This window comes from Quercus robur, chromosome 2, assembly GCF_932294415.1.
Source record: "Quercus robur chromosome 2, dhQueRobu3.1, whole genome shotgun sequence".
NCBI lineage: Eukaryota > Viridiplantae > Streptophyta > Magnoliopsida > Fagales > Fagaceae > Quercus > Quercus robur.
The window spans coordinates 55,011,097-55,076,369 of record NC_065535.1 but is presented as its reverse complement, the minus strand read 5'-3'; the positions used below and the strand labels follow the sequence as shown (position 1 = coordinate 55,076,369).

Genomic DNA, 65,273 nt, shown 5'->3' with positions numbered 1-65,273 from the left:
ATCTTTTAGATTGTTGCCCTTGTTGGAGGAAGTGGTAGGGGAAAATATATAGTGATCTCGCCTTTGCAAAGATTTTATGATTTTGATTTAGACCATATTACACTAGAAAGAATTGAAATTCAAAAGTTCCAACTCAATTGGTTGAGGCAGCAAATGGGGCTTGTGAACTAGGAACTAATTTTGTTCAATGATACTATCCGTGCCAATATTGCATATGGAAAGGAAGGAGACGCAACTGAGGTAGAAATTATATATGCATCAAAATTGGCCACTGCAAACAAGTTCATTAATAACTTACAATAGGTTAGAGCAATGCAAATCATTTTTCAAAGCCTATGACATTTTCATTCTTAAGAGCACAAACCAAGTCCCTTTATTAAGAAACTTTTGGCGGATAACATTAACTTGCACATTTACTTAAGTAGTTGTCTCACAAGTTTTCAACATTGCAAAATGTAGGGTTATGATTCCATGGTAGGTGAACAACGAGTTCAGTTGTCCGATGGGCAGAAGCAATGTATCACCATTGCACGTGTCATAGTTAAAAGTCCATAAATATTACTATTAGATAAAGCTACAAATGCACTAGATACCGAGTCTGAGAAAGTTGTTCAAGATGCATTAGACCAAGTCATCGTTAACTGGACTACAATAGTTATGGCTAATCGATTATCAACAATCAAGAATGTTGATCTAATAGAAGTTGTTAAAATAGAGTAATCGTGGAGAAAGGAAAGCATAAATTTTGATTAATATCAAGGATAGATTTTATGCCTCCTTAGTGGCACTTCACACTAGTGCTTCAACTATCAGAGCTACTTTCTTGTAATTGTTTGGTTGGTTGTTGTCTTCTCCTATCAAAACAAAAAGGAAAACATTCTATTTTTTCATGTAACATTTTTGTAACTAAGTGTATCATCCTACCATGCATTTTAAATTGTATTTTGAAAAATCAAGTTACAATTTTTATAGGGTTCCGCTAAGAAAGGAGATTTATAAATATCATTTTATTCTCAAAGTTCTTATTCTTTGATCAGCGACTATAAATGAAGGGCTTCATTACAATCTTTTACAAAACTCACCAACCATTGTTTTTATCATAGATGAGAAACAATATCTCACTATTCAAATTTTTAATAAGGTTATGTGAGAGACTACACTCCCGGGCCCAAACCTTCCAATGTAGGTTTTGGTACGTCCCATGCGAATGAGGTGGAGTCGTATTTGTTGTAAAATAGCGGAAGTTCAAATTACCAAGATTGATTGTGAAAATATTTTAGGCTTGTGAAAGATCTTCAAACTAACAATAGGAACGAAAAAAATTAATCCAAAAGAAAATAGACACAAAACACCAAGATTTATGTGGTTCGGCAATAGCCTACATCCATGGGCGATGACGAACAAGTTTCACTATATCAAATTTGGGATAATACAAATTGGTGTAGAGGCACTCTCACACAAACCCAAATCCTAAATACACCCAAATAGCTCTCTCTCACAAATACAAAACCAAAGAACCAAAGGTTCACGAATACCAAATGCCAAATGCAAATTGCGCACAAACCAAAGAGAGAGTCACAAAACAAATCCAAAAGTTGCAATGTACCAAGAGAGAGCAAATCACCAAACTGCAGAACCAAGCAGCTACAAACCTCTCTCACTATTCCAAATTGCAACCCACAAATATCAAAGAACCAAACAAAGGAGAACCTCTTTTTCTCACACCCACACACTCTATTTTCACCCTCTTCAATTGTCGCAACACACTGCTTATATAGGATGTTAAGTCGGTGAAGATACAAGTCCTCTAGTCAGTAGAACTGTATTCCGTGCAAATACTAATCCAAGCAACTTTAAGTAGGACTCTAATTCTTATCTATTGAGCACGTGAGGTCCAATATCAATTCCAAGTTGAACTTGGATATCTAAGCCGATTAGGTATCAATTTAAGAGTCCTAAAACAATTTGGAAATATAGTTAAACTTGAAATAGGACATCAAGTCTTATACGCCACTCCAAAAAAGCATGGATTAGGATAAGTTCAAGCCACCGACATCACAGTATTTATTACCTCTCAAGAAACATGTTAGGAGCAGAGTATGGTGGTTATGCCTCTAGCTGGATTTGAGATCAGCTGGTCCTCCAAGAAGAAAAGAGATAGAGAAGAGACAAAAGGAACTGAATTATGCTTTACTCATTACTTGAATCTGTACAACAACCCCTTCTCACCTTTATACATCTTCCCACCCTTTAACTAACTTTTAACTACTAATTAACTCTCCCACTCTAGCTGTACACTCACAACTGACTCACAACTAACTACCACTCTCAATGCTAATCACACTTCAATTGCTACTCACTCACTTTTACATCCCATCATTGGCCTACTTGTGTAACACCAACTAACTAATCCTAACAATACCCTCCCCATTAAAGCACCTTGCCCACAAGGTGAGGGAATTGTTGTTGCAGTAAGTACAGACTCTCCCAGGTAGCATCTTCCACTCATTCACCATGCCATTGAACCAAAACTTGAGTGACAGACCTGTTCCTCAACTGATGAGTCCTTTCTTGTAAAACAGCAACATGTTCTGGTCTGAGAATGCCCTTAGAATCCACAGGAGGTAAGGAAGGAAGAGGTACCACATGCTGACCCAACTTCCCTTTTAAACATGAAACATGGAAAGTGGGATGGGGTCTTGATTCAAGGGGTAAATCCAATTTATAGGAAACACTACCAATCTTCCGCAATATCTGAAAGGACCATAATATCTAGGTGATAATTTTCCCAAACGTTTCTGCCTCAATGACATCTATTTATATGGTTGCAACTTGAGGTACACCCAATCACCAACTGCAAACTCCCTCATGGTCCTATGCTTATCAGCAGCAACCTTCATCCTTCTGAGTTGCCACCAAGTTCTGCTTCAGTAAGGAAATGAGCTGTTGTCTAGTTTTCAAATGCACCTCCACACTGTCTACCTTAGTAGTGCTTGGAATGTAATCCAAGAGTCTTGGTGGTGCAAAGCCATATAAAGCCTCAAAATGTGTCATCTTGAGAGAGACATGAAAATTGGTATTAAACCAAAATTCAGCTAAGGGTAACCACTCCACCCAAGATTGTGGTCTATCTGCAGCAAAATCCCTTAGATAATACTCTAAACTCTTATTGACTACCTCAGTCTGGCCATCTGATTGGCGATGATAAGCTGAAGACATGGCCAGTTGCACACCTTGTAACATTATCAACTCCTGCCAAAAATGAGATGTAAATACAGGGTCCCTATCACTCACAATTATGGCTGGCATGCCATGCAACTTAAAGACATGTTGCATATATAGTTAAGCTACTTTGGTTGTAGAATAAGGATGGGACAAGGGCACAAAGTGAACAAATTTAGTGAATTTGTCTACCACCACTAACACCACATCCTTCAATTGAGACTTAGGAAGTCCTTCAACAAAATCCATACATCCATCCAAGGCTTCTCTGGTATTGGCAGAGGTTGCAAGAGACCAGCTGGATTACAAGTTTCAAACTTTAACCTTTGACAAGTGCCACACTCTCTGATCAACTTCCTCACATCTGCCCTCAAACCAGGCCAATAGAAATCTCTTTTAACCCTATGCAAGGTCTTAAGAAATCCTGAATGACCTCCTAAGGGACTACTATGAACTTGATGCAAAATAGCAGTCTTCAAGGCTTCACAAGTGCCTAGGTAGATTCTCCTTTTGTACAACAACAAACCATTCTGCAGAGAATAACCCTTAGGAACATTCTTCCCAGAATTCAAAGCTTGTAAAATACCCTACACCTGCTGATCCATGGCATAGCTTGTTTTAAGGTCTGTCAACCAAGTTGGGGAAGGGAAGGAAGGCATACACAAAACTCCTTCTTGAGAATCCAAATCATCCTCAAAAGTAAGATTCATAGATTTAAACTTGCTAGACAGCACATCTGAAGCCAAATCATCCTCATTTTCAACTTTCCTAGACAATGCATCAGCCACAAGATTATCCTTACCCTTTTTATATTGAACCACAAAGGCATACCCTAATAATTTGGCAAACCACTTCCATTGAGTAGGAGTACCAATTTTCTACTCTAACAGGTACTTAAGAATTTGTTGATCAGTTCTAACAATGAAAGGTCTACCAACCAAGTATGCTCTCCACCTTTTGACAGTAGTAACCAGAGCCAATAACTCCTTCTCATAAGTAGATAAGGCCAAATTCCTACCTTTGAGGGCTTGGCTATGAAAGGCAATAAGCCTGCCTTGCTGCATCAAGATTGCTCCCAGCCCTTTTCTTGAGGCATCACACTCTATGACAAATGTGTTATCAAAATTTGGGAGAGCTAGCACAGGTGGTTGAACCATGGTAGCCTTCAACTGCTAAAAAACTTGCTTAGCCTCTTCAGACCAAGAAAATGCATCCTTCTTCGATAGTGCAGTTAAGGAAGCAGTAATCTGACCATATCCCTTAAAAAATTTTCTATAGTAACCTGTGAGCCCCGAAAACCCTCTCAAGGACTTAAGATCAGTAGGGGTAGACCACTGCTGCATGGCAGTAGTCTTCTTAGGGTCAGTATGAACCCTAGCACCAATGATAACATGCCCTAGGTACTCCACTTCATTACAAGCAAATTTGCATTTGGACCTTTTAGCATACAATTTATTTAAAGCCAAAACCTCTAAAACAGATCTCAGATGGGTCACTTGCTCAGATAAAGAAGTGCTATAAACCAAGATATCATAAAATAAAAAAATAATAATAAAAAAAAACTAAAACAAATTTCCTTAAATAAGGCTTAAAAACCTGGTTCATTAAGGATTGGAAGGTTGAGGGGGCATTGGTTAAGCCAAATGGCATTACCAAGAACTCATAATGCCCTTCATGTGTTCTGAAGGCTGTTTTAGGCACATCCTCCTCCTTCATCCTGATTTGATGGTACCCTGATCTCAAATCAAGCTTGGAAAAGATAGTTGCTCCATTCAACTCATCTAACAGCTTATTAATAACTGGAATTGGAAACTTATCCTTCACATTGATGTTGTTCAATGCTCTATAATCAATGCACATCCTCCAAGACCCATTTGCCTTCCTTACTAACAAGACAGGTGAAGCAAAAGGACTAGTGCTATTTCTGATTGACCTAACAGACAACAACTCTCTCACAATCTTCTCAATTTCATTTTTTTGATAGAAAGGGTATCTATAGGATCTTTGGCAGACTGGCTGAGAGCCTTTCATGAGAATGATCTGGTGTTCATGACCCCTCACAAGTGGTAGACCTATAGGAGTCTCAAAAACCTCTCCAAATTCCTGTAATAACAACTCCACTTCTGTAGGAACAGTATCTTCCAACACCACACCAGCTGCAGGAGTGATTTGAAGCAGCAAACCCTTCCTCACTGATCCCTTGAGCAACTGATTACAATCCATGAAAGAAGTGCCTGAAGAGGGGCTTAAACCTTGCAGCAAGACTTGTTGATCCTTATAATGGAATTTTATAGTTAAAAACTGAAAATCCCAATGTATTACACCCAAAGTACTCAAACACTGAGTACCCAACACAACATCACAACCCCCTAATGCCAAAACATGAAATTGAACACAAAATTCCACTCGTTGCACACACACTGGTACACTACTACAAAAACTTTGAGTTTTCACCACAGTACCATTAGCCACCTTAACCTCCAAAATTCTTGAAACATCAACCTTTAACTGTAAACTAGAGACCAATAATGCATCCACAAAATTATGAGTACTACCTGTGTCAACAAGTATCACTAACCCATTGCCATTAATCTTGCCCCTAACCCTCATAGTGCCTGCTGTAGGAGTTCTCGTTAAAGCATACAATGTAATTCCCACATCTTCTTCTTGTTCAATTTGTTTATTAAGATCACTGCCCACTTCCTCATCCACCTCAGTAATTTGCACTCCAGATTGCAGTCTTGGTATTATATCAATTCCCTTTAAAAGAAACAATTTAACATTTTTACACTTATGCCCAGGCCCTCATTTCTCATCACAATTATAACACAACCCTTTCTTTCTCCTTTCATCCATTTGAGCAGGAGTAATTCTCTTAACTAGTATTTTTGGTTTAGTATCTAATACTGCATTACTCTTAGGTAAACCAAGAATGGATGTGTTACCTGATTCTTGTTGGCACCTGATGCTCTTCCTGCTACTCCACACATATTCTTCTTGAATCTTGGCTAGTCCAAAAGCTTCATTCAAGGACTGAGGATTGAGCATTCTATAGGTAACCCTATTTCATCCTTTAACCCACTTAAGAAGCAGTTGAGCTTATGTAAAGGAGAAAGGCCCTTGACTCTATTAGACACAGCTTCAAATTATGCCTTATACAAGGCCAAAGTTGAAGTTTGCCTCATCCTGGTCAGCACCTCTATAGGATCATCATAAGCACTAGTTCCAAATCTCACATGTAAAGCTGGTACAAAAGATTCCCAATCTGAGGACACCCCTGCTTCTTCTGCTTCTTGGAACCAAATCAATGCCTCCAAGTCCATGTGAAAGGAAGCTATCAATAGTTTTTCTGCAATTGGGGTTTGGTAATACCCAAAATACTGGTTAACTTTGTAAACTTAGTTAGCAGGATCAACACCTGAGAATCGCGGAAAATCCAACTTCACAGACTTTGCAATTGACAAGGTTGAAGAACTTGGAATTGAATTTGATTGCACATTTCTCTGAGGTGAATTCTAATTCACATCTATGGAATTCAGCTTCTATAAGATCACATTGATGTTCTGATTCATCTTGTTCAAGGTTCTGGTATGAATGCCTTGAATCTTTTGTATTTCTTGGATGTCCCTATTATGGTGATCAGAGGTAGTACGGAGAGAAGCAATGGCTTCATTCACCGTATTCATGGCAGCGGCTTGTGTCTCAGTCATGGCAGCGTAGGAACAGTGCTCTAATACCAATTGTTAGAAGCAGAGTATGGTGGTTATGTCTCTAGCTGGATTCAAGGTCAGTTGGTCCTCCAAGAAGAAAAGAGATAGAGAAGAGAGAAAAGGAATTGAATTATGCTTCACTCATTACTTGAATCTGTACAACAACCCCTTCTCACCTTTATACATCTTCCCACCCTTTAACTGACTTTTAACCACTAACTCTCCCATTCCAGTTGTACACTCACAACTCTCAATGCTAATCACTCTTCAATTGCTACTCACTTACTCTTACATCCCATCACTGGCCTACTTGTGTAACACCAACTAACTAATCCTAACAAAACAATAGAGGTTCTACTATTGTTATTATCCCTCCGAGGTCAAAAGTTTTACAATAGAATCACCACTTATTTTAATTGAGAAAATAACAAACTAAAAGAATTGAAAAGATACGTCATTGTTATCATCCCCTAGGTCAAGGGTTATAGCTACACTATCTCAAGAAATCACTCTCCTAGGTACTATAGCACAAGTTGAAGCTTTGGCAGCCAGAAGAGCTATGGAATTTGCATTGGAAATGGGTATCATGCAAGCAATTGTTGAGGGTGATTCTGAGATTATTTTTAAAGATCTCATAAACTTTGAACCATCACTAGGATTGCATAGTCATCTAATTGAAGACATAAAACTCCTGGCTTCTCATTTTAATTTTTCTCATGTACGTTGTCAAGGGAATGTTGTTCACACTCTCGCTAGAAGGGCAATGCCATCGCTCATTTTACTTGTTTGGATGGAAAATGTTCCACTAGATATTTCTAATGTAGTTCAAGCCGATTTGGCTTCTTTGATTTAATGAAATTGATGTCTTTCTTCTAAAAAAAAATAATCCAAGTGTTTCATTTGAATTCAAATTCCTTTATTTTTTTAACATAATTCAAATTGCTTTATACTCTTATAAATGTAGTTTCATTTATATAAAAAATTAAAACAAAAACACATTTAACTCTTTCTACAAAATAATTAAAAAAAAAAAAAAAAACACTGCTTATTTATCTATCATATCTATCCAACTCACTTACAATAAAGTCCAATTTTTCTATAAAAAATAAAATTCCACTAACTCACATTTTTTACACGCTTAGGGGGTGTTTGGATTTGCTGTTTCCATAACTCATAACTCAAAAATGATGGGACTCATGACTTAAAAGGTTGTTTGGATTTCAATAACTCTGTTTCCATCATTCAATTCTTTGATTTTTGAGTGATAAGTTATGGAAACTGAAACTACATTTTAACTATTTTTAGTTTCCATAACTCATCACTCAATGGCATTTTTGTAATTAAAATTACATATGGGTCCCACGATCAGACTTTTTGCATTGAATTTATCTTTTTTTTTTTTTTTTGTCTTTCATGGGTCTATCTCTCTCTATTCCCCTCTTCTTCTTCTTTTTCTTTTTTTCTTCTTTTCTTTTCTTTTCACTTTCTGGGTTTGGTTCTTTTTTTTTTTCCTCTTTTCTTTTCTTTTCACGTTGGTTTCTGGGCTTGGGTGTTTTTTTTTTTTTTTTTTTTTTTTTTTTTTCACTTTCTAGGTTTGGTTCTTTTTTTTTGTTCTTTTCTTTTCTATTCTCCTTTTCTTTTTTTTCTTCTTTTCTTTTCTTTTCTTTTCACGTTGGTTTTTGGGTTTGGTTTCTGGGCTTGGGTTCTTTTTTTTTTTTTTTCTTCTTCTTTTCTTTTCTTTTCACGTTGGTTTTTGGGTTTGGTTTCTAGACTTGGGTTTTTTTTTTTTTTTTTTTTTTTTTTTTTTTTTTTTTTTTCACTAGGTTTCTATTCCTTTTTTTTCTTCTCGAGTTCGTCGAAGTTGTCGCCGCTGTTGATGTCGAAGTTGTCGCCGCTGTTGATGTCGAAGTTGTCACCACTGTTGTTGTTGCTGCTGTTGTCACTGTGGGTTGTAGCAGCGACTACGGTGGTGGGTTTTTTTTTTTTTTTGGGTTTTTGGAAAAGAAAAATACTGGATAGTCTAATAAATTACTGGATAGCTATTTGGTTATATTGTAGATCTGGGAAAAGTATGAAAATAAGGATCATGGTGGGCTTGATTAAAATATGTGTTAACATGGATGAAGAGAAAAGCAAAGAAAAACAGGGGAAAACGAAGGGGAGAGGTAGGGGAAAAAGAAAAGAGAGAGAGAGAGAGAGAGAGAGAGAGAGAGAGAGAGAGCAAAGTCAACTGACATTGGGTCAGTGGGTGGGTCCCACAAACAGTTGAAAAATATTGAGTGATGACAAGTGAGTGATGGTGCCAAACGGGATGGGGTGTTTTAAGTGATAAGTGATGAGTGATGAGTGATGAATGATGAGTGATGAGTGACAGAAATTGAGTAAGAAGTGATGAGTGATAAAAAAAAAAAAAAAAAAAATCCAAACAAGGCCTTACTTTTTCAACGTCTAAAAAAAAACTGCTTATCATTTCTTTTGAAAAACAATCTAGTTATCAGTTATGACATACATGTTATTTTCAAAAGAAGGAAGGTAATCAATGAGAAGAAATTAAAGATTATTTTTGCCATTAAGAAATTTTATGTTGTTGTGTACGTGTTATTTACTTATTTGATTTTTAGGCCATTGAATATCTTAAAATTATATACTATGTACAATTAATATATCTCTCTCTCTCTCTCTCTCTTTTTTGTTCTGTTCAACCAAATGATAGTTAAATTAGGATACTTTTTTTATTTTTATTTTTTTTTATTTTTTATTTTTATGTTATCTTATTCGATCAATAAAATTTTGTACATTTCTTGAACTTTCTCCAAAAAAAAATAAAAGCAATGGGACCAAGGTGGTCGATACTGTATTGGTACCGACCGTACCAGTTTGTATAACAGTATCAAAACGCCAACGTTTCGTACTGATTTAAATATCGAGTGTATCGGCCATACCGGTCGATTTTGGGTATTACCAGTCGGTACCGGGCGTACCAGCCAGTATAGGAAAAAACTTTTTTTTTTTTTTTTAAGTTTTGTAATTTTTGAATTTTTGTAAGGGCAGAATGATAACTTATTTGCACTAACTTATTAGTATTATTTATTTTCTTAGTATGCAATGAATAATTAAGCTTTATTTTTTATATTGTGTTGTTTTTTTTCTTTTAATTGGTGCTAAAGTCTAAAACCATGAATAATTTGTTCTAAATTGAGGTAATTTTTATATTTATTATAATACACACACACACACACACACACACACACACACACACATATATATATATATATATATATTTATATATATAAAAAGTATCGGTAAACCTAAAACAGTACACCAATATTGACCAGTACCAAATTATATCATTCTATTGGTCAAACATGTACCGTTTCTGGTACGAGATTTACTCCATTTAATGGGACCCTAGAACTTTTGCGAGTACTTGTCTCATATTTTATGACTATTTCATTGTGTGAGTGTCAAGACTTTTGAATTTTTTTTGTTAATATATTTTTTTTGTTGGGTTTGCTTCTTCTTTCTATTTTACAATATTGATGTAATAGAAATTCATCTTTGGAGTCTTTTTTTTTAACACCTTTTTTAGCACATTTTTGCAAATTTACTTATTTATGTGTTCACTTGTATATATGAGATTCCTAAACTGGTTGAATTGTTATTTGTCATTATTATTTTGCTATGTCTTTTTCGGGTGGTTTGAATTTAGGTATAGAAGGCCCATACATGTTGCCAGAAATAGGTTTCATGAGAACTTCTAATAAGACAATTTTACTCCACATATCCCATAAAATATAACCTCATAAAATTCATTAACAAAAAATAGAAACAAAAAATAGAAAAGCTCCTGATCATGCGCATGGTGCGTGTTTAGAAGTTAGTATATATATGGTTGGGTTCAAGTTACACATAGTATAATTCTAGGTAATGTTACACCACATAATATTTTTTTTATTGGATTAATATTTCAATAATCTAACCATTGGATTACATATTCTCTATATTCTTAATATGCATACCAAGTTTATATTCTTAACATGCATAATAAGTTATGTTCCAATTGGATGTTAAGTACTATTCAATTTAGAAATTCATATTTTATGCACAATTTTAAACACAAAAAAAAAAAAATGAAATTTAAACATTTGACCAATAATATAGTTTGTTTGTCAAAATTCACATCAAATAAAAAATATATCTGAGTAATGTAACACAGTTTAGAGTTACACAAGGTGTAACTTTAAGCAATATTATACCACTTAATATTTTTTTATTGGATTAAAATTGATGATGCCGAAAATCGTCAGTAAATTGCACAGCTCTCACGTGCTCAAGACGACACCTGTGAAACAAAAATAAAGAAAACCCTAGGAGAGTACTGGCGTAGTACCGGCCAAAGACCCTTCGAAGGTTAAGTTAGGGAACTTTTCATAACTCTAGAGTGCTAGAGCTAGGGGAATTATGCGTACCTTGGTTTGTGAGGGTTTTGGGGTTTTTATAATAGCATAGGGTTGACACTCGTTCCTTGGCTAAAAAGATGTTACCTTGTGGGAGAGATTCTCTTTAATTCGCGTATTTTGCGAAATCCTTTACTTATAGGAGTCTTCTTGATTAAGGTTTATCGTGGGGTGCAAGGTATACTCATACGTGGAGCCCAAGCAAAAGACATGCTGGACCCGTCAAGAATTCCTTTCACCCCCGTCAGCTTCATCTCGTCAATTACTTATTTCGTCTATGCTTTTCTGGTCGTCTCGTCCATGCATAGATGATCTTGAGGCGCACTTGTCAACCTTGAGATGGACCATCAGCTTTGTGGAGTCATTTACGGGTGCATTAGCAAAGTCATTAGATACAATCGATCTATTCCCTTTGCTTAGACTTCAAGAATTACCCTTATCACAAATTTTGGTAAATCCACGATTAGATTTTATCATATTCATATACTTTCCACTCTTGCAAAATTTCAAAACGATTAAAAATCACTAATTATGTCATCAATCAAATGTTTAAAATTAAAATTTTTGCAATTTAAAATGGGTTTATGGATCAAATAGTAAATACCTTTGGATTGGAGAGAAATTTGACATGCACATAAAAAATATAGAAAACATATAATCCAATTATGGAATTTTCAAATTATTATTCCAAATAAAAAGTTATCAGATGATGTAACATTCTTGAATTATATATATATATATATATATATATATATATATATATATATATGTATGTATGTATGTATATGTATATATCATTTTCCTCAAGTTTTGGCTTTGTTTGTTTCGTAGTTTTTCTCTTTTAAATCTCTCTATTTCTCTGTTTCTTCTCTTCAAATGATGAATCTTTCTTTGAGTCTAGTGAAGGTAGATATTCCTCCACTAGAATCGCAAATTATCTTTGTCTCTATTTGGTATTGAATTTCAATTAGCAATCATTGATCTATCTCTTCATTCTCCCTTAGTTAGGATTGCCACCTATTGACCATTATCTGATGTTGAATTCAGCCATCAACCTTAGCAGTTATATTTTTTCATTGAAACATTCTTAATTTGCGCGTTTGATTCTACTCAACCTTTTTTTTTTTTTTTTTTTTTTATTTATATTCTAAATTTTCACCATGAATGAAAATTATGTAAAAGGAACTAGAGTAAAAAATTTCAATCCCTCATTTATTTTATTTGTTTTTAATCAGGACAGAGTTTTTTCTATAAAATTTGTGTGATATAGTTTTAGTGTTAATCTATTTTCCTGAATTTTTTTTTTAAATTTTTATAATGCATGTAGTCTTTCGAGCTCTATCTCCACTCCGGCAGCTTAAATTTTTGGAACAATTCATAGCTTATTATTATATCAATGAGGGTTGTCATAAGGTCGTACCCTACCCCCAGTTTTTCCAATTTAAACTTAATTTTGGGACTATTAGTAATTTATTATGGTATTAGAGTAAGTAGTCTTAAGTTCGAACAATTCCTTGCCTTACTAACTTAAACTTTTGGTACAATTGTTAATTTATCATAATATAAAAACTATCTATTTTCTAAGGCAACAAAGCAACTTTGTATAGGAAATGATATTCTCAAGAATTTCTCTTATCCAGACGGCTAGAATTTTGAAAATGCTTATATGTACAACATGACATAAACTAATACGGTGGAAATGGTTAAAAGAGCAATCACCTAGCTAGATGTTAAAAGATAAGTAATGAGAGTGTGATCAGTTGCTTGAGATTGCTTCCGCTATGAAAAAACTCTGCATCATGGTTACCACCTCCCTCCCATCAGGCCTAATTACCTTTAGAGATTTCTTCTCACCACTGATACTTCATTTCCTCAATTGGGAATCTGCATAGCTTTCATTCTCTTTATCTTTCATACATGGTTGTATGAGGTCTTTTAATAAGTGGCTACTAGCTAGCTTGGGTTGCTGGACACGACTTGTTCATGATACTTTGAAAGTAGTTTGCAATCTCATTTTCCTCAATTAACCAAAGATTAATTTCCCTCCACCACAATAGCATTCTCATTATTTTGTTGTCATCTTATCACTGTTGAAAGACGAAAAAACATTGTTTTCTTGTCCCTTCTCCAACCAAACCTCTTGTGATTTCTATCTCCACACTATTTCTTGGCTCAACAACCGTTCATAGAACTCCTATAGTAGTTTCTTCATCATTAGCACTTTTATTCTTCATATGTTGTTGACACCAACAAAAGTGCTCCACAATTTTAAGTGTGAGGGTTGCGTGCGGCGTGCCTGTGCTGCTTAAACAATAGTTTAAATGCTTCTAACCCAGTCATCTTAGTATTCCATGCATCTTGAATTATATCTGAACTGTGAGGATCTCGTGTTCGTACTGCATCAAATCTAAATGGCTGTGTTTCCTTCCCTTTTACAATTTCAATTATAGCGCCAATTAATGGCTTGTAATTTTGAGTGTATTGCTAGCAACTGAAAAACACTAGCCTTTGGGAAGATCAGCCTTCACTCCTTGCTACATATTACTTCATCTAGCCTCTCCTATATATTCGTAAGTATCCTACGTTCGTTACACCATGTGTATTTTGACCCTGCAAAACCAGCATCAATATCATGTTGCTCCATGAAATCCTCTAAATTACCCACTGAAGAGGAGACTACCTTCTTCCCATGCACCCTTCTCTTTTTGGGAAATGATGCAATTGAAATCTATTGGATATGCATGTGTGAGTAAAGTCTCACTTTGAATTATTATGATAAGAAGGGGGTTAATATAACATGATTGGGTTTGGGCTCAAACTTATAGACTTAAATTTTTAGGTAAAAATGTTTTTCTTATATGTTATATTAACTAGTTAATTGGAGTTCCAGATGGTTTTCTTGAGAGTGGTTAGACAATGTTGGGTTAAGATAATTTGACCCCGGATAATTAATTCAATTACCGAAGTTGATTAATTAGGTCAAATTACATGCAAATTGTGGAAGCACTAACAAATTACCAAATAAACTAAATGCGGTGGAAATTAAATTGACATGAAAATTTGTTGACAAATGGGGAAAACCTTTCACAAGGCAAAAACCCCACTGGGTGAATCTAAGGTCACCACTCCCAAGAATCCACTAATCAATAATCAAGCGATTACAAGTATAAGAAATCTTACAACTACCTTGACCTATACCAAAATACCAACCTACAGTTGAACCTTCGCTTCAATACCCAATTGGACTTGATCTTGTAGTAGCCTTATTTCCTTTGTTGCACAAATCTCCAATTTATGACTAACTCCTTTGCAAGGATCCCAGTACGTGACTAACTCCACAGCAACCCTTTGATTGTTGTAGTTGATTTGCAACAGCTACACATAAAAACACCAATAAGATCTTCAATGTTGGTGCTAAAGAATTTGCTTGATTACAAAACCCAAAGGGTTACAAGAAATGCAGTAAGAACTCTTTCTTTTGTAGGAGGAGGCTAGGGTTTCAAAAGGAAAACCTTATAAAGCTTTCTAGGGTTAGGGGTTTTTTCTCCACCTCCTTATTTAAATAGGAGTTTAATGGGTCTTTTAAATAGGCTCTTCTATTCCAATTAGGTTTACACAAACCTTAGACTTTCCTAGTCCTATAAAGATTATACAAACTCATAAACAAATAGCCTTTAGGAATCAAAATGTTGCAAGCTATATCAAAAATCTCATAAGCTCAATAGATCGAGAGGTATCGAGACAGACTATTCCAATTAGGTTTACACAAACTTTAGACTTTCCTAGTCCTATAAGGATTATACAAATTCATAAACAAACAGCCTTTAGGGATCAAAATGTTGCAAGCTATATCAGAAATCTCATAAGCTCAATAGATCGAGAGGTATCGAGATAGACATCTAGCTTTAATAAATCTCGATAGATTGACAGGTATTGAGGTGGTATCGGGACCTACAAATTCAGCTTTTCTTGAGTAGTTCTTGAGTAATCTCCATATCTTCAATGTAATCACTTGTAATGATCATCTTGAACCTACTTAGATTTACCCAAATACAAGTAAAATGCATTTTGTCATAGGATATGCCAATTACATAAAAAAATGAACCTAATAGACAAGAATAAATAATTTCATACATGAATGCAAAAATTAAAACTAAGCAATGAAACTGGTTAAAAACTAAAAGTTTCACTTATAATCGGTTGGCACTTAAATAGTTTCATATAAATGCGAAAATTTAAATTAAGGACATGTTTGGTATGATATAATAGACATTGTAAATATGATATCATCCAAGATCATACAGAACCATTTAAAATAACAAATTAGACTTTAATATAACATAAATCATTTGAAGTGACAAATTACAATTTATTATTGGCATCTTGCTTTCCTTTATTAAGAGAACCGGTATTCAAATCTCCCACCCTATTATATTATGGAATTATTATTAAAAGAAAAAAAAAACTTTAATATTTTGCATATATACATATCCAAAAGAGATAATAGAGCAGGATTATTTTTATATTTATTTTTTGTTTTGGCTTTTTTTCTCAGCTAATAGAGCAGGATTATTGGCTTTATTAAGAGAACAAATTGGTTTTATATTTTCTACGAAAGTTTATAAATATGATTTAAAGTTATGCTCTTCTATTCTCAAAAAAAAAAAAAGTTATGCTCTTCTCAAATATTATTATTATTATTATTATTTAAGGTTTTATTATATTTTATAAGCCATGTTAATGTAGGATCCGAAGAATTTAAGTTCCAACCCAACCCATCCGCTTGTCAACCCAAACCAACACTTGATTGTCTATTTGGGCCGTTGTTAAAAATCTCACCTCCTTTCCGACGCATTTCGAAATAATGGACTTCCTGTGTCAGCCCAAATTGTGTCCTCACTTGTCAAACACCATTATAGGATTATACTAGGATTTTAGCTAATGAAAAATCGATGTCAGAACTTAATACCATGGGAACCACCTGAGATGGGATCGATGGACACAACTCACTGTGGATGCTGCTGCTGCTGCTGTGGCTCGATCAAAATTTTAATATTGCATTGTCTGGCAATGGTGGCCAGAGATACTGACAATAAAGAGGTGGGACTGGGGTGTGTTATTTTTGGGATCCTATGCTTAAAATCACAGGGAAAAACACGTGGGAGTTGTTTGGGTTAGGCCCCAATTAACACTACCATAAAAAGAAAGACCACCATCCATTTTTCTTTTTCTTTTTCTTTTTCAAAGGGGCAAAAATGTTGTCTGAAAAATAATTAATGTATATATATAAGCAGAGAGAACAAGATGATTCTTCAATTTCTGACCACAAAGATTCCAGTTGATGTTTTGGGCTCAAAAAGAATGTGTTTGGGAACATGATGCACGTGGAAGAGATTGTGTTGATTGTCTCCAATAGCCTATAGGCCCCATGAAATAATACCTATGAATTAAAAGGTTTGCCAGCTGCCTGACACACTATTTCTAGGTTTGGACTTTTTTTTAGCTTGAGAAGATGGACCTTTTTTATGTTGGTTCCCTAATTTATATGAAGATGAATATGGAGGCACAATGATTATAAAATAGACTGGAATAATTTTTTTTCTTATTAAAAAAAAATTATAGTTAAGCAAAAAATTCAAGAAACTAGGGCAGTTTTCACTTTATCCTCTCTTTGCTTTAACAAAAGATTCTTTCATGTAATGATTTTAAATTAAGTGTCAAATTTCTACTTTCCTAGCTATCCTTTTTGTTTTTGTTGAGAGTCACTTTCCTATCTATCTAAAGCAATATATAACACTTAATTAACCTTAGAATAAACAATTAACACCAATATTTCTCTAGCAATGGCTTTTTTTTTCTTTTTTCTTTTTTCTTTTTTCTTTTTTGAGAAAATTTCCTAGCAATGTGAATGGCTTTATCTGACCTAAATCTTTTCTTGTTAGGGTTGCTGAGGCCATTCATGATCATGAGGATAGATCCGACTAAGTTTTTACTTGCGGTTTCTCTCCTTTTATGCGTCTTTCATGGATTTTTATTCAAAAAAAAAAAAAAAGACGCCAACCATTATCAAATGTAGAATCTCAATGAACGAATTTTTTGTATCAAATGTAGAGTCCCTGTGGGTAAAAAAAAAAAAAAAAAAAAAAACCCCTAAATGCACGTCTTCTAAGAGAAACTCAAAATTTTATATATATATTTTGTTTCAACGGAAAAAAAATTCATTGAAGATATTTAAATACATGTTAGTAAAGTACTAAATTAAGTATCTTATATATCTTTCTCCCAACCCAATTGTCTCGTTGCTTGGAATAACCTTGCGGTTTTGCACCCACTCCAACAACTTTGCAATGGAAATACTAACAAATAAGCCCTAAAAATCTTTCTTATTATGCAAGTAGGAAAAATATTCTTTAGATAAACTGAAATTTCCTCGGGATATGGTTTTTCACTATTTAGAACTAGATATATTCCAACATTTTAAAATGCAAATTCAATAAATAGTTAAAATATATGGCCCAAAATTAACTTTTTAAATCTTTTTTGAGTATTGTTCCAAGAAAGAATTTAAAGTTTATATATTGATCATTGGTTGGCGATATAGGAATCATGTGCTTAAAGTTAAGTTATGAGTGAACTTCGAACCCACTTGTGGGAGCACGGTGGCTCCTCATTCCCCATTCACCTAGGTCTCTTAAGTAATATTAGTTTTAAGTACATTTAAATAAGGCATTTTTTGCGGATTGACTAGTCACCCCTTTACCTTCATTTTCATGTAGCAAAAGAATAATAATAATAGATAAAAATCCACCATTTAGGACCTCTATTTTCCATCAATTTAAAAATATAAATTTAACAAATAGTTAAAATTGAAAGCATACGTTTCAAATTAACTTTGGTTCTTCTTTTTTTTTTAGTATCATTCCGAGAGAGAAACACAAACTTATATTGACCATTTGTTGATCTAATTGGGACCAAATTAGGGGCCGTGCCACCTTATGGCCAGGATAGTCCCAGGACCACCCTGACCTAAAAAAAATTAAAAAAAAAAATTTATACATAATAATTTAAAATTTTATATTTATTTACCTTTAAAAAAAATTTGGGAACACCCTGAATTTTTTTTATGCCAATAAAATTAAATTTTGGTCCATAATTTGAACAACTTAACAATATATTAGATTCTTTCAAGAAAAAAAAAAAGAACCACATACTTTTATATTATTTTAAGCCTATAATACAACTTTACTTTTAGATTTTACTTAACACATTGTCATTGTACGATTATTTTTTCTCAAAAATATTATAATATATATTATACAACTAATTGGTCAAAGTCACGTAAATTTAGTTTTTTTTTTTTCATTGTACAACTACTTTTCTTTTTTCTTTTTTCTTTTTTCTTTTTTATGATAATTTTGATTAAAAAAAATAGTAGTTTTAGTTAATTAAGTGAATAAACTTAAAAAGTTACTTAATTTTTATATAACATTAATTAATTCATTATATATATATAAAAAAATAAACTTTTTATTTTATGATTAGAATTAAATATGTGATTGTCCATTCTAAGGAAATTTGATAAAATTTACACGAAAAGTGTCACTAAATATTATGTTTTTTACATTTTGCTATCATATTATTAGTAATAAACTTATTATATTTTTATTTATATAATTTAAACTTTTATTAATTATATTATTTATGACGTCACCGGTTCGACCATTGGTCAGATCTCGGTCCGACCAAAAAACCAGTAACCAGTCCCTTTTCCAATTATTTCACCGTACTGGTTTATAAAACCATGGAAAAAACCCTAAAAAAAAAATAAATAACAACAACAACAACAAAATTGAACGAAAATCTGGAAAAAAATATATAATAAAACCACTAACAAGGCCCAAACCAAATGCCAATAGAAAAGCCCAGTACAAGATCAATCTCATCTCAAACTAAGACTATCACTACTCCAACACCAACACGATTACGTTTTTAATTCAACAAATATTAAAAAAAAAAAAAAAACAATCCTTACTGCCTTAGTGCCTTACGGATTCATAAGTCATTAAACAATTTAAACTAAAACAAAATCAAACTTAAAGGCTAAAAGGAAATAATAAACTCACTTGCTCTCTCCAGCCATCGCGGTCCATCCCTGTTCAGCAATACTGACAACAACCACAACTGAACTCCACAAGCTTTATGTTGTAAAACTTTATGTATTTGCGTGTTTTTTTTACAATTATTGTTGTTGTTGTTGTCAATATATAAAATTTTCTTTTTATTAAATTGTGTAATATATGCTTTTTGAGGAACACCTTGAAAAAAATTTCTAGAATCGCTACTGGACTAGGTAACTAATGTCAAGTTGCTAAACCCATTTGTGGTCTCTCATCCCTCAGGACCCTCATGAGTTATGACATGATATTGGTTTTAGACACACCCAAATAAGGCCTCTTTGGAATGAACTAGTCACCCTCTATGGCTTCTTCTTTTTCTTTTTTTCTTTTTTTTTTTTTCTATTTCTATAGGGAAGATATTTTTTTCCCCACTATTTTGGACCTCTACTTTCCATCATTTTAGAAACTCGAATTCAAGAAATAGTCGAAACATATGTCCCAAAATGAACTCTTTATTATTATTATTATTATTATTATTATTATTATTTTGGAGTATTATTCCAAAAAAGAAACACATGCTTATATTTACCACTAGTTGATGTTGCTAGGACCATGTGGCTAAAGTTAAGATATGGTTGAACCTACTTGTGGAAGAGCGCCATGGTCGCTTGTCCCATACCCCCTTATCTCCTATCGCTAAGCTCCCCAAGTATCGGTTTTAAAAATATCAAGATAGGGTCTTTTGCAAACTTACTGGTCAAAAGCTATCTTATAAAAAATTAGGAAAAAATAAATGGCCTTATTGCCCAATCTTAACTTTACCCAAGTTCTATAAATATTTTTCAGTCAATATTTGAGAAACCCAATCACGCCTGTTAAATTTTGGAAATAATACCTTCTCATATGATAACCTTTTTAATTTATTTATTTTAATCAAGGGAAAGACTTATCCAAGTAGATTTTCAGCTAAATAAAAATATTTTAAAAGTTGATGCCACATTGTACTGTTAAAATGTTAAATAATATGAGTATAAAATCAACAATGTTATAGACACAATAATTTTTTTTTTTTTTTTTTTTTTTGGAGAAACAGACACAATAAATTTTAATTTACAATTTTGTTCACAACTTGTTAAGGTGATAAATTTTGATTAGTGCAACAACAATTTTGCATGAGATCACTATTGCCATAATTTTTATTATATATAGATCACAAAATATTGGTTCAATATTTTTTTTTAAAAAGAGAAATTTTATTAGGTTTTAGACTTATTGACATACGATGTTACAAATAGAGTTCAATATTCAATGGAATGCACAATATGTAGTTGTCCAATTGAATTTAAAAGAATGACTTTTAGAGACTATTTGTTTGTTTCGTTGATAATATTTTCTAGAAAATGAGTTCTTTTTTTAAAAGTATTTTTTTATAAAATTATCTCATTTTTCTATATTTGATAGCAACCTTAAATGAGTTGAAAAATAATCTCCTAACTTTCTTTATTTAATTTGCTATGAGACAAAGTTGTTTTCTAAAAAAATTTAGTAAAAAAAAAAATCTCTAAAAATAAACTATATTTTTACTGTTGACTAAATATATAGTTTTCTTTTGACTTATTTTTTCTAATATTATCAAATATTGAAAAGCACAAAAAAAAAAAAAAAAAAATATATATATATATATATATATATATATCTCTTTACATAAAGCCCTTCTAGGTTGTGAGATCATGTAGGTGAGTGTTACTAACGGAACTCTTCACATTATCTTCTAAATCCAGATTTGCAAACAGGTCCTTTTACAAGACGGTCCTTTTTTATGAATTCTCAGTCAAAAAAAAAAAAAAAAAACCTAACCTGTTAGAGCAAATATGTACCTATCATATATCCATCTATATATTTTTACATGCAACTAGTGATCAACTTGCTGAGAGTAGAATCTTTTTGTTCCAAAGATGCATGCATGTTAAACAAGTGGCCCGACACTTATTTCTTTTTTTTTTTTTTTTAAGAAAAAAGTAAGCTTCTATTAATTGAGGAAAATCAGATTGGAATACATTGCAAATCTCCTTTTTTTTCTTCATTTTCTCAAAAAGCAAAATAAAGCTATGCAAATCCTACCGTGCATTTGAAAAATGAAGAAGAAAAGTAAAACAGTTTTTTTTTTTAAATCTAAAAATCTTAAAAGTAGATATGTTTCCACTAGAATTCTTCATGTCAGACCCAACTCTCCAAAAATCTACAACTTTTCCCCCATAAAACTCATGATGGGAAATTGCAGAATCATATTAACAAATTTTGGTGTACCATACAGTCATACAGAGCCTTCAACTCACTTCACAGTTCACATGCATGCTTTCTCATGATGTGGGGGGAGTTGCTGTAATAGGGATTGGACGGTATGGCAGTGTTTTGAAGGGTCAGGACCACGAATGAATGACAAAATGGGGTCCCCTGTCTTTCAGGTTTCAACTCCCCTTGTAACAATAATACACTGACCACCAAATTTCAGAGTTGGGGGGGAGGCACGCACTTTGATTTGACACCGCCTTGTCATCTCTAGCTATCCACCACCAGCCTACTGAGTCCTTCTCTCTCTTTTCCAATTTACTACCCCAAAAGAGAAAGCACTCGAAGCCTTGTCAGACTACTGTAATTTTTCTTTTTATAGTTGTTTCTAGTTTTTTACTCAAATGCATCAGTCTTGTGGAAAATTGGTCATGCACGGGTACACTTTTTTACAACAATGGAACAATTTACATCATTTTTGCGGCAACTCGTTGGGGTGAGTTGCGAATGATAAAGATGCCAAATCTTATGAACTTATCATTTTTTTCATAGTTCAAGTAAACTCAGGTGGTGAATCATGATAAAAATTGTGTAAATTGTTATAGTTCTAGCATTTTTCTTTTAACAACTAGAATATTTTGAATATGATATTAAGAGGTATACTCTTGCTCTTATGCAAATTATGTTTGTGTAACCCGATTTAGATTAATATATATTATTGTAGTATTCTAGAGTTTGTTTGTATTTAATCTTTTCTTTTAAAATTTTTAGTCAATTTGTTTTTGTAAGCTTTTTAAAGCTTTACTATTTTTTTTCTTTTTTAATTAGGTGCAACTGTATATTAATTAACTTTCAATAAAAAAAATTATCCAAAAAAAAAAAAAAAACCTCTAAACACACACCCAGTTTGTCAATTTTTTTGCATTTCACCTGAAAATTTGAGGTTTACATTACAAAATAAAAATGAAAAATTTGATTTTAAACCTAATATATTAAACTTCACACTTTCAAAAGTTCTACATTAAACAATACACTTCTAAATACATTTTTAATCCAAACCATAAACCCATACTTGTAATGCAATTAATAGAAAATGCTCAAATAAAACAACATGGAGTGAAATGGAATGAAATAAATTCATATATAATAGACACAAGTTAAAAGAATCAGAATATGTCGTTTTGTGATGCAAGTTTCTCTATTATAATCGAAGTTATGTATTTGTACTTCCTCTTATTTGAGGTAATATTGAATCCACTAGAAATAGTTAATCTCAACCTCAACAGAAATTTAATAAAATAATTGACCACCCACCAAATTGGTTTAGGCCTTATAATTTTTTTTTTTTACCCAAATTTTGATGGCCTCCAAATTGTTAGTTTGTAAATAGATTTTAAAGAGAACAAGTAAGAGCATCTCCAATAGTTTAGCTAGGTAAAAGCAAAAAAATCTCTATAATAGAGAATAAGATCCAAAAAAAGTCTCCAATGGATTCTCTAAATCATGATTTTTTTTGCTCATAAATAGTAGCGTATCAAATCTGATAGGTTACTGTACATTAGCAAAAGAATAAAACTAAATAAAAAATTAGCAAAGAAAGGAGTGGGGATGGGGGTATGGGAATATGTGTGTTAAAAAATGAATAAATAATGAATGAAGAAATAAGATTTAAATGAGATAGAAAAAAGATAGAAAATTTGTTGGAATATGTATTTGAAAAAGTAGGTAAGTAAAAGATAAATATCCAAACAGTAAAAAAATATAGAGCAATGGCGAGAGATGCTCTAAGATGTATTGAATTTGAAACCCCAAGCACAAGCATAAATGATGATTGGAGCAAAGGTACAGAGAAGTTGAGGGGGAAGAGAAGGTCCACGATTTGCTTCAATATCTTAAGATTCTTTTTTTATTCTTTGCTAAGCTGTAAAAAAATTAACATATATAGTTCGTGCAACCTTTTGGTTATAAAATTAAAAAACATGAGCCTTTGTGATTGGACCTAGTGACAGACCTTGTGAACCAATGACTGTTCTTCTCTCCTAAGGGACAATTCACTGTTTAGTGAGTCCATCACCTATCGCTACTTTGTTAAGAACAATGATTATCTTAATAATTTAGTTCAAATTTTAAGGGGCAAGTGATACTAATCATATACAGATTAGATTGAGATGTGTCATTATTTAACTATTAATCACTTGGTGGTGTGTACTTGGTTGTTGGTTTGTTTGGCTTAGTGCCAGCACGAGAAAAATAAACTATAACTGTACAATCACTTTGATGATTAACAAAGGCAATAATAATTAATATTACTACATGTTTAAAAAAACCAATAAAAATGTCGACGTGCACCGAGATTGGGAATTAAGTACATTTCAGTTTCAAATAATTGTAAGATAAACTAAATGACACTTTTTTTTATTTTTTTTTAGAGAAAAACTTAATGAAACGCTTTGGCATCTGAATGCCAGTATTTTAATTTTTTTAATTAGGAATCTTTTGACTTCTATTTGAACGAGGAATTCTAGCAGAATGAATGACAAAGGACGAGCTTTTAGCTGTACTAGGATGCAATGACAAATGGAAAATATTGGGCATAGCATAATATCATATCTGTATAAGAATTGTTTGAATACCTCTATATAATTAAAGATTCTTATAGCTTCTTCTCACTGCCAAAAATAAATTCTTATACTAGAAAGCCACTGGATTACAAGTCCAAGATTACTTCTTCTTTGCTGAATACAAGCTCAAAATTACTTCAAAACTTGGCATTTATGTGTATCAAGTTAATTAGAATAAAACTATGCAAGTATTTTACAACAAGAAGATTTTAATGACAAAGAGATTATTTTTATGTTAAAGAAATTAGGCTAAGTTATAATCTTTTTGTGTGTTAGTGTTTAAGTTTAACAATACAAAGGGCTTCTTAATATAATTTAATTTGTGTTAGGTAGAGGGATTTAGGGATTCCATCCAGATATTCCCCATACCCACGTAAGGGGCCAATTGACTTGTAAGTTGTAGCCACAGGTCATTGGCCCTTTTTTCATTTCAATATAATTTTCTTGAGGCAACCGAAAGAATGGATCAAATCAAGGTTTTTAGCTGATATCATAATCCAGGACCCATTAACCGGCCAACAGATTCTTGACTTGGACAAAATTGTAGGTTCCGATTTGGATTTGTGCATAAATACTTCTCTGAGGTAACAGGTCTATAGCTCTAAATTACAAAGTATCTTTTCCTGCTTGGAGCTAGTTTTTCTGATAAGATTCCCATTTATTGTCACGTCAAGGGAAATACTATAATGAATTAGCACCTAATTAAGTTGGTGATTTCATACCATCCAGTTTATAAAGAAATGTGACCATTTTCTTCCTTTTTATCATTATTATTTTATACTGTCGGAATAATTAGACTAAGACCTTTATTATTATTATTATTATTATTTGGTTTTGTAAAATTATTCATCCGCCTTACTTAATTACATTAGATTATGAAGTTTGCAATTGTGAAATCAATGTAATTTTTGGTTTAACTAAACAATTCTTCGAATCAATCTTCTTACAAAATGAAGGAATATTGTATTATTATCCCAACACTATAAGCCTCTCTACTTTAAGGGGAATTGGTTTAGGTCCCTAGTCGATGGCGATGCCACATGCACACAAGTCAAATCAATCAGGTTTGGTGTCAACCCACCACTCAACCCAGATTATGTTAGGTGTGAATTTTTTAAACCTATTGTCTACTGATAAATTGGTCAAAATTTTCCATCAACACCTTAAGGTTTGGGTGTTAGGTATATTTTGCTTAATCAGAATTATAAGAAATAAAATAAAATAAAATAAAAGACTCACATCTCACTGTGTCGCAAAGGATCTTGGCCTCATCGTTGGGGTGAGCGGAGGAGATGGTTGTCTCAAGGCATTGATGGAGAGGGCAAGAAAGAGTATGTCGAAAGCAGATCAAATTCTCCTCCATGAACAAAGACTCTAAGATAGCAACGACAATGCCATGGACAAAGTTTCTTGGGACTCAACTTCTTATGGTCCATTTAGATTGAGGGGGAAGTATAATAGAGTAAAGTAAATTTGGCACAAAATTAGCCTACTTTTAGCTAACTCTATTTTACTTCCCTTTACTCCCTTTCCTTCCCTCCTCAATTCAAACAGACCCTTAAATTGGTGGCATTGGATGAATCTTGATGGGCGATGAAATCTAGATCAGAGAGAGAGAGAGAGAGAGAGGGAGAGAGCTGAGGGGCATCAACCTCAATTGAGTTAGGTCGGGTTTAACGAGTAAGTTTCACCCAAACCTTGAGTTTCGAACAAGGGTTAACATTATTTTTTAATGGTCAACCAGATACCCCCAGGACACCTAGGCTTGCTTTTTTTTTTTTTTTTGAAATTTCTCAGATTGTACGATTCAATATGGTTAATCAGGTGGATGATCAGCCCTACACATATTGTTGAGTAGGTGCAAGTACATCCACTCAATTTTTTATTGAAATTTTTATAATTGCACCCACTAAATAATTATTGTGAGATTAAGTATGAGTACGTAAAAATAAATAAAAAAAGACCCATTTACAATTTAAAAATGTATGGCCATATTAAACATAATAGAATGAAAATGTCTTCACTTTTAGATAAAATTCCAAATAAAAACCACTTTTTACCTTTTATATTTCTTAAAAGTGGTAACACAAAAAATTGATTACTTATCAATGTTTTGTCCTGGCTTCTTTCTTTCAATCCTTCCACTGTGGAGTTAGAAAAGTTAGGGACAACCAGATAAAAATGAGAAAGAGGGGAAAAATAAGGAGGAAGAAAAAATTGTGAAGGTATGTGAAAGAAGAGAAAGTCTATAAATACCAAAAAAAAAAAAAAAAAAAAAAATTTACAGTTGCTAATATAGTTGATTGTTAGTGGTAAATAAAAAAACGATTTCAATGATGGGTCCAAATGAAAATCATACTATTGTGGAATATATTGTATAGGTAGCATTTCTCGTGAATGAATTAAGCCGTTAATATGTCTAAATTAGGTTGTGATTATTAAATTGATTGAAAAAAAAAAATTAAGTATGTATGGTATGTAACTATGTATTGACTTGTTCCTTTACATTAAATATTATAATAATTTATGTTTTTCCTCCTATAATTTATTTCAAATTTTCAATGATTTGATAGTGACTATTTATGGCATTTATTATCTATTTTTTTATTAATATTTTAAAAAAAATTGATATAATATTGGCTGAAGTATTGACAAGTTTAGTTACTATTAGTTTTTAAAAAATTTATGTTAAGTTATTAAGTTAAAAAAATAAAATAAAATTTTTAAAAAGTTTGAAACTTTTGAAACGTGTGATTTTAATACAAAACCACCTGTAAATTATGGGATTTAAAATATAAATTATCATTCTTCGAATTATTATCATTCTTTTAATTAAAATGTATGAAAGAGTATAAAACAATATCATATTAATGTATTTAAAATTTTTTATTTCATTAAAATTTACACCTACACCTACTAGAGAAAATACTGAACTTGTGACGGTTCCTATAGTAGCTTAGGACTAGGGTCTACCCTTAGGAATAAAATAACATAGTGAATACAAAACAAAACATAGTGATCAAGAGTGAAAGACTGGGACAAAATCGGCTGGAACTTAACCAAATTCTAAAACAATATTAGTGTTACCGATCCTCAAACATGTTATTCTCAACTCATGAAACACACAATTAGTAGTTTTTTATTTTTTTATTTTTTTATTTTAATCTTTGGTAATTCGTAATATTATATTGTAACATGAATTAATAATTATAATGCTAACTTGTGGTTTTTGTTTTCACTCTCAGCCTCTCAGGTCATTACATGTGTGCGATGATCTCCATGAATCAAATAATTGCTTCCTCAGATGCTTTTGTTTTGTTTCGTTAAAAAGAATTGTAGTGAATCCTACTCTTTTTTTTTGCTGAATATAGTGAATCCTGCTTAATTATTATGGATACTTTTTGATAGATAAACTTAAGAAGAGATAAGATCAGACAACAGTGCTTGAAAAGGCATTGATTGAAACACGTGCTTGCCATAAATATTAAATACAAAGGATGAAACTTCTTCAATTGAAATTAGCATTGGACATTAAATTGATAAGTAGTACTGTACCATCTAAATAAACAACGCAAAAGAGAAATATAGCCCTTAATTCTGTTGGTAAATGGTGGGATACTCCTTGAGTAGGTCTTACAAATTTTCTTAGAATAGAATGTGGGAGACTGTGGGTTTTAATTAGTTTAACTAGTAAAATTTTTTATTGTTGAATAAGAAATTTGGGGTTTAAATTTCAAAGTTCGACATTTCGCCTACACTAAAATCAATTGGTGTTTTGACCTGATAATAAAAAAACAATTATCATAAAAAAAATACTATAGATTAAAATTCTATTCTATTGTATCTATACTAAAAAATAATATGTGGGGGACTGGCCTAGGATATATATATATATATATATATATATATGCTTAGACAAGGCATATAAAGACTAGGAAAGTGCATGATTGTTTGAACTTTGAAGCATTCAAAATTCAAACTACTAAACCATAAGCTTTCTTCTTAGTATGATCAATATGAAAATAAAAAATATATATATCAATTGTCAGAATAAAATTTTAAAATGCTAAATACTAAGATATATAAAAATAACCTGAAACTTTAAAAACCAAAAGTGTTCTATCATCAAAACAAAACTTAGGAGAGAGTGAGAGCAAAGACAAAATTCAATTGGAACTAAGCTAAATTCTTCAACAATATTAGTGTTACCATTCCTCAAACATGTTAGTAGAGTTATTCTCAACTCACATGGGACAAAGGGTAGTTTTTTTTTTTTTTTTTTTTTCGGGTGGGTAATTCGTAATATTATATTGTAACATGGATTTACCATTATAATGCTAAAATATGGTTTTTGTTTCACTCTCAGGTTTTTAGTTTTTACATGTGTACAATGACCTCCATGAATCAAATAGTTGCTGCCACTGAATCACTGATGCTTATGTTTTGTTTAGTTAAGAAAATTTGCGTGTCCTACACTGCTACATATCATCGATAAAGCTTTGAGAAGAGATATATAAGATCTGACAATAGTGCTTAAAAAGACATGATTGAATTTAGCATGGGAATTTTTAAATAGTACATCCCGCTATGTGCATTCTCATTAAGAATTCTAAATGCTATAAATGCTAAATTTTAACATTAAGTTTGTAAAAAGCATACTCCATCAAGAATTGTAAATCCTATTAATTTTGCAATTTAGCTATAGTGAGCTGCTAGAGATAGCAGTCCACTATAACAAGATTATAAAAATAGAAAAAAATGATTTGTTTAATGGTAGTTGCTTGGTACAGAAAACATGGTATGAATGGTAGTTATTTGAAAACATAAAAAAAGAATGTTCAAATGAAGTGGTAAAATAATAAAACCTTTAATATTAGGTGTATTGTAAAGTGAGATATTAAAATAAATAAAGTAACTTTTTGAGAGGCTAAATACTAAATTTTTTACCATTCTTAACTTGAGAATGCTCTTAAACAATGTGAAGAGAAATAGCCTTTAAAACTCTGTTGGAAAACTGATCTGAAAAGGGGCTAACCTATATAGTACTCGGTTTACACTACCCATATGGAAAGGAAAATCTATGATTAACTTTGGCTAGTTAATGCATGGTGCAAATTTTACGTGAACAATATGTGGGGACTGGCCTACGACTCTAGGACTGGCATATTATATAAAGGCTATGATATGTGTCATTGTTCGATGCACCCAATAATTGACCATAAGCGTTATTATAGGGACTAATTAAAATAAAAATGTCTAAGGTACTCACTTTGTCACAATTTATATACGTGTTAACTTGTGATTGTAATATATATACCACAAAGCATGAAGGAGTCTTTATTGGTAACTATGAATTTATTCTTGACTTTTAGAATAATTTTTTTTTCTTTTTTTATATATAAGGGGGGAGAAGATTCAAACCACAAATATAAGGCACGACAAAAAAATATCATTATGATTAATCCATCACTTTGAACCTCATTTAGGAGAATTTACAAGACATATTTCATTTGCAAGTGGGAACCTTAGCTTGAAAATTGAATAAAGTGATGGCTATATTCCATTGCATAATAGGTGAGACCAACTGAAGCTTTTCCAACATAAAAAAAAAAAAAAAAAAAGTTTGTAGCATTAGGATCTAAATTTTGTAAGTGAGGTCCAGCACAATGACTCTAATGGTTTCGTTTAGAGTTGAGAATCAATAAATAAAAAAGAAAGAAAGATTTTGATGAATCATGTATAAGGATTTTTTTTTTTTTTTTTTTCATTTATTCACTTTTTTGAAAAAATAAAAAAATAAAATTTGAACTTAAAAAAGAAAAATCAATCAGTCGAATTCAACGAAAAGTAAATCGGCATGGTTTGGAAGAACACCCTCCATTTACATACAACAAATACTAACATGTCTTGCATATTTAGGTAGGTTATAAATTACAGAATTGTCTCATCTACGATAACGAAATAAATAAATAAATAAAACTAAAGGCATCTATATGTAGTAGGCTTTGCAGCGGAGAGTAAATTTCCAAAGGAGGCAAGAGACTGATCTTCACTTCTCAAGGCTTTGATGACTACGAAATCTCCGTCAATGATAATGGATGAAAGTCTAAATTCATAGGCAAATGTTATAGATTTGACAGCCGCCATAGCTTCTACATCATTACCCGCCCTTGATGATCACAGACAACCACCCCTAGACGATCGATCTGCTGCACTGATATCCCTGAACACGGCACCATAAAAAATTAACTATTTCTCAGGTCTGAGAAATATCTTACACTATATGGTAATTTGATTGATATATAAAGTGAGATAATTTGGGACGGGTATTGTGTTATATAAAAAGTTTGACAACTATTCCAATAGAAACTAGAAATACAAGGAACACTACAATTTATATTATTGAATCACTCACCTTCTTGTAATTTTAATACCCAAAAGATGAAGTTAGTGGATTCAGCACATTACACTAAATAAAGACCTCAATTTTGTAAAACTAATTTATAATAAATTTTATAGTATTTTTAATATCACTTGAAATTAATACTCCAAACAAAAGAAAACTTTTTGTAACAATTCTCTCCACATAAATAATCTTCATAATAAATCCCTCGTTATGATAAGAGGAAAGCATGACAACTTTGATTTATTTATTTATTTTTGGGAATCAGAAAGCATGACAACTTGAAGAGAACAATTCATCAAAACCAACAGTGATTTACATGCATTCTGCTCTGAAATCTGAACCCAGTTTCAAGTTTCAACTTTATTTTTTTCTTAATATAGCAAATAGCATACGATAGATAAAAAATTGCTAAAATAAAAGGGAGGAGGAGAAACAAAGAGTACTCCAAATCCAATAGTACAACTCGATGGTGAGGTCGGTGAGAGAGAAATATGGACACCATTGGGGACCACCTTAACAAGGGAATCTGGGAAACGTGGCAGAATCACATGGTGATCAGGGACGAAGAAGTGTCAGTGACTCAGTGCAAACTTGCCTGGGTTTCACTATAAATAATCAAAATTTAAAAATAATAAAATAATTATTAAAAAAAAAAAAAAAAAAAAAGAGAGAAAGAAAGAAGAAGAATAAAGAGGGATGCCCCAATTGGTCCCTAACGTCACATCCCGATAGGGACACCCTCTTGCCCAAGAGGCAATGAAATGAAACCAATAAAGAAGTAAGTCTAATTCCACAAAAAAATTTCTCCATTTTGTCATATTTATTCTATGTGGCGCCGCGTGAATATTAAAATTATGTACTCAATATTTTATTTCCAGCACTCATGTGTGTTTTTAAGGGAGTTTCAATGGTACATTTTTGCTTCTAATGATAATTTTTTACCATCAGATTAAGTTATCAATCAGCTTTTATTGTAAACGAAAATTAAACCTCAAATTTTTTATACAATCATCAAAAACCTTATCAGTTAAATTAATTGAAACCCACAATACTCATGAGTTGTTACCTAACAAAATTGAGATAAAATTGTGAAAAAGTTTGAGACTAAACTTATAATTTTGTCAATAAATTATAACAAAGTGTGTACCTTTTTAACGCCGTTTACTGCGTTGCTGGTGTGCGCACTTTTTTTTTTTTTTTCCAACTCTAATATAAATATTTTAGTGGGTCCCATTGGGTTTGATGGTCCTAAAATCGATGTTGACCACTGAATTGCCTCTCCAGTCTCCTCTTGATCTCTCCCCTTCTGTGGGCTCCACAACAAAAAAATATGTGTTTGATTTGATTTAACAATGTCAATTTACACATTTGTACGTGTACTACACTCCCGACAAGATGACACCACGTGGTCTTGTTGGGACACTAAGCTCTCTCTCATAAGTGATTGTTCCTTACTTGCCTTGATTGTGCGTTGAAATTAAAAGTTGACCCCTGGATCTCCCCCTCATGTGGGTCGTGTACGAAAGGTGAGCTCTCTCACTCGACCTAAAGCGGGCGTGAATGAAACACTATTCCCCTTACAATTAAATTCTGTATTTCGGATTTATTTCAACTTCCCCAATTATGGGACCATTTTCATCGTGTAAATATTATTATAATCTTTTGTTTATTAATTTCATACTTATTATAATCGAAAAAATAAGTTCTGGGATTTATATTCAATGGAAGTATTGTATTTTGACTCACTTCATATTCAATCTTCTTAATGAAAGTTGCAGATTCTTTCTTAAAAAAGGAAAAAAAGAAAAATCACCAACTGAAAAAATGTTTTCCTGAATTTCCACCATCATTACCATGGCTAGTTATGCTCTCATCAATTAGGATGGGGGACTTTTACCTGCATCAATCATCTAAAAACGATAACTGTAATACCATAAAGGACGTGTTGCATGAATTTTGCCAAAAATCTAGGCAGAGGGTGAGTGAAGTCAAATCTCGTGTTTTTTTCTCTCCAAATGTGGGACCGGATCAAAGAGAGCTTCTCTCTGGTAGTCTTGGGTTTAATTCGACTCCTAATCTTGGTAAGTACTTGGGGTTTCCGTTAAAGCACACAAGAGACTGCAAGCACGACTTTGATTTTGTGCTAGATAGAGTTAAGAAGAAGCCGACAGGGTGGAAAGCTAACTTACTCTCTGATAAGGATAAAAAGAGTCTAGCCTCAGACTGACGGTTCTGCGCGACCTTCCATACATAAGCAGACGGAGCCCTAGCAGACGGTCTCCAAGTGTGACGGTCTTAATTGCTGACGCCCTAAAAGCTAAGAGAAATGAATTAATGCTGACGGACCAGGTAATATGACTTGTTCCCCACGCTACGAGTAAGGGATTGGCTTGTTTTCCACGTTATAGAATATTCAAGAAACCCCTATAAGGAAAGGATCCCGAAAAATACGCCCAAAAGGACTCCTATAAGGAAAAGACTTCTACTCCAAGGAAAAGGGGATGACCCTTGCTACTATAAAAACCTTAACACCCTCGTGATCCAAGGTACGCGTAATTTTACCCTCTCTAGCACTCTAGAGTAGTGAGAATAGTTCTAACTTGACCTTCGGAGGGTATTCGGCCGGTACCACATCGGTGCTCTCTGCTAGGTTATTCCTTTTCGTTGTGCAGGTGCCATTTGCGATCGAGTGAGGAGCGTGCGACTCATTGGTGGTATTGTTTTCAGTATCATCAGTTGGCACCGTCTGTGGGAAACGCTTTAGCACGTTCTCGCTTTCAAGACAAGAGAGTTACATGGTACTCACTCGCTCAATGGCGACCAACAACGACATTCAAGAAGAAGAAACTCCTACAACCGCGCTTGAAAGACAGGTGAGGACGCTCGCCGCCGCCGTGGAGCGCCTCACAAAGCAAAATCACGACCTGGAAGAGCAACTGAGACAGAAGAATGCAGCTCCCAACAACCAAGGAGCAGAGCAGGAAGGAACCAGCGCTGACAGGAGAAACCAGGAAGGACCCCAGGCCAGCAACGCCCCGAGCAAACCTGAACGACAGAACACGAGCAACCCCTCCCTCGCGGAAACCACTTCGCCCCTCGTTCTCGCGGAGATGCAAGCCATGAAGGAACAAATGGAGGTTATGATGAATGCTCTCAAGGGACGAGTATCGAGCGACCTTGACGACCTTGTCAACCGAACGGACTCATCGTTCACCACTACCGTCAACTCCTACCCGTTGCCAAATAAGTTCCGCATGCCGCAGATAGACAGTTATGACGGGGTCAAGGACCCACTGGACCACCTGGAGACCTTCAAAACCCTAATGCACCTTCAAGGAGTAGCGGACGCCATCATGTGCAGGGCCTTCCCTACAACGCTAAAGGGCGCAGCAAGAATTTGGTTCAGTCGACTGGCCCCAAACTCCATCGGCACCTTCAAAGAACTCAGCGCTCAGTTTACCGCACACTTTATTGGAGGCCATCGGTACAAGAAGTCTACGGCTTGCTTGATGAGTATGAAGCAGCGAGAAGACGAAACTCTAAGAGCCTACATCTCCCGCTTTAGTAAAGAGGCGCTCTCGATCGACAAAGCTGACGACAAGATACTTGTCGCGGCATTTACAAATGGTTTGAAGAAGGGCAAGTTTTTGTTTTCCATATACAAAAACGACCCAAAAACCATGTCAGAAGTGCTTTATCGTGCCACAAAGTATATGAACGCTGAAGATGCACTCTTAGCTCGGGAAGAGAGGCCTAGAAAAAGAGAACGGCAGGAAGACGGTCGGCAGGACCGAAGCCGAAAGAAGGGAAGAACCGCGGACCGAAGGGACGAAAGACGCCCTAAGCCCCTGGGGGGAAGGTTCACAAGCTTCACTCCGCTAACAGCCCCGATAGATCAAGTCCTTATGCAGATCAAGGACGAGGAATCGCTGACGTTCCCAGGAAAGCTGAAGAGTGACCCCAACAAACGTTCCCGAGATAAGTACTGCCGATTCCACCGCGACCACGGCCACGACACAGCAGATTGCTATGACCTCAAGCAGCAGATTGAAGCCCTTATTAGACAAGGAAAGCTGCAGAGATTCGTTAGCAAGGAGAGGGCGGATCCCCCCGCACAAGACCAGCACCCCCGACGGGACAATGAGCGACCAAGGCCCCCAATTGGGGATATAAGGATGATCGTAGGAGGGATGACCGCTGCCGGGTCATCTAAGAAGGCCCGTAAGACCTATCTCCGGATGATACAGAATGTTCAACTGACGGGAGCCGTGCCGAAGATAGCAAGAAGAGAAGGTCCCGTAATCGGATTCTCAGAAGAAGACGCACGACGCCTTCACCATCCACATGACGACGCACTCGTCGTCAGCTTGCGTGTAGGAGATTACAATATGCACCGGGTGCTCGTCGACAATGGCAGTTCAGCAGATATCTTATACTACACCGCGTTCCAGCAGATGAGGATCGACAGGGGGCGACTGATCCCAACAAATGCCCCGCTAGTCGGCTTCGGCGGGAGCCGAGTATTCCCACTGGGCGCGGTCACCTTATCCGTAATTGTGGGTGATTACCCCCAACAGATAGCCAGGGACGTGACATTCTTGGTTGTTGATTGCTCATCAGCCTACAACGCTATCCTCGGGCGACCCACGCTCAACTCATGGAAGGCAGTAACCTCCACCTACCACCTAATGATTAAGTTCCCAACTGACTACGGAGTAGGGGAGTTGCGCGGGAGTCAGATGGCCGCGCGCGAATGTTACATAGCCATGGTGGAAATGGAGGATCAGGTTCAGACTTTAAGTATAGAAGAGCACCGGACGGTAACGGAGCCGGTTGAGAAGCTAGAAGAAATACCCCTTGACAGTTCCGATCCTGGCCGAACGACCAAAATTGGAACACTCGCTAACCCCACGACTCGTCAAGAGCTCATAACATTCCTTAGGCAAAATCAAGACGTATTCGCATGGGGTCATGAAGATATGCCAGGAATAGATCCTTCAATCATGGTGCATAAGCTGAATGTGTCGCCCGTCTTTTCACCCGTCAGACAAAAGAAGAGGGTGTTTGCCCCGGAGCGAGACCGAGCCATAGCAGAGGAAGTCAGAAAGCTACGGGAAGCAAGCTTCATCAGGGAAGTGTACTATCCCGACTGGTTAGCAAATGTAGTAATGGTGAAGAAAGCGAGCTGGAAATGGCGGATGTGTGTGAACTTCACCGACCTTAACAGAGCTTGCCCCAAGGATAGCTACCCCCTACCCAGGGTCGATGTCCTAGTAGACTCCACGGCCCGACACCAGTTGCTGAGCTTCATGGACGCTTTCTCGGGATACAACCAAATCCGAATGCACGAAGCCGACCAGGAGAAAACGTCGTTCGTAACCAGCCAAGGCCTATTCTGTTACAAGGTCATGCCCTTCGGCCTAAAGAACGCAGGCGCAACGTACCAAAGGCTCATGAACAAAATGTTCGCACAACAGATTGGGAGGAATGTCCAGGTCTACGTGGACGACATGCTAGTTAAGAGCCGGAGGGAGGAAGATCATCTAGGAGATCTCAAAGAAACATTTGATACACTCCGCTCCTACAATATGAAGCTCAACCCAGGGAAGTGCGCCTTTGGAGTAACGGCAGGAAAATTCTTGGGATTCATGGTGTCTCAAAGAGGAATCGAGGCGAACCCGGATAAGATCCGAGCCATTATGGAAATGACACCGCCAAGAAGTATAAAGGAGGTGCAGAGCCTAAATGGAAAAATAGCGGCACTTAACAGGTTCGTGTCGAGAGCAACGGACAAGTGTTTGCCCTTCTTCCGGACATTGAAAAAATCCTTTGAATGGACCAACGAATGCCAGCAAGCGTTCGAAGAATTGAAGATTTACCTCTCCTCTCCACCGTTGTTGAGCCCGTCGCAGCCGGGAGAAGAGCTTTTTCTCTATCTGGCCGTCTCCCCCGCAGCTGTTAGCGCAGCCCTGATGAGAGAAGAAGAAAGAGTACAAAAACCCGTATACTACGCAAGCCGAGCGCTTCGCGGTGCCGAGGAAAGATACCCGCCGATGGAAAAACTTGCCTTCGCATTGGTTACGGCAGCCCGAAAGCTCAAACCGTACTTCCAAGCTCACACGATAAATGTCCTGACTGACAAGCCTTTACGGTGAGCAATGAGCAGCCCCGAGGCCGCGGGCCGACTGGCATTATGGGCGATCGAGCTGAGCGAATTTGACATTCAGTATCGTCCGCGGACCGCCATCAAGGGACAGGCTGTCGCCGACTTTATAGCTGAGTTCACCCATGACGAGGACCAGGGGGCAGCAGAGTCCCCTCAATGGAGCATACATACGGACGGATCATCCAACAGGCAAGCCGCAGGGGCCGGCATTGTGTTACTATCACCTGAAAGAGACACCATTGAATGTATGGTCCGTCTAAACTTTCCCGCCACCAACAATGAATCAGAATATGAGGCACTGATAGCAGGACTCGACCTCGCCAAAGCAGCAGGAGCCGCAAGAGTAGTCGTCTACTGCGATTCACAGGTCATCACCAACCAGATAAATGGAGACTACGAGTGCAAGAGCGAAAAGATGAAGAAGTACCTTGACGAAGTAAGGACAAGAGTGGGCGACCTAGAAGCCAAAATCATCCAGATTCCCAGAGAGGAAAACAAGCGAGCAGACCGTCTCGCGAAGGCCGCCTCAGCAGAACGAATGGTCGTCCCTGGTAATGTACTCTCCTTTGTACAGCTTTCCCCGCTAATAGATCTCAGCAATATGCAGGAAATATGCTCCGACAGCGGCTGGGCAGCGCCGTTGGTTTCGTACCTAAAAAACGGGGTCTTACCGGACGAGAAGGAAGCTGCAAGGAAACTTAAAGTCCAGGCGGCAAGGTTCGTCCTGATAAAAGACGTCCTATACAAGAGAGGTTTCTCCCGACCGTATCTGAGATGCTTGGGTGCGGAAGAGGCAGACTACGTCATGAGAGAAGTACATGAAGGAATCTGCGGAAACCACTCAGGGTCCAGATCATTGGTACACAAGCTTGTACGAGCAGGGTATTATTGGCCCACTATGCAGAAGGACGCCGAAGCCTATGTCAAGGCCTGCGACAAATGCCAACGGTTCAGCAATATTATTAGACAACCAACCGAAGAGCTGACCCCAATGACAGCCCCATGGCCGTTCGCACAATGGGGATTAGACATTATGGGACCGTTCCCTACAGCTATGCGGCAGCTGAAATTCCTGGTAGTAGGCATCGACTATTTCACGAAATGGGTGGAAGCTGAAGCTTTAGCCACGATTACGGAGAAAAACGTTCGGAGCTTCGTCTGGAGATGCATCGTATGCAGGTTTGGCATTCCTAGAGTCTTTGTCTCGGATAACGGGAGACAGTTCGACAACGACCATTTCCGGGATTTTTGCTCACAGTTGGGAATAAAGAACCACTACTCCTCCCCCGCCCACCCTCAAGCTAATGGACAAGTCGAAGTCACAAACCGATCCTTGCTCAAGATCATCAAGACTCGGCTCGAGGGGGCAAAGGGTATATGGCCCGAAGAATTGCCAAGTGTACTATGGGCATACAGGACGACGGCAAGAACACCAACAGGAGAAACACCGTTCCGCCTGACGTACGGAAGCGAAGCAGTCATCCCGGCAGAAGTCGGACTCGCAAGCTATAGGGTACACAACCATGATGAGGACAAAAACGATGAAGCTATGCGACTACAGCTCGACCTAGTGGATGAGATCAGGGCAGCAGCAGAACAAAGGCTCGCTAGGTACCAGGATCGCATGGCCAAATACTACAACTCTTGGGTCCGACACAGAGACTTCCAAGTCGGAGACCTTGTTCTTAGGAAGGTCATGGGCGCCGCTAGGGACCCTACCCAAGGGAAACTCGGCCCCAATTGGGAAGGTCCTTACCGAATCTCGTCGTGGCAGAGAAAAGGTACTTACCACCTTGAAACATTGGAGGGACAGAAGCTACCACATCCATGGAACACCGAGCACCTACGGAAGTACTACCAATAGAAGCAGCAGCATGAAGACCAACTTCCTTTATTTTTCAGCAAATTATAGTTTAACTCCTCAGATTTATCGTTTACTTTAGTTTTTTCGCAACAATACTTTTTTTAGCCCAAGGGGCAGGGTTTGGTTTTAATTACTTTTATTTAAATGCATGGCAATAAGAGGAGTTTTATTCAGAAATCACTGAAGTATATTTTTCCTCCGACGGTCCACTAAGTTTACGACCCAAGAACGACTAAGTCCATAACTCACGGACTAAGGAAAAACCTGACGGACTAATGAAAGATGTTAAGGCATCAAGGCTAAAAAAGCCAAAGAAAACAATGGTCCGAGAAGGCTAAAGCTAAAAGCTGACGGTCCAATAGATAGAGTTATCATATGGATCGAGCCTTCAAAACCGACGGACCAACGGAGATGTCAAAAGGCATCGAGGCTAATGGCCATAAAGATAACGGTCCGAAAAGGCTAAAGTTAAAAGCTGACGGTCCAACAGATAGAGTTATCATATGGATCGAGCCTTCAAAACCGACGGACCAACAGAGATGTCAAAAGGCATCGAGGCTAATGGCCATCAAAATAACGGACCGAAAAAGCTAAAGCTAAAAGCTAACGGTCCAATAAATAGAGTTCTCATATGGATCGGGCCCTCAAAACTGACGGTCCAATGGATGAAAAATTTAGATGGTAGACGGTCAACTTATTGACGGTCTTACCAAAAAATGAGACTACTTACAAATAAGTTTCTCCAACCAACAAGCCTGTAAAGATGACGAGCTAATCAAAAAGGCTAAATACAAAAATAATAGGCGATCTCATTAAAATTAGTCAAACAATAAAAAGTCAAGTGTATATGTTCAAAGTAACGGACAACAGGGGATAGATTGAATTACAAACAAAAAGCCCAACAAACATACGGGCACTTGAAGACATTGTTCAAAAATTACAACTAATAAAGGATTAGCGGCAGGAGCGTCCTTGGAGACCCCGTCAGCTTTATCCTTCACAATCTGATCTGAAGGCCCAGCAGGGGTAGCGACAGCAGGCTGGGCCAAAACAACCCCAGCATCATTAAGCAAGGAATCCAAACTGAGGGGTTCGTCATCTCTGTCAGCGGCAGGAGTCATTGGAACGGAAGTGTCCATGGTGATTCCAGACAGATCCAGCTCCGGATAAGCTAACGACACTTGCTTCAGACAATCATCAAAACCTGCGCCATAGTAATCAGCACAAGAGTCGATGAAGGACTGAGTTGTCTTAAACTTTTCAACTGCGTCAGTCCCAGCCGTCACCACCTGCGCACGCAAAGACGAAACCTCCTCCTCAAGTTTCTTCTGCTCACCCTCTGCTTCTCCTAGCTTCTCCTTCACGTCCTTCAGATCTGTGTTTAAGAGACGGACGGCCTCCTTGTATTGCGCCTGCTGATCCATCAGGGTGGAATTGTGCCTCCTCACCCGAGAGACGACGCCTTCTTTGGCCATGCAACGGTCTTGAAGTGCTTTAACACGAACCAAGGCCTGAAGGAAACACAACCGTCAGCTATTAAGCAAGGAAAAATATCAGATTAATCAAAGTAGGAAACATACCCGTGCAATATCAAAGAAGGCTGACGCCCCCAAGTCATCCGTCCCAAGCTGAGCACAAGGATCCAGATCCGTCTGTTTGATAAGAGACTCCAGACTCTCGACAGCGTGATCCTTGTGAGTCAGCAAGCAACGGGGCCCCTCAATGACGGGACCAGAGGAAGTCATCACTCCTTTCCCAGCACCGTGACTAAGCTTGGGAGGTGACTTCTGGGAGGGCACGTCCGTAGGAGTGACGGCCACCTTCTTAGAAGGAGGATCATCCTTTCCGTCAGATTTCCTCTTGATTGAGCCCTTCAAGGAGGAATGAGGAGTTGACGCTCCATCCTTCCCCTTAGCTTTGTCTTCTTCCTTCTTACGGGCGGCAGCGGCCCTCACCCTTTGCTTCGCAGCCTCCATCTCTGCACAAAGAAAGCTAACGGATAAGTAATCTGACGGGTGAATAGTAGCAGACGGATTAAATAACACATTTACTTACGTTTTCTTGAAAATTCTTCCAACTTCCGTGCTTCGACCGTCGGCTCAGGACCACCACAATACAAATGTAGAGTGTCTAGGGTTATCAAGTCCCTACACCTACGTTGCTCAAGTGAGATGGTGAGTATCCGACGGATGAAATCCCTCTGTTCGTCAGACACCTCCGGACGAGTGATGGTTGAAACAAAAGGAAACAGACGGTGTTAAAAAGAGACGGTGAAAATGAAAAGCGACGGTAAAAAGAAAGAGACGGGGGCAACCTGACTCCCTAATATAAGCCCAAGTGTTATCAAAATAACCCCCGGGCAACTTATCCCATTCATCCGGGCGACACACCCAGTCCGTCCCTTTAACAAAGAAAAATCTATTTTTCCAATTCCTATTTGAATCCGGCATATCAAACACCAATCTTAAGTTCTTTTCACGAGGTGCAAAGTGATATGTCCCCTTGGCGGATACTTTATGCTGGGGTCTGTAGCAGTAAAAGAACTCGTCTAGCGAAAGTTGACGGTTCCCCCCACTCAAGCGACCCCAAAGAACCTCAGCTCCAATAAAGATCCTCCAGGCATTCGGAGAGATCTGGCTGACGGACAATCCTAAGAAATCCGCCAGCTGACGGTGTAAAGCCGTCAGTGGGAGCCTAAGGCCAGCTGCGAACATGGCGTCATACATCCCCACATCAGCCGTCCTCCCTGTATAACACTTCTCATTCTTTTTAGGGAGACGGAGGGGAATGTGATCTGGGATCTGAAAACGAATACGCAACTCAGAAAAAACTCTGTTGCTCATCTTTGGGAGAAATTTATTGACGGCCCACTCCTCTGGAAGGATGAAGGGACGGTTACCTCCAGAACTCCCTGAAGTTCCCTCACTGGACTCTTCGTCATCCTCATCCTCATTATCGTCACTACTAACCTCGCTACCGTCATCCCTATCTTCGTCACTATCGATCTCTACGACACCTTCCTCCCAGTTCCCGTTGTCAACAACTTCCTTGTCGATCCTCTCGACCTCAACCTCACTTAACACCTCTTCCCTGACTCCCTCAACACGGTCCTCTACGTCAATACTAAGGGATTGGGCGGACGTTTCTCTTCCTGACGACTCCAAAAAGCCGTCGGACTCTTGACCTGAGCCAAAGACTTCGTCGTAGCCCGCTCCATCGCGGACTGACGACTGATCACTCGACGCGTCACTTGACATCTGACTACCTACAAGTGACGGATACACCCTAAGTTCCTAGACTGACGTTCTCAATAAAAGAAAAAATTCTTGGGCAAAAATAAAAATAAAAAGGAAGCAGAAAGGAAAAGGAACTTACAGGTGAAATAGATCTTGAATAAATGAAACAAAGTGTGACGGTATTGGTGAGAGCTAACGGAGCGAATCATGAGTAAAAGCGACGGGTTCTCTCTCAAAAAGATCTGCGAAGTTAAAATGACAAAATGAAGCAAGGCGTGATATTTATATAAGGGAAAAAACGCACGGAATGCGAGGAGACGTCCGTGCCCAGAAACGAGGCCAACGACCGCTCGCCACGTGACCTTGCATTAAATAGCTCGCGGCTCGAGGAGGCATTCATAATCCGTTTTCTCTTTCAAAAATAACTCAACATGCTGACGGTTGTAAACGTCGAACATGTAGAGTAGGGGGCAACTGATAAGGATAAAAAGAGTCTAGCCTCAGACTGACGGTTCTGCGCGACCTTCCATACATAAGCAGACGGAGCCCTAGCAGACGGTCTCCAAGTGTGACGGTCTTAATTGCTGACGCCCTAAAAGCTGAGAGAAATGAATTAATGCTGACGGACCAGGTAATATGACTTGTTCCCCACGCTACGAGTAAGGGATTGGCTTGTTTTCCACGTTATAGAATATTCAAGAAACCCCTATAAGGAAAGGATCCCGAAAAATACGCCCAAAAGGACTCCTATAAGGAAAAGACTTCTACTCCAAGGAAAAGGGGATGACCCTTGCTACTATAAAAACCTTAACACCCTCGTGATCCAAGGTACGCGTAATTTTACCCTCTCTAGCACTCTAGAGCAGTGAGAATAGTTCTAACTTGACCTTCGGAGGGTATTCGGCCGGTACCACACCGGTGCTCTCTGCTAGGTTATTCCTTTTCGTTGTGCAGGTGCCATTTGCGATCGAGTGAGGAGCGTGCGACTCATTGGTGGTATTGTTTTCAGTATCATCACTCTCTATGGCTGGCCCGGTAGTTCTCATCCAGGCTTCCTCCTCAACTATCCCAAATTATGTGATGCAATATGCTTATCTTCCTAATAAAATTCTTAATGGTATTGATAGGGTCAATAGAAACTTTCTCTGGGGGTCAACAGAACATGCTAAAAAAATGCATTGGGTTAATTGGGGCGAAGTGACTAAACCAAAAGAGGCAGATGGGTTGGGTTTACAATCTGCTAAAGGTAGGAACACGACGCTCTTGGCCAAGCTCAATTGGAGGTTTCATAAAGAGGGGAATGCTCCTTGGGCTACGGTTTTGAGGTTCAAGTATTGCAATAGACAACGAATCAGTGCAAGGAATGAAGCGAGACTTCCAAGCTCTTCGGTCTGGAAAGGTTTAAAGAAAGGTGAAGAAGTTTTCAAAAAAGGGATTAAATGGATCCCAGGCCATGAAAGCAACCTTAATTTCTGGTCTGATACATGGTCAAATCTTGGTCCCATCCAGTCTCTTATCTATGGCCCGATCCCGCAAGTTTTGGAGAATTTACAAATCAAAGATGTGCTTTCTCCTACTGGCTGGGATTGGACTACCATCCCTTTTGAGCTACCCTCTGAAGTTAAAGCTGACATTCAAGCTGTCCATGTTCCTCGTGTGGCAAGATGCAGTGATAAACTAGCCTGGAAGTCTTCTTTAAAAGGAATTTTGATATGAGAAGTGCCTATCTCCTTGCCATAAACTCTTTCGGTATCGGGTCCTTCTCTGGTTCTTGGATTTGGAAGCTTCCTTCCCTGCCTAGAATTCAAATGTTTATTTGGAAGTGTATGCAGCAGAGTATTGGTATTAAGGAATGCCTAGCTAATAGAGGGATTCTGCTTGATACTATCTGTCCATTGTGCCATTTAGAAGTCGAATCTATGTTGCATGCCCTCAAAGATTGTAGATTGGTTAAACCCATTTGGCAACAATTGGGTTTATACTGTGTGCAATCATCTTTCTTCTCTCAAGATATCAGGGAATGGCTAATCTCTAATGGTGGCCTTAAGTCCTCTCAAAATGCAGTGGGTATTCCTTGGAATGTCATATTCTCTTTTGCTCTTTGGTTGATTTGGAAGCAGCGGAACCAGGTTGTTTTCAATAGAAAGAGTGTTAATCTAAACCTTGGTAAGAGTATTTCATCTTTGGCTTTGAAGTTGTGCCTCTTAACCAAGACGGAACAACCTAATGGTGCTCAGACAAGTGAAGTGGGAAGACTGGAGCTGGGGTGGTTGAAGTTGAACATTGATGGGTCTTGGAGTTCAGCGTTAGGCAAGGTAACTAGGGGAGGCTTGATCAGAGACGATATGGGCAACTGGGTGGTTGGGTTTACAAGGAAGCTGGGCAACGTGAATAGTTTCACTGCGGAAATTTGGGCTCTGCGGGATGGTCTGATGCTTAGCCATCAAATGAAACTCCCTGCTATTATTATTGAACTAGACGCTAAGGCTCTTGTGGATGCTCTTAAAAATCCCCGTTACAGTAACTCAGACAAGTGAAGTGAAGTGGGAAGACTGGAGCTGGGGTGGTTGAAGTTGAACATTGATGGGTCTTGGAGTTCAGCGTTAGGCAAGGTAACTAGGGGAGGCTTGATCAGAGACGATATGGGCAACTGGGTGGTTGGGTTTACAAGGAAGCTGGGCAACGTGAATAGTTTCACTGCGGAAATTTGGGCTCTGCGGGATGGTCTGATGCTTAGCCATCAAATGAAACTCCCTGCTATTATTATTGAACTAGACGCTAAGGCTCTTGTGGATGCTCTTAAAAATCCCCGTTACAGTAACTCAGTAATCTCTCCTTTATTTGATGATTGTAAGTATCTGATTTCCCAAATTCCCCAAGTTCGTATCAATCATGTATTTCGAGAGGCTAATAAATGTGCGGATCGATTAGCGAATTCTAGCCACTCTCAAGTTTCAGAGTTTATTATTCATTCTGTTCCTCCCGTGGAATTGGTCTCCCTTGCTGAGGCTGATATTCATGGTGTCTCTTATAACAGGCTTTGTCCTGGGTTGGTTCCTGTTTGCTAGTTGAATGTTAATTCCAGTTTACCAAAAAAAAAAAAAAAAAAATCATCTAAAAACAAAACAAAACAAAATATTAAAGTTTGGAGACAATAATATGTACATATACAAGCTATATGTATAATCTATACATATTTGCATACAAGCTTGTCTCAGCCGTATAACATAAAATATATACAGCCTTCTAACATATATATATATATATATAAGCTATATATGTATATCAATATATGTATTTTCTATATTTAGGAATAAATAAAATGCCAGCAAAGTGTTATATATATACAAATTATAGAACACTCACGGTAACAAATTTATTGTAAATATGATGTTTACAGATAATGAAAACCCCTAAAGAAAATAATGTTCTCATCCTACCTAACATGCAATCCACAAAAACAACCCTTTAACAATTGATCCAACACAACATTTTAAGTTTCCAATGAATCGAAACATACCTCTCTTAAAAATAAAATAAAAAACTCCGAGTTCTTCCTTCTAAGTTTAGAGATTGGGGAGAGTATGGACCCTAAAGGAGTAGAGAGATCACATTCTAAAGATATATATATATATATATATATATATACAAAACCAATCAAACAGAGAGAGAGAGAGAGAGAGAGAGAGAGAGAGAGAGAGTTGAAATCAACGAGGTTAAGAGATAGATTATATGACTAAGAGAGTGTCGTGATGGTGGTGATGGGTTGACAATGACTTGTGAGTTGTGATGGTAGCAGAGAGGGTATGGCAATGAGAGAGAACGAGAGGGTGATTGTGGTTTGTGAGCTAGAGAGCCTCAAAAATATTAAGGGCGGCTATGTGAAAGAGAGAATGAGAGAATTATGGTTAGTCATAACATTTAGGGGTTTACATAAATACTAATCAGTCGATTCGGTCTAATTTTTATGCAAAACTATAACCGAGACAGGAACTTGGTCTATACATGGTGTGGTGTGGCCGATTATGGGTAGATTTTTTGCACCATACCTATAGCCATAGGGTGCGGGTTTCCCTTATGCTTGAACACACCTGACATGTGAAGGGATAGGAATTGGTCTACACTAAGTTCAATTCTCCCTAGTGGTGCAGTGTGGTTAACTTGGTGCAAAAATAAAAAGAAACAAAGAAATTAAATAAATAAAAACCCAAATGACATCAGAATTATCAAACAACCCACACAAAAATATCAAACAACCTAGATATTCAAAAAACAAACAAACATCTTCAAAATATTTCTCTAATACCCGCATAAAATTTTCAAACAAATTCACCATTTTTCTAGAAAGAATAGCAAGGAGAAACAAAGTAGCCTAGGTATTGAGCATTATAAAAATTCACATACTTGCTAAAGAGTAGCAAGGAAAAGCTTAGTAGCTATTAAGCATCAAAACATAATCTAGAAATTTCTAGATAATAGTTGTGACAAAGAGGAGAGAAGAGAGGGGGACATTTGGAGAAAGGTAGCATCAAGTGGTAGACAATGGTGGTGGTAAGTGGCAGAGAGAGAGAGAGAGAGAGAGAGAGAGAGAGAGAGAGAGAGAGAGAGAGAGAGAGAGAGAGAGAGAGAGAGAGAGAGAAGTATCTAGAAGACTAAAGAGATTTCTCATTAATTTAACATAGGCTCCAACTAAAACTACGCCGTTCCACATTTCAAAAAGAAAAAATTCTGATACTAAAATGACGCCGTTTTGAACCTGAGGTCCAAAACAACATCGTTTGTATCATAATTTTAAATAAATAAATGGAACAACGTCGTTTTAAGCTAACTTAACTTAAACCCTTTTTCTTCTTCTTCCTTCTTTACCTCTCTCACTTTCACACTGCACTAGTAGTTTGGTACTCTCTCTCTCTCTCTCTCTTTAAAAATTTCTTGTATTTTAAAATTGAAACAAGATTATATATACACACACGCGCACATGCGCGCGCACACACACACGACGGTTAGTTCGGTTACTCGTTAGAATGCAAAACCCATAATTGCTCTCTGTATCGGCTGTTGACAGTATTCATAAATTGCATTCGACCACTATACCATACACCTTTGGTAGAGCTTTGTTGGGTGTGATTCGGGTCAATGAAATCAGTTTTGTCAGCTGCAGGCGAAATTTGAACAGACCTTTGAAACCGAATCTCTCAGGAAACTAGACCATATTGGTTTTTTTTAAACAACCTTACTCATGGTTAACTCCTTTAGCTTGTGTGTCCCTAAATATATTGAGAATTTAATTATTAGCGGAAATACTATTTTCATCCTTACATTTTGGCCTCATTCTCATTTTGGTCCCTACTTTTTCATTGTTTTTAGTCCTTAAAATGAAAAAAAAAAATGTATTCTATTTTAGTCCCTAGCATCATCTCACTAATGAAAATTGTTTACGTGGCAGACAGAGTACATTGTTGGCATACTAAATGCTGACATGGCCATTAAAAAAAAAAATTATTTGACATTTTTAAAATGCCATGCCAGATCCACGTTAGCATATAAATTAAAAATATTAATTTATCAATTTTAACTAAATAAAAAAATTAAAACATATTTAAAAACCAAAAATCACATGAATTGAGATCTAAGACTATCTTAAACAAGAACAACAAGAGCAAGACCTAAAAAATTCAAAACCCAAACTTGAGATTGGGTGGACTTTAGAATCGTTTGAAGAACACAAAAGTAAGAAAAGAAAAAAAAAGTACCTAAATTCTAAAACACACGTAGATTCAAACACGCACAATAGACAACTTGCAATCTTGCAATGGCAGTTGGCAATAGTATTAAGCTATATAACACTAACTGATCAGCCTTCCAGTTTCAAGTATTGGAACCTAGAGTGTAACAATTTAACTATCAGAATGAGTGTTTCTAGAATCAAACTAGCTAGAGTATTTAATGAACAGTGGAAACCAAGTAAAAAAATCACACAAATTGGTTATGTAGAATCATTTAAACACACACGCAAAGCCAAAACCCATAAATCACAAAGATTAGTTACAACAAAAGATTTAAAAAAAAATCTGAATGTGAGATGAGGGGAAAAACCAATATTGAGTAGAAAAATAAAAACCAGATCGGCATTTTGAATAACAAACTTTGCAACTGAAACCACATTGTTCTTCCTAATCTCCATCTCTCTAGCTAAACTCTGACGTCCAAAATTTTCAAACCTTAAATAATACAAACCCAAAAAATGAACACAATTAACACAAATCCAGAAAATTCCCACAAAATATGGGCCACAACAACAAGATCGTTGGAACAAAAAACCACCACTCCCAATACATCAAAACCCACATACAACAGCCCACAGCCGCCGCCAGCCATATCGTTGTCAGCAACCGATCTCAACATCTCTCTCTAACCTAGATCAAACCGATCTCAGCCTTTCTCTATCTCTAACCCATATCAAACCCATGAAATCAAGATCCAAAACCTTTGAGAGAAAAAGTTTCAGTAGAGAGAGAGAGATACATAAATTGGAAAATGAAAGTGTGGCCGTGTGGGAGTTTTATTTTGGATTTAAGTTTGTATCGTTACTTTTCACTCATTGAGATTAAAGAAGCTACCAACAATTTTGACAACGTTTATTTTTTATTTTTTAAAGATAATATGTTTTTGGGTTTGTGTTCTTCATGCTCTTGTTCAACCTAGATCTCAATTCATATTATTTTTTGTTTTTAATTTTTTTTATTTAGTTAAAATAGATGAATTAATGTTTGTAATTTATATGTTGACATGGATTTGATGTGGCATTTTAAAAATGTCAAATAAATTTTTTATTATTATTTTAATAGCCCCGTTAGCTTTTAGTGTGCCAACAATGCACTCCGTTTGTCATGTAGACAATTTCTATTAGTGAGATGATGTTAGAGACTAAAATAGAATGTATTTTTTTTTTATTTTAAGGACTAAAAATAGTAAAATAAAAAAAATAGGGAGTAAAATGAAAATAAGACCAATTTATTAAAACAATGGATCCATCAAAAGAGTCAATTTATTAAAACAATGGAACCATCCAAGCACAAAAGATAAATCAGGCGGCTCACAACTTGAAGCTACTAGAAGGTAGAACTTGGAGCAAAAAAAATGAAAAAGTAAAATGAAATGACGTTGGATAAATTTTTTTTTTAAATCCATCCTCCAAAAGAGCGTGTAAAGCACGCACCCATGAAAGTCCGTGGGTTATGAATATGATGCAGTCATAAACAAAATCTCTCCGTTCATAGCTGGACCCCACAATTTCATCCTCGGTCACAAAACCAAAAACCCAAGTTGAGCCTTGTACGGCCACCTGATTTCGTAGTGCATAGACGTGGGTATACACGAGACATGTACACTGTTAAAGAGAAGTTTGGTTATTTGTAATTTTTAAAAATACGAGTGAATAAAAAAATGTAAAAAAAAGTATAATATTATTTAAAAATTAAAAATATATATACCAAACCGGCCTTAATCATCATCTTTTGTTTAGAATTGTGGTGCTCCCACGGCTCTCCGATGCTTTTTTTTATCACTACTTAAACCGGGCTAAATTTTAGACATCCCAATCAAAATCCAAATCGTACTGTCCCCCCCAAAAAAAAGAATAATTCCAATTACCTAAAAAAAAAAATTAAAAACTGTCCCCATTATAATTATTATTATTATGGCCTCCATTGTTCCTTATCTCTTTCACTCCTTTCTTTTCCTGTTCCTTCATTCGACCTCTCACCCATCTCAATTCTCATCCCCTCCTTTCTATTAAAAAAAAAAAAAAAAAAAAAAATTTCAACAAATGTTGAAGTAAAACCAAAATCAGGAAAAAAAGAAGAAGAAAGAAACCCATTTTGCCAAAATGAACCAATTCTAGTTGGTTTTTTTTTTTTTTTGGTGAATCGAGGAAGAAAGCAAAAATGAACAAGAGGAATCACGGAGAGACCTCTTCTGGAGGTGGGTTTGGAGTGAAAGGTAGTGGTGAGTGTTCATCATCGAGTTCAAGTGTTAAAGCAAAGATGTGGGATGAAGAGCAAGACGCAAGTGGAGGCATGGATGAACTATTGGCTGTGCTGGGTTACAAGGTGAAGGCTTCTGAGATGGCTAACGTGGCTGAGAAACTCGAGCAGCTCGAGATGGTTATGGGTACAACTCCAAATCTTTCATGTGATTCGACCGTTCATTACAACCCTTCTGATCTTTCCGGATGGGTTCAAAGTATGCTTTCTGAGCTTAATAACCCAAACCCAAATCTCGACCCTTTACAACCAATTGTTGAAAGCCCAGTTCTTGTTCCTCCTCCTACTACTACTACTGCTGCCGATTCCTCGGCAATCAACAACGTTGCTGGTTTTTCCAATTCCCAGGTTGACGATTCCGAGTACGATCTGAGAGCTATTCCTGGTTCCGCTGTGTACCCACAAACGGATATTAGTGAAGGAAGTCGAAAGCGATTCAAATCTTCAACTGGGTCTTGTTCGCTGTTACCTTCTTCTTCATCTTTGTCCTCGTCGAATGTGTGTGAGCAGACCCGGCCAGTGGTTCTTGTGGATTCGCAAGAGACCGGTGTTCGACTCGTGCACACACTCATGGCTTGTGCCGAAGCAGTCCAAAATGAAAACTTGGAGCTCGCGGGTGCTCTCGTCAAGCACATCAGTTTACTCGCGGCGTCTCAAGCTGGTGCTATGAGAAAAGTCGCTACTTATTTTGCGGAAGCTCTTGCTTTTCGAATTTGCAGACTTTACCCACAAGATTGCCACGATGCTTCCATGCTCGATGTGTTGCAGATGCACTTTTACGAGACCTGTCCTTACCTCAAATTCGCTCATTTCACAGCTAACCAAGCGATACTCGAGGCATTCACTACTGCTAGCAGCGTACACGTTATCGATTTTGGGTTGAAGCAAGGGATGCAATGGCCAGCACTGATACAAGCGCTTGCATTAAGGCCTGGTGGGCCACCGGTTTTTCGATTAACAGGAATTGGCCCACCTCAATTGGATAACACCGATGCTTTACAGCAAGTGGGTTTGAAGTTGAAGCAATTGGCCGAAACTATTGGCGTCCAATTCCATTTCCGAGGATTAGTCGCCAATAGTTTGGCGGATATCGAGCTATCCATGCTTGATATCCGCCCAGCCGAGGCTGTTGCTGTGAACTCAGTTTTCGAGCTTCACAACATGTTGGCTCGACCCGGCTCGATCGAGAAGGTGTTGTCTACGATTAAGGCCATAAAGCCCAAGATTGTCACTTTGGTTGAGCAAGAAGCTAATCACAATGGAACCCTTTTCGTGGACCGGTTTAACGAAGCTTTGCATTACTACTCGAGTTTGTTTGATTCTTTGGAAGGGTCATCCGGGTTGGTGCCACAGAGTCAAGACCTGGTTATGTCGGAGATGTATCTTGGGAAACAGATATGTAACGTGGTGGCTTGTGAAGGTGTTGACCGAGTTGAGCGACACGAGACATTGGCTCAGTGGAGGAGTCGGTTGGGATCGGCCGGGTTCGAACCGGTTCACCTCGGTTCCAACGCGTTCAAGCAAGCTAGTATGTTGTTGGCGTTATTTGCAGGAGGAGATGGGTATAGGGTGGAGGAGAACAATGGGTGTCTCATGCTTGGGTGGCATACTAGGCCTCTCATTGCAACCTCTGCTTGGCAACTCGCTTCCACCGATTTATAATGAGTCAACTCGGTTCAGTGAGTGTTTTTTTAGTGAGCAATAGATCAGAAAATTGTCGAAATGCTGTAGCCGAGTTTAGACGAGTGAATCGAGTGAGCGAGTGAGTTAAAACCAATCCAAGTGTGTAGTTCAAATTTTACCTCTCCTAGTTTTCTTTTTTTTTCTTTTTTTTTTTTTTTTTTTTTTGTTTAAAATATTTTTTCTTTGGGGGGGTTGGATCAATGAGAATATGTATCTATAATTAACTTTAATAAATGGTGAGCATCATTCTCAACTAGAGGGGCTTCCCCTTTGTGTTTCTATGTTTGTTTTGTTATTCTTATTCCTATTGCCTGCAAAGTTTGGATTTGGTGTATTCTTTACCCAAAAAAGATATGGTGAAAATTGAATTAAATTCTTTCAATCTGTTAAGCAGAATCATAATTCAGGGTTAAGTTTGGCATCTCCCCTAGGTGAATGTGATTCTGTGAATGGTTTTTGACATATAGTTGCGGGTGTTAATGGATTGAGTTGGATTAAGTTTAATGTCAATGGGTTCACATATTATCTTTCCATGAACTTGAAAATTCAAATCCAACAAAAACGCTACAATAGAAATCGAAAACAAATCTTGGAAACATTTAATCTCAAAAGAAAAATCAAAGAAAAAAACACAAACACTAAACACACCAAAACAACATATTAGACATAATCTAATATTTGCTTGAAGAATTCCAAGCCTGTTAGGTACAAGTGCAGCAACCTCCCCTCAAAATGGGTGAATATAGATGGTGTTGTTTTCACTGAACATCGCTGCTCAGGGATTGAAGTGATTATTCGCAGTGAGAAAGGCAATGTGGTGGCAGCAATGAGTAAAAAACTTGATGTACTGGAGATTGAAGCTAAAGGCAGTGGAAATAGTAGTCCTTTTAGCTTGTGATGTTTGCATTTAGGATGTGATCTTCGAAACTGACTCACTACCAAGTTACAAGGAAAGATAATTGCTTCATCTTCCATTTCGAGCAGCTGCAAACTTTTCGTTGTACTGAGATCACCCACCCCAGACAAGAGGGTAGCAAACTAGGCCGTCACCGGGCTAAACATGCCAAATTTAAGTTTTGTGAAAATACGTGTGAATAAAAAAGTAGGTAAAAATATTTGTTGTGATATTTAAACAATAGTTTTCATTGTTTAAACACCATACTAGACGAGAACTCCACCTATTATAGAAGCTGAAATAACATATGATGTAATTTTTGTTTTGCTAGAGCAAATGAAATTTGTCTCAGTGGCTTCCCATAAAATAAAAAATATAAAAAACTCCTCACTTGAATAACTAATGTTTTTAATCCTTAATCCTATTACTTGATTGCCCGTTTGCTGAATCTACCTTTAAGCTTTCGGTTTGGATTGGAGTGGATGATGGGTTGGTTTGATGGGGCTTTTCTCACCCCTACTACATATAGCTATCTTTTGCATATAGCTATCTTTTGCTTATCAAAGGGGAAAAAATATACATTTAGTTCATTAAAGAGGGAAAAATGGCATACATCCAATTGCATACACATACATTGCATGCAGTCTTATTAGTTGCTGGTATGTAATTACATTTGATGCTGGTCAGTGGTCACTAACTGGTTTAATATAAAATAAAATATTAAAAAAAAAAACTCTTTTTTTATTTTTATTTTTTATGTACATGAAAATTTGATAAGAACATTATTTATATATGGTACACATATATAAATAATAAGTATTGGTAAATAAAAATTAAAATTAGAGAATTTGTAGAAAGTAACTTATTTAATTGACGAAGATTGATTCTCAAAAAATAAAATAAAATTTGAGGAAGATTAAATCTAGTTTAATAAAAATTTGCTTATTATTGGGTTGCTTTATCGGAGAAAAATGGTGAGTTATACTAAAATAGTATAAAACTATTCTAAGTTCTAACAATCTTTCTAAAAAGGATGTTCAAATTTTACAATTACACAATTTATAGGTGCACTACATTAGTTTTGTTTTCTATCTCTTATTTTGTTTTGTTTTTGACACACATTATTGGAATGAACATCTTCTGTACCATAAAGTGTGTATCACTCCCTATACCATTAATAAAAAATTGACACTAGGCTGCTTTGTTTTTTGTTTTTTTCCTTCTCAAGTAACTGGAGAGGCAAACGTTATTAACGTTAATGCCTCACGGTTACAGTTCTGAAAATGAGGCACCCCCATATCCCTCTCTACCAACTCTGAAGTCTGAACTCTCCCTCTCTCTTTCTCTCAATCGCTGCTCCACCACGAAGGAAGCCCTTTCTGATTTAATCAATTTCTTCTCTTTTGTAGATTTTGGGGTGTGGCCGTGTGGGTGTTGACGATTTTTTCTACGATGCTTGAATCTTTTTGGAGTAGATTGTGTCTTTTTCTTTTTTATTATTGAAAGAGAGAGAACTCACTGTGAGTGTTTTACAGCAATAGTTAGCTTGCCTGCCTTGTTATGCTTCTTTCAAAATCAACATGAACTATAAATCAAAAGAAAAAACAGCGGCGGCAGAGCAATTTGATGAGGACCAAACATGAGGAACACTTAACAAAGAGGGGAAAAAGAATATAATTAAAAAAAAAAAAAAAATCTACTGAAGTTTCTCACATGAGGTAGTAAGTGCATTAAGTGAGCCACGTGACCCACAACTATCATATTACCTGACGTTAAAATACATTAACGTTACTGAGAAAAATAAAGCAAAAGCGATTCCCCAAGTATCGGCGAGCGGAATGGGAGCGGGCCTAAACCGTAAAAACGGGATAACGTTTGTGGGTTGCGTCTCCTGTTAGTTGAGAAGGAAAACAAAACAAAACAAAACAGCCAAATGTCAATTTTTTATTAGTGGTACACACTTTATGATACAGAAGATGTTCATTCACATTATTGCACTAGCTATTTCTTTTATTTTCTATTTAATTTCTCTTATTTTGCTTAGAATAATGACTTGCACATATCTAACTTAGCAATTAAATCCTTTTATAGGGGTTTCCTTCTTTCCTTGTTACTCATTTTTCCTTTTTGTATTTTACATTTTGCATCTCTATAATTGATAAAGGCTGAGATGGATGATGGCTCCCCGATGCGTGTTGTTGGTTGTTCATCCATCTAACCTTAAATGGGCTTTGCCTTTCTTGTCCTCTTTACTTTGTGACTTCTGGACAGCCACACTTCAGCCGTAAGCTCAAAAGAAAAATAAGGTCACTTTTCCCCTAACTGCAATTTTCTTTTTGAGTTAAACCTTAACTGAAATTTATCGCAAGTACAATTGCAGTTTCCCACCACGAACATTGTGCTTCTCCTCTCTCTCTCAATTATAATTTTCAACGTAAAGTCTAATCGCTAAATACAAAAATGGGCAAAACTAAAATAATAATAATAATAATAATAATAATAAAAAAAGATAAAGAAAGCAAGTTTCAAAGTTGAGACTTGTGACTAATTAGTTCATGACTAATATAAATTTTGATACCGCTTGTGAAAAATAAGAGGGAAAAAAAACTCCCTTTGAAAAACTCCCTTTGAAAAATTGATATAACATATACGGATGCTAAGAACACCACTAAACCTAAATGTTACGTCAATGGGTTTGGGTCCAACAATGTGATATCAACCCAGACTAATGTGGGACTCATAAATACAACAATGGGTTTCACTCACATTTTAGACTAATGTGGGACACATGACATTTACTTGAATTTTAAATGTCATATCTTATATCTAAATAAAAATAAGAGGGAATTTGGAGGATTCAATGGGAGGGACCTTATCCCAAAAATTATGATGCATTTACACCTAACAACCCCTCTCAAGAATTAAGTTATTCCAAAAAGACTAAAAAAAAAAAAAATGAAAGTGACTAACCCACACCCATGACTCCTTAAAAAAAGAAAAAGAAAAAAAAAGTTAATAAGGACATAAATTTAAGTGATATTGTTGTATTGAAGACGTGTGATATTGTCATATTAAAGATGTCAACCATATCAAGAATTGTTGTTAGGACACGGGGTGTTCACGAGTTACGTTTGTGCCTAATTTGAACTGATTGGGTGGAGAAACTTGCCTTTGACCAGCAAAGTGCTGAAGATTGGACGGATCGGGCTCTCCACAAGTGGTAGGCAGATCAGTTAGCATTGGCAACATGTGACTAATGGTGGAGAGAGATGGTAAAATGCTCAAAACAGCAAAGATATAGTGAGATCTCGCTAGATCTAGTGGATTTTGAGTTCCTCATTAATTCGATCGAGTGGTTATGTTTTGGACGAGGGAACCGCCCACTTGTCCCATCATCGTCGGATGTTGAAAGCAAGAGATCTGCTGTCGATCGCTGCAGCCACCACATTAGATCGAGTTTGGTTCGGTTCAGGTTTGGTCAAAATGCTCGAGTGAGGCAAGTCTAATGGGTCCATGGACACCCCTAGTTAGGGCCCCAATACCATGAGGTGCCCCCATTCCTCAATGCTTTGTCTTTGGAATTATTAAAAAAAAAAAAAAAATTATAATGATCTTATTTTGATTCTACTTTTTTTTAACTAAAAAAATGCTTAAACTTTGAGAATGGAAATATTTATTTATTTATTATTAGTTATTTTACTAATTTTTGTTATAAGAAAAAAAGAAAGTATACGCTAACTATGTCCTATGCTTGAATGTTGATATAGTTAAGAAAATGAAAAAAAAAAAAAAAAAATTATGCTTTGAAACTCATCTTTTTTTTATTTTTTTGTGAGTAAGACATAACATTAAGTAGTTTCAATAGAGTAAAACTAGAAGTGCTATTTTCTTCTCAAATTATTTGGTTTTCACATTTCTTAAATTCATATTTTTTTTCTCTCATTGTCAATTTTATGGTCATCATCACAGTCATAGTCATCAATTCTTCATTTTTTTTTAAAAAATTCTAAATGTTTTTTTTCCCTATTTGGAATTAGCCAATTAGGTGACTCTAAAATAAATCGTAACATATTTTTGTTACGTTTTCATATATATATATTTTGAGATGATATAGACAGAAGACATAAGGGATGGAGAAAGAGGGAGTGAGAAGACAAGACTTACAACACTAGTACTTACAAAGGTTACACTAACACTTACAAAAGGGACTAACCTTTATAAGTACTAGCGAGACTTATAAACCAAAGACTCACTCATTAACTGACTGATGTGATACGTTTTCATATATAATTGTGCTAAAATGTGTCTATAAATAATTTATTATGTCTTTTCTTTTATTTATATTATGTTGTTAGCAATAAATAAAGGCTAGTCTCATTCCTGAAGTCACTCTTTCTACTGTAATTCAATTGACTAACGACACTAATTACTCTTGAATATTTCAACCAGACAAAATCTTGATTTGTTTTGGACTTTCTCCCCAAAAAATTGTTTTCAACTCAAATTATGATGCTACTTCCCATGGTCAAAGACCACAAACAAATTGGGTTACGACAAAGGGTAAAACTTTCTGAGTATTAGATGACTTACAACCAAGGGTAAAAGTGAAACTTTTGAGTAATTCATAGAACTCTCTCCTACATTTTTTTGCTTCATTGCTAAGGGCATGTTTGGTACCTTGAATAGGGATAACAATAAGAACAATAATCTTTATTATTATGAATAAAGAATGTTGTAATGAAATAATTAAACTTATTCATAGTTTTGGATGTAACATACGAATAAAACTCAAGAGTTGTATATATGACATATATATATATATATATATATATATATATATATAATGGTTGTGTCTATTGAAAGTTTGTATTTTTTGAAATATATTAATTTTATAAGTTATTATACCTATTAAGAAATAGCTATTGCGGTCCCGTCCCATTATAGATAAATAACTATTCTTAAGGAATAAGGAATAACTATTACTTGTAATTCTCATTAAAAAAACTATTACTTGTAATAAATATGGAGGGGCAATCACATTTTACTCCCCTAAACTATATCTCAATTTACACTTACCCCCTTAAACTGTACCTCCTTTTATACTTACCCCTCCTAAAGTATGAGAATGCTACCCCCCCCCCCCCCCCCCCTCCTAAACAATGACCCATGAGATATGATGTAAAGTGTTATATGGGTAATAGTTTAAAGAGGTAAGTGTAAAATGGGTGCACTAGTAGAAATCATTTAGGCGATGGAATTGGAATCGTTTGAAATTTGGCAAGCTAAAGGGAAACGACCTTCTAAGTAATAGTCGTTGCTTTGCCACAAGGTACTTCCTGAGTTTGGTGAATTCCTCCATTTAGCCTCTAAAATTGTGATTTTGCTGTTTTTAGCAATTTCTGTTTTTTTAATAACTTTTTACTCAAAAGTCAAAATAAAGTCTCACATATTTTGGGACAACTCTTAAGGTTAGTAGTTTATGATTTTGCATTTAACTCAATTTTATCATTTTTGGTAAAATTTGGTATTTTGCCACCTAATTTCATAATTAATGCAAATTAGGGTTTTAGCGTTTCCTAATCGTCCTAGGGTTTTAATTTCTCAGTATTTATATGTTTTGTAGCCGTCAATGGCAAATTAAATTATTATCAATTAAAATACAGATGTTTTGTCAAATTATTTCTCTAGTGGATTCTAGTTTATCACCTTGTGGATTCAAGGAACCACTCGTGGATTCAAGTTTTACTACCAGAAACTAACAATTTAGTTTTTGTCAATCAAAGACAGCATCGTGTATGTTTTCTTTAGGCTTTCGTGATATCAGTTGAATAGTTATTCCAAATGAGTATCTATTCCATTACAGGATCTATAATAACATATCAAACATGTACTAAGTTCAACATTACCTTTGATTCTTTTTGATATATTTTAAGGGAAATTCATGTATCTAACCAGTGCAGTTCTCAAAATGTGAATAATATTATAAATTTAATTTTGATTTTTTTTTTTTGGTATTGTATATCGTATTTTTAGGGATAGGGGCCCAAAATTATATATTGGGCCTTGGGTCTTGGCCGACGTAGGTTGGTCCGAGAACTAATAAACAATGGTGAGAGTGCTGAGCTCAGAGTCCCGTGAGTAAGTTGCAAAATAGAAAGGTTGGAGAAATTGGCCCGAGGAGGAGTATCTCCTCAGATGAACAAAGCACAAATCAAATGTATATCCTATCATTCAAGGTGACCTTCCAGGAAATTCCACTAATAGGAGAAGACCCCTAAATAGTGCTATCTTGGCTACCCCAACTCACAAATGGCCTAAAGGAGTGTCCGATGGGACAAACACTCAAGTAGTGGCTTAGATGATCAACAAATATAGGACCAAGATCGTTCAAAGGGGACTATATAATGTAAGAAACCCTCCATGGAGGAGGGGAGAGAAATCTATAGAGAAACATTGTCGCAATCAGGAAATAAACTTGTAATCATACTTAAGATAAAGATACAAGAACTGATCTCCTCTAACCTGTTCGAGGATGACTTTCTTTAATTGAAATCCATCTATCTTTCTGTTCTTTTCATTTGAATCCACTTTGTTTGCCATCTAACTCATTTTAGCCCAGTTTTTCAACCCACTCTCTATAAATTTATTGTTTTGGGCTTTTTGGACATGAGCCTGTTCATTCTTTGGGTCAGGGATTCAAACTTGGTCCTTACAGTATCCTTTTGTGTATTGTAAGATATAAAAACACCTATTAGAATTTATAAATAAAATTATAGATATACATATGTAAAAGGTAAATTCATTTTGAATTCGGAACATATTAAACTAATAATAATTTATTTATCACTTTTGTAATAATATTTAACAAAACTAGCTGAAATACATCAAATTAACATGTGTTTATAACATCCACATTCAAATGGATTAAACCAAAAAGTGTAATACATGAGACAAAATAATAATTTCTTTCTCGTCATTTTCATAATCTTACCTAATCAACTCTATCTGTGTTAATGTTATCATTATATCTATCATCCTGCAAAATTATTATTTTTATTGAAATTTTCTTCCTCATAATAAAATATGAAAGAAAAAAATCAAATATATTGTCATGTAATATCTTGTTCATAGTACAGAAAAGAAATTTGCAAACATAAAAGTAAACTGTCAATTATATAGTCCAAAATTTTATAGTTATAAAAAACAATTATAACAATTTTTTTTTTTTTGATAGGAATTATAACAACTTGTTGAACACAAATCAAAGCATAAATTATAAAAAAAACATCAAGTTTAAACTTACATGTCTATATATTATAGGATACAATATATTTCTACACATTTGTGTATTGTACAACTCATGCGTATGCTGTATTCTTATTTTATGATATGAAACTTTTTTCACAAGCATAAAATGTGATAGACTTTTTACTTTTTTTAGATTGGAGACTAGTTGATAGAGTGGGTTTACCTCGGTAGATCCGTAGATCTGATCTAAAGCCTTATCCTCCCATGAAGTTCTGAATTAATTATATTGTATCTTGGTCGCGCATGCCCCCACACTCACATGGATATGAGAGTGTGGGAATGTGCCCCACGGCATAGATATCCACTCCGAAACAGTTTTAATTTTACTAGTAATGATAATTGTGAAGGAAGGAAGAAAAGTATTCATTGAAATTAGTTTTGTCCAATTAATTGTCGTCTATCACCTAATCATGAAGATGCCTAGGAAAAAAAAGGAAAATTCAAGCTGTGATCCAATTGTGAAGATATATAGGTAGGGAAAAGTTAGGACAAGTGTTATTATCTGTTATTAATTAACACTAATTATTATAGCTATGCTTAGGCAATAATAGGGTTAGTGTGAATTAACACTATGTTTGGTTGTAGTCAGGGGAAGGGAAAAGAAAGGATAAGAGAGAGGGAAGGGAAAGAGAAGAGAAAAGGTAGAGAATATTAGCTTACTTAAGTGTGTTTGGGTACAGAAAAGAAAGGACAGAATTTCATTCCTTTCCTTTATTTGGTTTATAAAGGGGAGGGGAAGAAAATTTGTGTATTTTTAGCTTTATATATTTATGACATTTTTTCCACTTTTTTATGGTATATAATTTTTTGCAGCTGTAAACGTGGGCATTTTGGGCAATTCATTTAATCCAGCTATAAACAATTTCACCCTCTCATCCGTTTTCTTCTATTTTGGACGGACATAGTTTTGTGGGCCCGGCAGAAGCATTTTCCATTGTGCTTCTCTCTGCTGCCCTTCCATCAGAGAAACCAAACAGAGGAAAGGAAGTTATTTTCTTTCTAATCCTTTCTCTTCTGTCCTCAGCCACCGTATCCAAACAGTCTGTAAGTGATTGGAAGGATTCCTAAAAAGAAGGTGATTGGAAGAGGCAGTGTCACAGTTTAGCCAATGGTAGAGAGAGGTTGAGAAGTGCTAAGGTTGGTAACTAGGCATGTGGTGTGGGCTCACTTGTCCCCTATTGCCAGCTCCCAATATCAATTGTCACGTAGGAAGTCATTTTAAACAAGTAATTGCTGTCTATAACTTTTACCATAATTTTGTTATGTTTTCGTGACAAATTGTGAGGGGGAAAAACTTAAGTGGTAGAACTTCACTATTCATAACTTGTTTACATGGCAAGTTATGACAAAAGTTGTGGTAGAAATTCTGATTCTAGCATTACCCTTTTATACTTATAACGTTATTGTTGCGTACACAACACATTTGACAATACTTATTACCTCTCGCTAATATTATAAGTTTATATTGGTTCTTATTTGGATCATTACCACTTATATCATTTTTTTTTTATTGTATCATTAATCATTTTTCACAAGCAAATTTGATTTGAAATTTTTTATATTTGTAGACTTTCCCCATTTTATACTCTAAAAAGGCCACTTTAAAAAACCATTGCTTTTGAGACTAAACCAGGTAGTTATAGTGGACCAAATTTCTGCACTAGTAATAATGTGCGTTTGGCTCCAATTTAAAAGACTAATTTATTTTACTATCCAGTTTATTTTTATTACTATTAATGGATCTCACTGCACTTTTTAGTACTATTCATGAGTTTCACTGTACTATTTCAACTAACTTTTACCTTTATGTACCATATTTTTAGCAAAAATTTTTCAGTTTCAACAAAATAAATAATACCAAATAGATTGATAGTTACCGTCTTCGTCCTCCAATGGACCACCATTGTTTCGTAAAAGAATATGTTTAGTGGGTGATTATCTAAAACTCACTATGTTAAATCCAAAGTCAATGTGAAGAAGCTACAAGCCTGCAAGTATTTTGTTAATATTTTGTAAAAATAAGATTAGTCACGAATCGCGATTGTTGATATCACACTTTTTTAAATTTAAATTTATTTTTATTTTATCTTTGGCCATACAACAATTTTATATTGGACGAGGAAATAATCAGCAATTTATGGACATGAAATAATATTACGCACAAATAAATATCAGCTCAATTATTTATTTTTCATAAGCTGTTGGGTTCTTGGCTCACATTAGTTTGCTCTGCAGCTTCGGCTATCAACCCATATCTTTTTAAGTAATACCAAAAATGCATAAAATAGTACAATTTGTGCCACGATTCATCCAAGTAGTAATGAGCGTGAGTTGTGAACGGTAGAAATACCAAAGTATCCTCAAGCCCTACGGGCTACACTTGCAAGTGAGCTCACCATCAATGCGAGAAATTATAGAGTTCGGACTATATTACTTGTCTACCATTTCACTAAAAAATTTTCTTTTATTTAAAATTGTTGAATCAATAATTAAATTTCTATTTAAAATCTTTTCATAACTAATAGTTTTAAACAGATGAAATTTTTTTAATAAAATAATGAATTATATCACTTATCCATCGTACAAGTCTTATAATTTTTCCATCATCAATGGAGTGTTCTTACTCTTAGAAGTGCGCAATCAGCTCCCACAAAGTGCTTGACAGCTCATAAGTACTTCAGAGCAAAAGCATCTCTGACACCACATTACTTTTTTTTTTTTGGCTGGGACAGACACACATCACTTTATAAAACGGTCCAACACCGTCTTCTTCGTCAAGCTGTTGGAGCATAGAACCAAACTAATGGTCAAGCTATTAGGCCATTTTCTAATAAGGCTTCTAGATGAAACAAAGATCATCTAAAATAAAATATATTATATTTATTTTTCTTATAATATTGTAGAAATAATTAAAAAAAAGTATAGCCTTTCATTTAGCAAAAAAAGAAAGAAGATCTTTTCTATTGGTTAGATGTCTTTTTTATCTATCTTATAATGTAAAATTTTTAATTAAGACCCAAAAGTTTAATGATAAAATTAATTTTTAAAATATTTTATTCTTTTCTAATGTCGTACATTTTATTAATACATTTTATTATGTTCAAAAATTTTCAATTTTCTTAAAATTTTACTCTTCCTTTTTTTTTTTCTCTATTAAAATTAAAATTAGAATTAATAGTTTATTAGACAAATTCATTATTGAAATCTATTGTTCAGCACTTGAATTCCAATATTGGTAAGAGAGACAATGACTATTTCAAACATGGTATTTATTATGATATTGATTGTTTAGATTTATTCTTTGAACTAAAATTTTAAATATATTCTATAAATAGATGAAAATTGTCAAATTAACATATTAAATTATGAAAAAAATTGTTAGATTCTTTTTATAAAGCATGAATTGTTTATAAAATATTAACTAACAAACATTTATATTTGCATATACAGGAAGAAGTTATCCATAATTAAATTAATAATGTCCTATTTAAGATTGACTATGTCACAAAAAAGATTTTGCAAATTAGTGATATTACCAATTAAAAATGAAATCTTAGTAGACCTTGAACTTAAAAACATAATTAATAGTAATCTTGCATTTCAAAAGGCAAGAAAAATAGATTAAAAAAAAAATCCAAACATAAATATTATTTAATTAATATTTAAAAATAAGAGAAGACCCCACTAAAAATTGTTGCCTTAGGCTCTAAAATATGTTGAGTCAGTCTTAAATTGAATCATATTATTACAGACCGTGAATTTGAGCAAAGTTTGAAATAAATTTGTTTAAAGCTGAAATGAGATATTTGATAGAAACGACACCACTTAGGGTCTGTTGGGATCCACTAATTTTTGTTGAAATTGAATTTTTTTTGCTAAAAGTACTGTAGATAAAGGTAAAAGTTAGTTGAAATAGTATAGTGAGACCTATAAATAGTACTAAAAAGTGAATTGAAACTCATGAATAGTAGCAAAAATAAGTTGAATAGTAAAATAAGTTGGCAAATTTCATCCATGCCAATTTTTTTTAAAATTATTTTATAATTAAAAAACTCTACACATATGGAAAATCCTCATAGCAATGTAGCTATATTTTGAATGAAAGCCATTTAACATGCCAATAACATGGTTAATATTTCAAGATTTTGGCATGATTATCATCGTATTAGTACAAATAAATCAATTCAATTGAAGTGAAAGTTGTCAAAAATACACAAATATCAAATTGATGACTTTGCGAAGAAATGTTTAGCGAGAACCATCATTGGGATATTGGAAGAAACTAATAAGTTTCTTCAAAATGTATTGAGTTGGCCCTATGAAAAACATAAAGAGCCTATCTTCTTAAAAATAAAATTAAACCAGAAAACTAGAATTATTTCTAGCTATGAAGCGTATATTGATGTGGGAATAAGTGTGTTAAGTTGTTTAGCATTTTATATTTTTTTGCCAACTACACATTTGTTATTTTTTTTTATTTGCAAAAATAAGTTAGAAAAATATTGAATATATAATGAAAGAACAAATATCTTTCATTTGATTTGTAAATTATGAGAAAGGTAATTACAATTTTTGAGGCCCTTTCAATGAATTGCCAATATTTGATTTGTAAATATGAGAAAGCCAATACTAGTGATACAACATTTCTAACCTCTAATGCCAATATTCTAATTTCTGAAAATTCTTAAACAATTTCATAAAAAACTCTTTGATTATGGAAGATGATTTTCTAATATACTTGAAAGGGAGATTGCTGCTAAATTTAATACAAAATCAATCATAGATAATTTTTAGAATTTAAAGAACATCGAGCTCTAGCAAATAATATAGTTGAAACATATTAAGATATAGTTATTTTGTGTTTTTCTTTATTGATATTTTGTTAATGATCACTATACACTACCTTTTTTTTTTTTTTTTTTAACTTTGGATTGGCATGAAGGTTATTTTAATCCAATGTTCGCCAAGTTCAAAAACCACTTCTGCCCCCGCTTTTCAATAATAATAAGCCAATTCAATGTGATCTTAATAAGCCTTGTATTGAAGCTTCAGCACCTAGGGCAGTGATTGATTAGTGACAATTAACAAGCATTGACTTCTAATCTAATCCTACAGATCCGTTAATTGATTTATTAAGAATCAATATCTCTAGAATAAGCCTAGTAAAAAGTTCTACGGCGTAGGGTTCTTGACAATGACCAGCGGCTCCTATCATATTGACAACTTCCACCAAAGATGCATTGCTTTTTCTTCT

At 35.6% G+C, this 65,273-nt stretch overlaps 2 protein-coding genes and 1 long non-coding RNA gene across 3 annotated transcripts; 1 reads left to right on the top strand and 2 right to left on the bottom strand.

Moving 5' to 3' along the window:
* Positions 1 to 30,296: 30,296 nt before the first annotated feature.
* Positions 30,297 to 31,383, bottom strand: LOC126706816 (uncharacterized). Its single transcript, XR_007648717.1, has 2 exons — positions 31,266 to 31,383; positions 30,297 to 30,639 (listed from the first exon to the last, which is right to left on the bottom strand). It is a non-coding gene; the product is annotated as an uncharacterized LOC126706816 (long non-coding RNA).
* Positions 31,384 to 39,637: 8,254 nt separating this feature from the next.
* On the bottom strand, positions 39,638 to 42,069 carry LOC126700687 (uncharacterized). The gene is made up of 4 exons (XM_050398895.1): positions 42,037 to 42,069; positions 41,167 to 41,950; positions 40,433 to 40,830; positions 39,638 to 40,363 (listed from the first exon to the last, which is right to left on the bottom strand). Exons 1-4 carry the CDS (start codon positions 42,067 to 42,069, stop codon positions 39,704 to 39,706), a joined length of 1,875 nt encoding a protein of 624 aa, XP_050254852.1. The 3' UTR covers positions 39,638 to 39,703.
* A 7,723-nt stretch (positions 42,070 to 49,792) lies between these two features.
* Positions 49,793 to 52,072, top strand: LOC126714054 (DELLA protein GAI-like). The gene has a single exon (XM_050414043.1). It carries the CDS (start codon positions 50,035 to 50,037, stop codon positions 51,793 to 51,795), a length of 1,761 nt encoding a protein of 586 aa, XP_050270000.1. The 5' UTR covers positions 49,793 to 50,034; the 3' UTR covers positions 51,796 to 52,072.
* Positions 52,073 to 65,273: the final 13,201 nt, after the last annotated feature.

Excerpts from the sequence above, each read along its gene's own strand:
- LOC126700687 (XM_050398895.1), bottom strand. The coding sequence starts at position 42,069 with ATGGAGCGGGCTACGACGAAGTCTTTGGCTCAG. Across the intron at positions 41,951-42,036 it reads CGACGAAGTCTTTGGCTCAG|GGAGTCAGGGAAGAGGTGTT; the intron begins GTCAAGAGTCCG and ends GACCGTGTTGAG. Across the intron at positions 40,364-40,432 it reads CCTTCTTTGATATTGCACGG|GCCTTGGTTCGTGTTAAAGC; the intron begins GTATGTTTCCTA and ends TGTTTCCTTCAG.
- LOC126714054 (XM_050414043.1), top strand. The coding sequence starts at position 50,035 with ATGAACAAGAGGAATCACGGAGAGACCTCTTCTGGAGGTGGGTTTGGA.